Source organism: Pleuronectes platessa, chromosome 15 (genome assembly GCF_947347685.1).
Source record: "Pleuronectes platessa chromosome 15, fPlePla1.1, whole genome shotgun sequence".
NCBI classification, from domain to species: Eukaryota; Metazoa; Chordata; class Actinopteri; order Pleuronectiformes; family Pleuronectidae; genus Pleuronectes; species Pleuronectes platessa.
Genome location: NC_070640.1, coordinates 4297469 through 4357606, shown reverse-complemented (window position 1 = coordinate 4357606; position 60138 = coordinate 4297469). Strand labels below are relative to the sequence as shown.

Below are 60138 nucleotides of genomic sequence, written 5' to 3'. Positions count from 1 at the left end.
AATCTCTAAATAATTGCATCTTTAATCTGCATTTAAACCTGAGTAATTGTAAAAGCTTAATTTCAAAGTGTAATAGTGCATTATTGTTATGCAACATTACACACAGATAAAAAGGGGATTATCTGAATTGGGGGAAGATTATCTATTCTCAGCTAAAGCCATGAAAAGAACACAGAATCCCAGCACTTAAGATAATGCACCGTCTGCAAAACAAACAGTGAGAACAAATGCAAATAAGAACGAATAGCTGTTAGAAGGTGGAGGAGGAAAATGGCAGGAGAAATGGTTGTGAGCTAAAACTTATCATTCTGGATATGAGGGGTCATTAAAGACTCATGTTAGAGGATAAGGCTGGAAGTATTTTTCAAACTACATGTCTCTCAGGCTTCTCTAACCAATTAGGTGTAAATCTTTGAAAATTATTTACAAATATGTATATTCAAGAGAATTTACTTAAAGCTCAAACCTCCGTCAAGGCCTAACAGTCCCCTTATGAAACTAGTTACAATTTTGAGTCGTCCTCAAGTGGCCACTTGGTGAACTGCACTTTCTTGGCACTTCAGCATTGGCTCCATTTCTCATCCCTAGAAGCTGCAGCATAACAAACAACATGGTTCCACTCATAAAACAAGCGAGATGTCGGAATGAATTCTTTTTTGATTTTGGCATTCTCACATAATTGTTTATCGATGAGTAAAGGGTCATAACCAGCCGTATTCTTTAAGATCTACAGAAGAACCAAGACACAGTTCCTCATTGTGGAGTAAATAACAAAAGGAGTAAACGGCGTATTTAAACATTTATTGAGTATCATCACAGACACCAAGTGAAAAGGCAGAGTGGACTCAGCAGCTGTTACAGGAACATCTCAAAGAAGGCACAGTTGTATATGCAAGGTGCTGTCATACAAAGAAGAGCTGCCCCCTAACACTCCAGCTCACAGATGAACTGAGTGTTCTGAGCCAGCTCCCTTTGTTTTTTAAAGTCGTACATTAATATCTTTTATGCATCACTGCATTCTGTGAATACGATTCTGAATTTTCCTTTACGCGTAAAACTTTCTAGAGTCTGTTTTGGAAAAACTACAAAGTAGTAAGTAATATAAAATATATATTTAAAAAAAAAAAAGAGCTAACAAACAGAACTCTGTTACTGTGCAGTACAAATCAAGAGGCTTTGTCGTGCATTCACGCTGATTAACAACACAATGAGCAAATCAACAATCCCAGCAGAGTTGTGTGTCACGGTCTGAAGCTGCTTTCAGACACGCACTGACGTCAGAGCATTTACCTGAAATCCTCTAGAGTAGCTGTACGTGAGAAGGCAAATGTCAAAGTCAGTCCATGTGAGAATACTGCAAGAAAAGTTCCGGAAAGATCCAGAGCGAGCAAGCGAGCGAAGGAGCTGATGTGTTGACGATGCTTCTAACTAGGGCTGTGAAATGATTAAAATTTTTAATCAAATTAATCACAGGTTTCTATGGATTAATCATGATTAATCACATTACCGATTTTCTCGGAATATTTTTGTGAAAACAAGATTTATGACATTTAACTTTTCTTTTGTGCTGCAACTCAGCAGTTCTTCAGCAGTTATCATTGCTTTTCCATATGGAACATTAATATAATCTTCATCCTAAACAGAATTCGGGTTCCTTAGCCATTGTGTGGTTGAATAAAACTTTTTTTTTTTAAATCAAACAGAAATTATTTGAGCTTCTTAGCCATAGGATGGTTGACATTTTTTATATTTTTTGTCACACAACCATTAACCACACCATGATACAATCTAATGCCTCTAAAGGCCCTCTTAGCTACTCGGTCTTTAGCCAGTTGGTGAGGCAAACTAACTTGTTCAAATTCTCTGACAGTAAAGCTGACCGCTTCTTTTGCACAATGTGTCCTGCGAGTGAGTCTGGTTTGGCGCATTCCACTTGAACGCCCCTCGCCGACCAACACATGCTTCGCGTTGCGGTGGTTAGGCGGGTATTGCTACGGGGAAACGATAACGTCTTCTCGCAGAGTGTGCATATCACCTTGGTTTTACTGAATGTTCGATCTTTGTTTTTTTGGAACACGATCTTCCCGTCCAGAAGGTCCTCAGGTTCATCAGAACTATCCATGTTGTTTGTTTGTTTGAATGGCAGCTGCCGTCTGACTGCATTAGAGCGGCGACTAGTGCAGAGGCGGCGGAATTGGAAGGTCCTTCTGCGCATGCGTTAAATGCGTTAAAAAAAAAAACGAATTAATCCTGTAATTTAATCATAACGCGTTAACGCGTTATTTTTCACAGCTCTACTTCTAACACGAGACAGATGCAAAACTGGAGGAATACAAATATCTCAGGATGAAAATGTGGCTTCACACACACAGAAGACGTCAACTTGGAAAGACGAAGAGATTCAAGAGCGTTTGGCAAAAGGGGCTGATGTCGATGTGCAAAAACAAAAACTTAACATTTACGCCATGTCCTGCGTCCGGCTGCGATACACAGATGTTACTCCACCTGAATGTAACAGATGTTTTCCTGTTGTTGTGAACGTATCGGACCCAAACAGTCTCCAGCTAAGTTCTTCATATTAAAAGATAAACTTCAGAAACGATTTTGCGGAGTTAATCCCCGAAAAGCGTCTGAAATGTTGTCACTTTTAAAAATGAACAAATTACGCCAGTGTCAGTACAACATGTCAATTTACAAACTTTTTCCGAGTACTCGCGAGTCAGAGTGGGGATTTGACTTCATGTTGTTTCACGTCAGCAGTTTGGTTTCACGAATAATTGTCTGTGATAGTGACACAGAGTAAATCTTTAGAATCCTCTCTAGAGCTGCAGCACATTTGAACATTGGCCAGAAGAAGGCTGCAGATGCAAATCGATCATTCTCACAGATTTTAAGCTTCACGAGAAATTCTTCAAAGGATTTTGGGGTAGAACAAATTTTCTTTTTAGACGAGTTAATGCTGTTGCAATGAGCGTGTGTTCCCGTATCTACTAATCCCCAATGAGTGCTTGCAGCTTGCACGTGTTAACATATCAAAAACAATATTTGTGTGCGACGCCAAAGCAGCAGATAACGTGGAAAACACAAATGTCTCCACCGATCAGCCGCTCAGCACAGATCAGTCCACTGTCTGTGCTGCTTGCATTGAGGGTGCACGTTTAGAAGGAGGTTGTCGGAGGTTCCACTCGTTTACTTCACGCTGACCACCGTGGTGCTGTGAATGGACTCCATGACGGCGGCCAGGCGGCTGCACAGGTCGTGTGCCTGGTGGACGTGCACTTTGGGGGGGTCCTGGAGCACGACGGCCTCCGCTGCCCCGTCCAGGACCCGGGGAAGCAACTCCCCCAGCTTCACCTGCAGGGAGTCTGCAAACAGAAGAAGAGTAAAGTTAAAATGAGAAGCAGCTAGAGAGTAGTTTACAGGTTTTTGTTTGGAGTTAAGTGTTTAAGTTGTGTTTGTTTAAAACAGCAGTGAGGAATTTCAACATTTCTCAACACAGCAATTTATTGTTTCTGCAATAAAAGAAAACAATAGAAAATAACTAACTAATGCAAACCTGGGAAACTTTGAGGATCATCATCATCATCATCATCACTACCATTTGACTTCAGACCAAAAAGCCGTTCCAGCCATCGCATTAGAGATATGGATGTGATATATGTGTTATATAAGGCAATTGCAGGATGACCACATCCCTACAAATCTACTACTGTATGTTAGGAAACCTAAGACAGTAAATTACACAAACAATCCACCGTAAGGTCATGAGGTGTTTAATTGAAATTCAGTTTTGAGCCTATTTGGTGGAATAACAGACGATTGTCGGTCCATTTCTGAAACCACGTGCTCATGGGTTAAGTCAGCTGGTCTCACCCTCCATGTCCTGGCCCAGGCAGCAGCACCACTGGCTGCGGATGCTCTCCGTGACGTCCCGATCCTCCTGCGATGGAACCAGGTCCCGGCTCATCAGGTGAAGACAGGGGATCACGGCCTCGTCCATGATGGCCACGCCCTCCTCCACCTTGCTCTCCTCGCCGCTGCAGAACAACCGTGAGGCGCTCTCGTTCAGCGCCTGGAGGAGGAGGAGGATGGAGAAGGTGTCTTTATTAATGTTGCAAAGTTTCTCCTGCATGTTCATCATGATACTGATGCTTCACATTGATGAGATGTTGCTCCACACAGCGAACATGAGAGCTGCTTGACTCACAGTGAGACATTTCCTCCTGTAAACCCCAATCAGAGACTTGTCCACGCCTCGTTTCTCTCCGTTCTTCAGGAGAGAGGAGTTGGTCTCGTACGCATGAGCCAGGTAGTTCAGAGCCTCCCGCATCCTGCAACACACACACACACACACACACACACACACACACACGCACAAGCACACACACATTTACGTGAGTCAACACAAGTATCATACAACCAGTCCCAGATTTTTTTTTATACGTGTAAATCATCAACACAGTGTAAATGTACATTTATTCAGTCCTTAATCATATAATTAATATATGTACATCAATATCATTTAAAATTATTGTTGCAACTGAACAGTTTAGTGACCAACTGAAGTTTATAAACCAAGATATGAGGACATTATAAACTTCTTCATAAACAAACCTTTAAATTGTTGTTTTAATCTCTTCATTTTTATACAGAATGAATATTGAATTTGCAGAAGTGATGTGACAGTTACTGGTCGGGTGAATATTTGACACCTACTTCCCGTGCTGGTAGTGCTCCAGGCCGGTCAGCAGGTACACAAACACCGTCCTGAACAGCCTGTAGTCGTCCTGCCACTGCTGCGAGAGAGCAAACACACAACAAGCCACATTTGGGTTTGTTTCCTGTCGTTGCATCACACTGTACACTGTTTGTACAAGAGAACAGGCCAGGCTTTTCCTGCTGCTTGATTCTTCTATTTTTAACCTTAAAGATACCAAAATACATTTTATTCGTTTTACAGGGATGTGGCTGGAAATCATAAATACCATTTACACTTCCTCAACCTGCCTGTACCACTGTGCTTCATAACCATTAGTTCCTAGTAAAGCTTTGGATACTTTCTGAGAAACTACTATGACTTCTATTGGGTTTGAATCCCAGTTTGTCCGGGTTCTCTCTGTCTTTGTGTAGGTCTCTGCCTATACCCTGCCTCTTAGCACCAGCCCCCCCCCCCCCTTCCCACCACGACCATCATTTCAATACCTTCTCCTGAACTTAAAGCAATCAAAGAAAACAAGATGGACAAGTTCATTCCCTGTGTAATTAATGCAAAAGTGTGAGCATTAAACACTTGATTCTTTCAGGTGATAGACGGTACCAAGTATTCATCCATGTCCATGTCGTCTGGCTTGATGAGGCGCAGCTTGGCCCGGGCTTCCCTCATGATGCTGATGGCCCTGCACGTGAAGAACACATGAAGAGATCAGACACTTTCAAACCACAGCTGCACGTCTCTGCTCTGGACACTAGGTGGTGGTATAAGCTTTGTTTTTAGTGAGGAGCTGCTGCTGTGAGTAAAACTATTTTTACTTTAGTCACTAACCTCTGCTACGTGTAGATATTGTACATTGTCAGGGCTATATAAACATTTTTATCTGTACGATACCATGTGCAATTATTTTTTATATTATATATATTTGACAATACAATTTTATATATCCTTATGTCTAAATGGTATGTTTACTTATTTATTACTTTTGCACTGATGCTTCTTATTTGTCTTTTTTTGTCACCGAAACATTTGTGGGACTTTTCTCTTCTTAATATTCTATTTTCTTTTATCTTATCTTCTTATATCTTTTATCTTAATCACCTGATACTGTTAATCTCACAACTTATTTTGATTAAACGTCCAAACAGAGGTTTTTCTCCTTGATTTTAGGATTTGTGATACATTTTCTTTCATGTAGGCAATTCCTTCCGAGATGAAGCCAGTATATTATCTGTCCCTCTTTTATGAATACTTAAAAAACTTATTTTGGTTTTGCTCTCTGTTTGTGTGCACCTCTCGTCAAAGCTCAGGTTCCGGTCGGTGAACTGCTCCAGCAGCGTCCTCTCGATGATGCGTTTGGGCGCGTTGTTCTGGAAGAAGTAGACGAGAGCGTGCTGCAGACGAGGATCCTCCTGGGGCGTGGTCTCCTCCTGGGAGAGCTCAAACAAGCGGCAGTACTCCTCGTGGAAGGCCTGAGGGAACCAGTGGGACATGTTCAATACTTCAATTAGAAAACATGAAACAGAATGAAAACACATCTGATTTGATCCAGTCTCATCGTGACCAATAGACCTCATACTGGGACTGAACACTAGTTTTGTTGATGCAGCGATGCTAACCGAGTGAAGACAGATATTTAATTTTAATCTCATCAAAATACAAACAAACAAGCAAATTGTTCCTTTGGGCTTCAACACGAGTGAAGGGAGCAAATCTATATTTAATAGGTTTAATGTGTTCTTTCTGTGTGGTCTATAAAACGGGAGATTATAATAAGATTATTCAAGCTTATGAGTCAAGAGACGAGGTCAAAAATAATACTGTGGTTTGTAGAAATTCTTGTCTTTATCATTTATTGAAGGAAATCTTTCAGAGGCTACTAATAATGTTGATTACAGTGTTTGCTGAGGATTATTAATGAGGAAATCTGCAGCTGAGAATTCAAGAAAAGGGATCAAATTGTAGCCTTTTGCAATATTAAATATCTAATGAGGATATTTTCGAGGCTCATACATATTTAAAACTGCAGAGTGGTTTACTTCAGAGGTAAATTCAAAGTAAAATCATGGGGTGATTGTGTGAAATCGATCAAACCTTGATGAGGCCGGCCTCGGGGCCTTCCTTGTCGAAAATGTGTCGGGCCTTGGCGATGGCCAGAATGACGCCCTGCATAGCTGGAGTCAGCATCATCTGGGAAAAGAGGAAACAACAGAAGAGGAATGAAATGAAAGAGAAACTGGACGGCAAACTGTTGACTAACTACCTTAAAAAGACAAAACAACTTCCTGTCCTTACCTCTTCATTGTATCCATCAGCATCAGCCCTCACCATGATCCGGCCCACGTTCGGGATCTCCACCTCCGACACCACGTCCTCGGTCTGTCGCTGCCTCGCCGGCGGGACGTCCTCCTGCTGCGTCTCCTCCTTCTGCTCTGCTTCCTGTTCAGGTGCTCCTCCTCCTCCTCCTCCTCCTCCTCCGGAGGCCTCCGTCTCGTCTTCAGCTTTGGAGCCGAGGTCCGTCACCTCTTTGTCGTCCTTCTCCAGATGGAGGTCAGGGGAGGTCGGGTCTCTGAGCTCGGCTTCGGGGTCAGGAGTCTGTCAGAGGAAGATTTAAAAATTCACATTATTATGAGTTCGATTGAATCATGTTGTGTTCGACAAATCAGAATCATAATCAAGTTTTATTGGCCAAGTAAGTTGCACAAACAAGGAATTTGACATGGTGAAGTGGCTCTCAGTGTGCTTACATAGAATACACATCACAACACAAACAACACAAACGATACAAACAGTACAAACAGTGCGATGGTCTAAGAAAAGAAAGAAAAGAAGTGCAGGGGTAAATATTGAACGGTATGAGTAATACAGTTATACGGTGAGGGTGAAATCAATGTGTCAAGTGTCACTACCTTGATTAAATTAGTTTACAGCCATTTGAACTTACAACAAATCCTACATTCAGGAAGATGAGAATCAGTTCTGTTGACAGTTTGTCAGTTTGTCTGTCAGCAGGATCCAGATCAGAATGTGGATCAGGGAATGTTTTTAAGGAAAGTGTCTTGTGACATCTTCAACAATTTCCCGGGATGAGTTTGTTGTTTCTTTTGTCTATTTTTATATATTCAAATGCTATTTACGTATCTGAACAAGTGACTGAGTGTAAAACAACAAATCAGTGGATGTCTGTAATTACTCGTGACCTTTAATCCATCTGGAGGTTGAGCTGCACTCGGGCCTGATATCCAGTTCAGATTACCATCGCTATGCTAAGAGGTGAAACACGACTCCTGACCCAGATATACACAATTATTTTAGTGGCCTAGAATTCCTGACCCACATCCAACAGAGGGGCAAACAGACGGGGGTTGTGGGGGGGGGGGGGGGGGGGGGGGGGACCACCTGACTCTGCGGCTCCTGCTCAGCTGAAGTGGAGCTCGGTCCGGGCTCCGGGGCGTCGGTGTCGGTGACGGCTGCAGTGCTGCTGTCGTTGGGCTGGAGGCCAGGGCTCTGCGCCGGTGGGGGTGGTGGGGGTGGTGGTGGTGATGGTGTTGACTCTGGTTCTTCTGGGGTCAAAGAGAGTGATGAGGCTGTGAATAAACACACATGTTCATACTGGAAAGCTTCCAGGATGTTGAAATGGCTTCCTTATCCTAACAGCTGACCTTCAGGCTTCTCCCCGGGTTCGGCCTCTGGATCCTTCTCTGCTTCCGGCTCCTCCGGCTCCGGCTCCTCAGCGGCTCCCTGGTCCTCCTCCTCCTCCTCCTCCTCCTCCTCCTTCTCCTCCTCCTCCGTGCAGGGTCCTGACTGAGGTGCTGGCTCAACGGCTGCTTGCTGGACGTCAGGATTTGGGATCTCGACCGAAGCGGTGGTCTCTCCCTGCGGCGCGGCCGTCTGGCAGAACTGCTCCTCCCATTCGCTGAGCTCCTGCTGGAACCAGCGGTTGTCTTCGTGGACGTAGCGCCGGAGGACGGGCGGCAGGGAGTCCATGCCGTGCAGCATCTGGCCTGTCTCGTCATCTGTGTCTTCTAGGTAGATGTGAGGAAGGGTTAACTTACTCATAAAACTATATTTGACCTATATTCCGAGTCACACACACCAGCTCCCACCACTGCATATGGTACTGCTGATTGAAAGGCACATGGCGGTGTACCTGTGATAAGGTAGGGCAGCCTGTCGTCGATGTACATCAGGCAGTAGGCGCTGGCGTTGGTCATGCCCCCGAACGAGTCGCGCTCCAGCTCCTCCCACGACGACTCGGTGATGCACACGTCGTTGTACTTCATCCAGCGCTGGTTGGCGTGGTCGTAGATGTAGGCCCAGTAGTGACCGGCCGACGCCTGGCCCTCATGGACGAGCACCGCGTGGAGCCTGTAGGGGGCCTAGACACCAGCACAGACCTGATTCACTGTTTGATTTTTAGTTTCTCCACAGAGATCGAGATAAATTCACGTTGCACATCTTCTCTGTGTGTGTGTGAGAGTGGATTGAAGTGTATAGGTCTCACCTGACAGAGACTGTTGTCTGTGTACATGCCCTCCAGCTTCTGACTGAGCCTGTCAATGCTGGCCTGTAGCTCTGACACACGCACACGCACACCAACACGCACACACAGCAAATAACAACTGAGAATTAGTATAGTACACATACAGCTCAGTGAAAATGTATTTCTTTAGCAGCAGTTCTTATTCCTTTACATGTTCTCGGCCGTATTATGGGAAAGCAAAATGGCAAATTGTCCCAATGTGAGGCTACTTTACCTTATCGTACATTAGTCATATCGTATCATATTGCATCTATTCCTACTTTATCTTATTTTACATTGCTCATCTTATCTTCTCGTATCATATTATCTCTTACATTTCATTACATTACCTTTTCGTACATTACTCATATCGAAAGTGAATTTCTCCAACTGCCTCTCAAGTCACAGGAATACGACTCAACTCGACACGTCACATTTTATCATTGTCTATTGCCTTGGACGGCCGGGAGTCACATGCCGCTGATACACAGCCTGAACCTTTTTATTTATTATTCATACACATCGGGTATTTTTAAACCAGGTATTCTGCCTGAACAAAGCGCAGTGAATGAGGCGCCTTTGGCAAATCTTCAACTCGCTGCTGTTTTATCGGAGACTGATCACATTCTGCTCCATCTGTGGTCGCATGTTAACGTGGTAGAATAAAATATATATTTTTATGAACCATCTGATCGACCCGGGTTCTGTCAATTAAAAGCAAACTCTAAAGTCTATTGTAGAAAAACTCTTCAAGTAGATACAGGTGATGCCTTTGATATCTAGCACAAAGCCCATGATACTGAATCAGAAGTGAATAAGCACCGTGATAATCGTGTTGGTGTGTATTTGCATCAGAATACCATTGATATCATTCTCTACTTCGGTCCTCCAGCGCTGCAGGCAGCTCTTTACAGAGTGCAGCTCCTCGTCGGTGATGCTGTGTGGGGCAGGGTGCGGGGGGCAGTCCAGGGGGGGTCTGCACTGGGTGAAGGGCTTGTATATGGGGGTCCGCTGGCAACTGGACACGCTGGACACCGGGCCCTCGGAAGAATCTGTGTCTTCTGGTTCACTGAGGGCAACAGAAACATGGGTGTGTAATTATTAAGTTTTATATAGAAGCAACTATGTACAATACAAGTACTTGTTGTTCTGTTTTAACCACTTTTCTTTCTATAAAACTCCTCGAGCTGCTTTTATGCTTTGATATTTATATAAATGAAGTGTATATTAGAATAAAATAATAATAATAATAGTACTGTAGATTTACACATTCTCTCTAAGATCTGACTTCTCTAGATTCCAGGGAACAAATAAAAAACAAAGTATCATTTTTGCTATTACTGTAAATATTTCAACTTGTAAATACTCTAAGTCCTATCAAATACTTGTGTGTTCAGTGCCTTGTACAGTTTTCTGGTTCCCACCCGTTCTCTCTGGATGTGGGTTCACCGAGCGGGGGACTCGACTGAGTCGGTGAAGACGCAGCGAGTCTCAGGTCCTCGGCCGGGGACACACTTGTCGGCTTTGTCGTCGCAAACTCCAACACAAACTGCAGCATGTCAGCTAGAGGATACTTGGTCGGTCCGGAGCCGTAGTTTTTGTAGCTGTGAATGAAGACGATTAGAGACGATTCAAAATAATTAGATAAACCAACGTCTAAAGATCTGGGCTCTAACGATGAACGTACCACTCAAGCTTCTGTTGAAGGACGGCAAGATGCTCCTTGAGTTTCTTCACTTCCCCTCTCCTCTCATGGGCCTGGTCTATGTTTCTGTGCAGATATCTGGAAACCAATAATGGATCAGTATGTAATATTTGTTAAAGGATTCATACAAATATATTTTTATCCTCCATTCTACATTGATAATACACTGAGCATTTGAAAAAACAGGACTTACTCTCCTACTGTGGTAATTTGACCCTTTGCTAATGAAATAATATTTTAATCGGCGTTGTTGAGCAGGATTAATCAAAAACTACAGGACCGAATTTTCATGAAATGTAATGGCGTTGTGGGGCATGAACCTGCAAATAACCCAGAACATTTTGGAATTGCTTTGCACTTTCTAAAGCTGTTTACAGAAACACATTTACTCTCTATGTAATAATATCTGCACAAAGCTCACCTGTCCATGTAAATGATTTGTGGGAACTCCAGCTTCTTGTGTATCTTTTCAGGACGACCGAGCTGAGTGTTGAACTCAAATCTGGACAATTCAAACGTCAGGACCGGCGGTAACTTGTTGAACCATCTCTGCAACCGAGAGAGAAAATACACAAAATCATCTGAGCACAGAATCAGATTTTCACGAACACTGGATAAAAAAGTCAAAGTTTCACCTCGCGACCGGGTGTAACGCTGTGTTCTGAGTGCAGTGACTCAATCTCCCTCTCGACCATGGCTCCTTCCAGACATTCATCCAGGTTGTTGAAGCCGTTGACTTGAAGCGGATACTGACCAAACTGCTCGGTGTTGCACAGCGTTTTACCTGAAAACAGAATCACATCAACCCTGAGTGGCTGAGAAGGAAACTCACATCGACTTACGACAAAAACTATAAAAACCACACCTTCATGTTTTCTTTCAGTTACGAAGGTGCCGTAGAAAAGCTGGACCATGGGGTTTTTCTGTTTGTCCTCTGCGTTGCTAAAAAGAAAAACATGACATTATGTTCATGCATCCAATGAAGAAGAGTCATGAAACATGCATGAGGGTGTCATCAGCAGAGAACTTACTTTCCACTGGCAGCCAGTTGAAATGCGTCCTCCAGCCATTCAAGCAGCTTGTGAGAAAACTCGCTTACATCCTGGAATAAAGAATTAGAAAGGAAAGATTATCTTTATACTCCACGTCTTGATTAGATTATTGCTTAGTCTGAGTAAGACCTTATTCAGATTTAGGTGAAAATGATCTGTTGAAAGATATTTATATAAAATAATCCTTGTGATGTTTTCACTATTGTGTTTTCTTTACCCTAACATGGAGCTTTTATATTTAAATACTTATTTATTTATCGGGAGTTGGTGCTCTATACAGAGGCCACCATGCTTTTTACAGTAGCCCAGACTGGACAAACTAAACCTTTTGAGTTTTTATGACAACTGAAGCTACTACAGGTTCTCTCCCATGTTTGGAAGGGGAGGGTGAGGTGAGGGCTATTCAGCTGCCACATGCAGCTTCACCACTAGATGTCACTAAAACTCTACACACTGAACCTTTAAGAAAATGCTGTTTACATGACAGAGCCTTAATCAGACTATTATGTCAGAATATTGGTGTCCACGTATACCTCGTCACTGTCTTTAACCCTAAATCTCAGTGGTAGCTCAACAGAGGAAGTTAAGACTGTGCAAATCTTTCCAATCTATCCGAAACAAAAATATGTGAGGGAAGCGTTTTTTTAAATTATATTGTGATTAAATATCCCGATGATCCAACACTCAGGTGCTGACATGTCCGAGAGGTGATAACAAGGAGCTGCCAGACACGCACCCTGCCTCCTGCCTCTGAGAAACAAGCCACCTCTTGGGAGGTTTCGAAGAGATGTTTTGGTAAATGACAAACACAGCACGTGTGTGATGTACCTGTTGGGCCTCACTGCTCCTGAAGGCATCGCGCAGTAACTCCACGGCAGCAGAGGGATCCACGAACCGGCGGGTGGAGCCGAGCATGAGGGCGAACAGGCAACGCAGCTCCTGCATGAACGCGATGTTCCTCTTGTCCTAGAAACACAGAGTCGGAGATTCAAGCTTCAACCCTGTGTTGGCTGAGGTCGTGTGAAGAAGTTCTGATCTACTCACTGAGTGGCTCTTGCACTTCTCCAGGAGACGCTCAGACGGATGGTAGTTGAGAACCAGCCTCCGGAACACAGGCAGGTGGAACAGGGACTAGAACAAAAAGGAAATGAAGGAGCATTAGTCCTTATTAATCAAGTCTTATAGTCAAACCACGGATTTTAGTCTAATTTTTTTTGTCATAGATAGAGCAGATGTGTATTGCACATTAAAGACTGTGCAGCTTCACTTCTGACTTCAGCACTCAGCAGTGCAGCTCATTACTTTATCAAAGTCACGGCAGTAAATTATCTGAATGAGATATTCAAAATTGACCCCAATTGCTATTAAAATCCCATTAAAAGTTTCCTTCGACCTCTTGAATGAAAGTTTGAGAGACTTGTGTCACTGGAACTTCTGGAAAAACTCCTTTCTGAATTTCCAAGCTTCAAAATCAGGCGTCTCCTGCTCCTAATCTTTTCAGAAACAGGTTAATTCTTCCAGTTTCCAGATTTAAAACTAAACTAAATGATTTAGTTTTAAGGATATTAGCTCTGCACACATGCCCTGCCACTAAACACACGATAAGCTAAACACATTAATACCTGTCAGCTCGTCTTATTTGTCATGATGGTCGGTGAGTGGAGCCTCTGAGCACTTATGATATATTTTTCCGTTTGCGTGGGAAATTCAATTACTGCTTATCTCAGTTTTACTGTAATTTATACCACAAAGGATAAAAGAGGGATAATGAACTGACAATTGAATCATGCGGTCACTCAGTCTAAATCTGATAGTATAATTACTTTGTTGAGGGAGACGGCTTTATCGAGAGCTGGGCTCCGTTTGACCTCGTAAACAAAGATGTCAGTTAAATTTGCATTCAAACTACAACGACTCATCTTCTCATTTCCAGACAGTAACCTCTGTCCTCAGAAGGGTTTTGACGTCTCAATCGAAGAAGAAGCACGTTTGAGTTCAACAGAGACAAATAGCCGCCGTCTTCTCGTCGTCCATTTCAGGCTCTGACTCAGAAGTCCTCCGCCCGCTTCCATCCTCGTGTCCCTCGCTCTTTAATCATCCACACGACCTGAGCCGCTCGATGAGGCTCCGGTTTCTCCCGAGCCACCTGATAGGTCTGACTAACTTCAGTCGGGAATGGACTTTTAATAGAGTTAGCAGCTCAGGAAAAATACTGTAGATGTGAAGATTTCCACACGCTCATTTTCCTTCTGACGTTTAATTTTATTATCAAGTTATGAGTTGAGGATTTTAGGATTCAGTGCTGTCACTTTAAAAGCATGAGGACATCAGTCAATATGAGCCCTCACACATATATATCAGTATCAGCGTTCATGTTTATGCACTGATGTGAAATTGATATGTGTATTCATGTTTACATTTTATTCTTAAAATTGTGTTTACTTTCTCAATGGAAGCTCTACATATTTGGTTGTATTTGTATTTTCTTTTTATGTTTAGTTATTTATAATTTATACTAGTATAATAATCTTTGTCATGAGGGTTTGATAATGAAATCTTGGGAATCCCTGCAAATGTTTTATTTATATTTTATATATCGTCTAATAAATCGGTTTCTGAAATATTTTATCCCAGAATATCTGTAGCAGCATTGGTTGAGCTCTAGAAGGTTGTAAGAGACCAAAAGTCTGTTGCTACCTGAACACAAGGTTTAACACCTCTGACAGAACTAAAGTTAGAAAACTTGGAAGGCCAACAAGTCTATAAATGTTCATAGAGCAGAATGAGGGATCTATTTATCTCTGTTGGAGCAGGTGGACCCTCAGAAGGAGCTCGGTGCACCTCACAGAACATTTCCTCTGTGTGCATTGTGCAGCTGTATTATGAGCTTTATTATAATCCTTGTATTACCTGTATGACGGCACTGAACCAGCAGGTGTTTCCCACGTTGCGAATGCCCACGGGCCAGTCGTCCTGACGCATCCAGTCTGCGGGGTTGCTCATGTCGCCCTGGGCCTCACATCGTTTCCTCTTCATTCTCGCTGCGTTCTCCTCTGCACTGGCCTCCAGAGCCCTTACAGAACATCAGACCCGACAACTCTGTTAGACACAGGCTGACGTATTCTCATTGTCTGTCCTGTGCACAGGTTGTATAATTAAGTCTCAATCAATTAGATGTTGATCCACTGTCTCCTGCATTTACTTGTTTGAATTTCTAACTTAAATCAAACCAGAGGCAAAAGGTGAAAAAGCACCTGTGAAATTCCCTCTCCTCCTCCTGGGCATTGCGGGACTCCTGCAGGCTGAGCTCTATGGCCGCCTGCAGCTCATCTTTACGAATTCCTGAAGAAAAATACACAACAACGTGCAACAATCTAGTGTTGGACAATTCTTTTCAACTTTTACGAAACAGAGAATTGAACAATAATGTATAATAACTGTTTAGCATTTGAAACCATGTGAAACAAGCATTGACTAATCCTAAAGGGGGTATTTGTATATTAATTGAATATAAATCAGTCAGAATGATGTGCCAGTGTATTTTGGCCCTTGCTGTACCTTTTGGGCCCTCCCAGGCCTCTTCAGGGGCCCCTGACTCCTCTGGATCCCCAGGATCCTGAACCTCTGGAGGTTGTGTTGTTAACATTCCAACAGCATGTCCAACGTCCCCCTGACTGGCCTTTAAGAGATGAGACAAGGACATGATGAAGGAGATATAGTGTCTGCAGAGGAATTAGCAATAAAATACTAATGAAGTATTGCATTACTACATACGTTCGACACAGTGGACCTGCTTGAATACAACAACAGAGAGCTCTTATAACATTAATCATTTAGTTTTTGATTAATTACAGAGCAGCTTCCCGTGTGGCTCTAGCGATGGATTGTCACGACAGTTTGTTCAGACGTTCCTTTTTCTCCGCAGCGTGAGTTGTCGTAAAACATCTATTGACACTTGATCATCTTACCTTCAAGGCTCTGTAGAGAATCTGTGGGTCCCTGATGCCAGTGATCTCCTTCAGCTGGTTGATCAGCATCTCGCTCTGCTGAGGAAATCAGACAGAAGGCAACAACAAGCATGAGATCAGCCACGCGTCTCTAAAACTGACAGTTGTTTAATGACACTCGCAGAGTTTGGGCTATTGACGGACTGGCTTTGGAAATGCATGACACGTCTCCACTACCTCCCACTAAGAGACAGAATATCCATATGTCCATGCATCAGCGTGATGATGGAAGGAACCATGTTTGAGAGAAACTTATTTAACATGGTCTTTGGCTTTTTAGTCTGGTCCATCAGCAAATCTAACATCTGTCATTTCAAATGTTTGAATCAAACACATATAAAACAGGTTTCTTGCAAATAGCAATAGGTTTCCTTTATAATATTTAATAACGATACGACCCTGTATGCAAACCCAGGTTTAACCCTTTGGGTAACAGGTAGATATTCCCACATCTTGTCCATAACTCCCCGGCTCACAGTCCACCGTGACTCATGTGAACACAATGTGACTCATGTGAGAGCTGAAGATAAAAGTAGGCCTCAGTCGTGGCTTCTGACGCACAAACATGTCGACACATCATGGTGTGTGTGTGGATGTGCAGCTGAAGGACAAACACGTGTCAGGACGATGCAGCTCGACAAAATAACCGTGGGAAATTTACAGCATTAAAAGTAATAGTTTGGGCATTTTAGGAGATTTATTCTCTTTTCACTGGGACCAGTCTCATTCCTGTACACAAGCACATAATGAGGATGGATTTCACTTCCTGGTTCACGTGACTGATCCCTGAAGAAACTGAATCTGAAGGAAATCTGTTTTTTTGGATCTGTGCCGTCTCATTTCCAAACTTTGTGCCAACTTGTTGCTTAACAAATATACAAATACTTCCCTATTCCTTTGAAGCAGTTTTATGAAGATTTGAACAATCAACTGCCCCCCCCCCTCCCACTGATTTGACAAGTGCATCCTTGACCAAACTGTATTATTACTTTCCAATTAGTCGTCATCAAATACAAACTCTCACAGGCCGTCATATGTTTTGACTTATCAGACACAAGAAAGAAATAACAGGAGTCTGCTGAGCGAGAGGTGCTATATAAAGCCCCCCACCCCCCACCCCCCCCCGACAGCAGGTGGACATGTCAGAGTCTCTTTCTGAAACACACACAAAGACACACACACACACACACACACACACACACACACACACACACACACACACACACACACACACACACACACACACACACACACACACACACACACACACACACACAGAGAGAGACAGGCAAAACCAAGCCGACCAGACTTATATGGAGTCCGGGGGCTATCTGAGACCCTCTTGCTTAGCCTCTATTTAAAGCGTCTGACATGGATAGCACAGACTTCTGTTTATCATTCCACTCAGCATGCCACCACAGCTGAGTGACAAAGGCAGTGGGTGTCTCTAACTCTCTCTCTATGACACACACACACACAGAGACAGACACACACACACTTCCTGTGTCAATACCAAACAGAAAACACATGCAAACACATGATTTTCTTTTGACACCTCATAATTTCCACAGGGCAAGTGAGCATTCGAACCCCTGAACCCTTTAACACCAGAAGAGACTTGGCTTAATGTGTTGTATGGGGGGGGTGGGGGGGGGGCTGGAATTAGAAAGGCCCTATTGATGAAGTCTGGTCGGATGGAGACAGAGACCAACACTGATTTATCTGAAAGTTACAGCCTCGAATAACACAGAGACAGACACATGGGATATTTTACAGCTTTTAGAATTTGTTTTGAAGTATCACAGCCATATTTCATTATATATTATATAGTTATATATAATGGAATGGGGTAGTTATAAGCTTTAGCCTTATGTGACTATATCTGAAAACATCATGTATACGCTATGGTCCCATATGATTAAAACGTATTAGGACCATATTCAACTATATATACATCTGTAGAATATATAATGTAATATGACTCTGGTTAGTTTTGGTCATATACCTGAAACATATTTTGATTCTAAAGCTTTCTGCTAATTTATGTGTTTGTGATTTAGAGAATAAATGTGTGTTAAGAGAAGTTAAACATTTTTAGACAGAAATCACTGTTTGCTCATCAAACACGTTGGGAACATATATGTGGATTTTATGAAAATAAAAGCACTTTGGTGAATTTTATGTGAGCCGAATTTTAAAGTGTTACCTAAGTAAACAACCCAATAACTTTTCATGTGTTTTTAACCTGTGTAAATCCAGTTAAATTAAAGTCAACCTGTAAATGCGGTGTTTTCTAAGGCAGGTCAGGATTCTGTCGGGTGGTTAGTGCTGGAGTTCACGTTAGTTCCTCACGCAAACACTCATGGTTACTTGTTACGTTCCCGTCATGCTCTGCGCTCACCGAGTTGGTCGAGTTCTCTCCCTGTTCAATCTGTTCGGTTCTCATCGCGGATAAAAAACCCGGTTTTCCTCCGGTTTCGTCCCAAAGGGTCGGAAGAGATCCGGAGTCACACCAGGTCCATCAGTCAGCGGCGCGAGCGAGCCACCAGCTGCGCGCGCCCACCTGTCAAGGGAAAAACGCGCGTGCACCGGGACCATCGCGAGGCTGACATCAAAGCGTGCGCGCTCTCGCGACCGGAAAGGCAGAACATTTTATTACATTGTAAGAAGTAAACTTTACAGTAAAGTGACGTCAAGTTGACACTTTCTCATCATTCAATACTCTAAATAGATACAACACAAATATTTAATACAAACAAACTGTAAAAAAGGATGACATTATCTTTGGATGATAATCATAATATATGTATATGTAATAATAATAATGTAATGCTTATATATTTATAATTTATCGGATAAAACTCTTTCTGTATGTTTTTCATTTTTCAAATTACTTTAACTTGTTTTTTTTTTGTTATAACTCCTGTTTTTAAGTCTTTAAGAGGCTAAAGGATGTCTGTTGATAATATATTATATTTTCTGCGATCGATGTTTTGTATTTTAAAGAAATTTGTCCCCCTTATGAATAAAGAGACGATATACATTTAAATGTAAACTTTAAATGTTGAATTCCTGAAATGAATTAATGTGTTTCAAAGTGTAAATCAGCTTTGTCCATGTCTCTCACTCTGCTGATATTTAGCCCTATTTTTAAATGACTTTGAAAAGTAACGTTCTTCCAGTATAGCTCCGGTTTCTAAGTCTACGAAAAGCTATAGCATGTTATTATGATCAATGATGATATTGATAATATGTGGTATTTTTGGTTTCTCAAAAATGTTGTAATGTTTCAAGTGTTGTTTTCTCTATGACAACAAATGTAAACTTAGAATGTCTTAAATTTAAATGTTGAATTCCTTACATGAATTGATGCAAACATTATTTACCAGGTTTAACTGTTATCGCTTATTTGCATCAATTCACTTAAGGAACTCTACATTCAACATCTTGTGGAACATAACGCCCCCCCCCCTCTACCATTCGTCCTCTCGTGAGGCCACACTTTACAACACTAGATTATCCTCTGCAATGAAGCAATAAACAGGCACTAAACAAACCTTTAGGGAGTTTCCTTTCCAGCGAGTTTCATTAATTTACGTATCACATTACTCGGGAGAAGTGGGAAATCAATATCAGTGCAACCAAAGTCTCTGTGCTGCTCCGGCCATTGTAATATCCCCCCCGCTCGCTGCTGCTTCTGCTGAACCTGTTCGATGAAACTGTGGATTTTCTTTGTGTAAACATATCAGACTTCTGCATGTGGCTCCTGGAAAACACCTGGAATCTGGAAGGTTCTAGATTTCTTTTCAAAGCCTCATGTCTCTGGTTTGGCTCATGCTGCTGTTCTCAGGTAAGATGTTTCCTCATTGGTATATTTCCTTCATGGTCTGAAATATGTATCACCCTGCAGGGTTTCTGTTTTGTGAAATGTATCTCAAATTATTGTTATTGTGGTGCATGACTTAAATAGGTCAGTTAGCCGTCACTGATCCAGTTTTTGTAATGTGAAGGTCTATTTTATTTAATATTTTAACCATTATAAACATAACCATTTGCATGTACATATAGTAATTAATGCATTCAAAAAATGTATTCATAGATTCAATTTATTGCATAGAAAGTTGTGGAATGATAAAACTATAAAATGTTTATTTTACTTTACACAGTCTTCATAGTCTCATCAAAATACAACTTTATTGAGATCTTGCATCCCAGAAATATGACACATGAATCCATACATCCACCATTTTATTGAAGTTTGTTTACCATCTTTATTGATTGTATTGCATTGAGAAACTTCCTACATCTGTGCCTTGTCGGTAATTCCACTTTGTCCTGCAGCTCATCTGTGTGAATGTGTGCCAGAGAAGCCGAAGCGCTCGGCTCTGAACCAGCTCACCAGGACCCTCCTGAAGAAATACGACTGCGGAGTTCGGCCGGTCCACAACTGGACCAGTACCACCACTGTGTCCATAGACCTCATACTGCAGTCTGTCCTCGATGTGGTACTGCAGGCCATCAGTACTCTAAGAACTTTCGATTTCTCATCCACTTGTCCGGAAAAACCAAATATCTTTGAATTTAACACAAGGAGTAAAACAAATGTTTGTGTTGTATTGAAAGTTGTACAGTCTGTCTTGTTGCACCACACAACTTTGACTGTAAGAGGAATTAGATTGAATCAATTCAAGTCAAACTGCTTCATTTCGGGGCCTTGATGTATTACAAGTTGAATTTTTCTCTTTTTACCCAGGATGGAAAGACACAGAGCATCACTATTAGTATTTGGTACAGACAGGTATGTGTCCCCTCATATCTCATTTCATTCTATAAAAGCCGAGGCTTACAATACATATTTTTATAATTATAATGAAAAACAGCTAGTTGAATTATGATGTACATTTACCTCATAGAATTTACACTATAAAAGTATAATATCGTCTGTGAATTGGTTACTATTATTGCTTATTAACAAGTTTTGTGATTGTGACTTTTTGTCAATCATGCAATATTGACATTGTTATTTTGTTCTATTTAAATATACTATATATTAATATTTGACTGCACACATGTCTTGTGTTGTTTGCAGACCTGGACTGATGAGTTCCTGGTCTGGGATCCAGAAGAGTTCGATGGCATCAACGAGATCTCTCTGTCGTCTGATGCGATCTGGATACCTGACGTGATCGTTAGTGAATTGTGAGAACGGAAACCTTTCACTTTCTGCACTCATCTGTTTTACCGAGTCCTAATGGACAAAGCACTAAACCCTGAATTCTAAGCATTATTTAAAGTTAGAAACAAGTTTTCCTGGGTGTACAAATTTGTCTCGACATCAGGATTCAGGCCACTAAATTACAACACTTTTAACAATACGGGCCTAAACAAAATGTGTTTAGAATATTAGCAACAAGTAAACAAAGACAGCTCTGCTATGAGCCTTGACTTCACAATACAAAACATCCTTAACTTTAGTGTCAGACACTTTCAAGTGTTCAGCATCAAAATAGTTTGTGCGAAACTAAAGTTTATATGTCAAAATTTGTTATATTATGTTTAAACATAAAATAAATGAGAATCAGCAGATCCCCCATACTTTAAAATATTATTCGCTTTGATTTAAGTCTTTACAAGTTGATAAATTACTAAATAAATCACTATGACACTGTTAAGTCGACTGAAAGACTAAAAGTCTTTTCCTTTATATGAATTTATCAATTAAATTAAGCTGTCATTTGTAATTGTAATAAAAGAAATGGCCTCATTTTCCGAGGTAAATATATTTTCTGTTAATTAAAATCTTACTTAAAAAATATCCAGAAATCAGTTAACTGTGAACTGTCCTAAAGTCGCCTGTAATAAACACAAAGTCATGATTCCAAAATGGCTGTTTCAGTTAGGAGATCAACTTGACATCAAGAAGGTGATTCTGACGTGTCTCATATTCCAGCTTGTTTTCTGAGTCTCATCTTACCTCAACCCCCCCCCCCCCTCCTCCTCGTGTGTCCTCAGTTTGAACGCTGGGAAGTCCCCACCAATCCCCTACGTCTACGTCAACTCCTCTGGCTCGGTGAAGAACTACCGACCCATGCAGGTGGTGCTGGCCTGCAGCCTGGAGATGTACGCCTTTCCCTTCGACAAGCAGAACTGCAGCCTCACCTTCCGCAGCTGGCTTCACTCAGGTCTGTGTGCCCGCCTGGGAACCGGGGCTGGAAAACACAGTGAATTCCGGTTACATGTCTTTCATAATAATAAAATATCACACCTGCAATGGTTAAACTAGGATGCCATTTTTATTCATTTGTTGGATTAAAGTATTTGATTTGTTCTGGTTCTCATTTTGAGAGCTCCCCTCTGCCAAGGCCCCCGGGAAACCTCAATTAAATTGACTAGACCCCGATTTCTATCTGGATCCTCACCAAATTGCACACTCATAGATATCATTTCCCCAATTATTGCTAATTTGTTGGTCAAGATCCATGAATTATTCCCTGGGATCTTGAAAATGTCAGAAGGGCCCAATCACGCAATGTAACACAAATTCCTGGATCTGCTCTTTTGTTCAAATCCATCCCTAAAATCGAATTGGTTCTTTTCTTACCCTGTCTCTCATCCTCTCACCACGTTAAATACAAATCTGTGACAATTATTTTCACAATTCAACAAACCGACCAATCAACCAACAAATACATGTGCAGGGCGGAAAATGAGAAAGAAACATCCCGAATCTTACAGGAGCTTTGTTTTGTCAATAGTTTTCTTCTTTCATTAGAGTTTAGTCAGTTGTCATGAATTTGGTTAAAGATGGAGATGTAAATGAGACTGATAAATCAACAGGAATCATCTCGGAGCTACAGCAAAGTAACAACCTAACCCTAACCCTGACCAGTATGAGGAACACTTCAGTAACTGGCAGGAAACCAGACACACAAATCCTGCCTGGCAACAAAAGTGATCCACGTAGTTCACCCTCCATCTTTTTTGTTTTTAACCCTTCGACCTCTCTCCCCCTGCAGTGAAGGAGATCGACCTGACTCTGTGGAGGAGTGCAGAGACCATCGCTCACGATCAGGGACAGTTCATGAATGACGGAGAGTGGGAGCTGCTGTCCATCCCATCACGCTACTGGCAAATCCACCAGGACCAGACCGACTACGCACACATCCAGTTCAATGTATGTTCTCAGTTATGCAGGTCTGATGGATAAACGTTACTTTAATCAAATCCTAATGTGTGTAATTGTGATGCTCTCCAACAAGCCACTCCTAGTGAGCGAGTAACTGTGATTGTTCATCGGTGGGTGAGCCCTCTGTGGGTTCCACCCCCTCAACCCCTCGAATTGCTAGAGCACAGAGCAACTGGCTGTGACCTCTATGGATCGGACTAGTGGACTAATGCCAAATGATGAGGCGGAGGCTGTTTCTGGCAGGAAAAGAAACAGAGAGAGAGAGAGAGAGAGAGGGGCTGATATACAGGGGGAAGGGTGAGCCTCCATAATGAGACTGTCTCAGCGGCTGCCTGATCAATGGACTTCTTGTACGTGGTGCGGGGGGGGGGGGGGGGGGGGGGGGGGGGGGGGCGAGGAGAACGGCCTCGCAGCCCAGTGCAGGTGGAGCTCAGGGAGGTTTATTTATTCAGCTCCAGGAGCCGAGGAGGCTTCTCGGTAACGGTGCACGAGTGAAATGGCTCATTGGGATTTTGTTAGTGGTAGTTGAGTAAGAGTACATCACATGCATATATTTATATATAACATCTACATAATGCAATTAACACCCTGCACATGCTGTTCCTTAGTATTGACTTTATATTTATTGAGCTGTTAATGAAGTTCAATAAAGCAAACGAATTAGAAAATTATTTAAAAAGTGAAAGAATATAAAAAACAATAACATATATAGAACTGAAATATTATATAAATAATAATTAAAATAATACAATAGAATAATAATATATTATTATATATAAATATGTATGTATACATGACATACAAATTGGATAATCATAAAAATTCAATAAAAAAGGTTAATGGTAAAACAAAATATTTGAAGTTTGTTTGTGGTAATGGTGGATAGAATTAGATTCAGTACTAGAGGTAAGAGACCTTATTTAAAATCACACTGACATTTGCAATATTGCGAATACACGCCTGAGAATATACACATAATCATTTATATGATTATATAATTTCTTTGATCCTTTTATATGTATTTTTTCTCATGATGCATTGTATTTATATCTGTGTCTGAATATTAAATGTCATCACAAATAGACAAAATAGTTTAGAAGCTGGAAATGACATCAGAGTTGACTTTAGATGGATTAAATAAGAAACAGATGCACGATGACAGACTGAACAGTTTTTCAGAAACTACTGAATCAGTGGTTAAATAAAAACATGGCCTCACACCTTCTGCCATCAGTCTCTCAAAGTGTCTCTGACCTTGTCTCTCCCTCAGGTTCTGATCCGCCGGCGCCCCCTGCTGTATGTGGTGGGTCTCCTCATCCCCAGCATCTTCCTCATGTTGGTGGATGTGATGAGCTTCTATCTTCCTCTGGACAGTGGCGTACGCATCGCCTTTAAGATCAGCATTCTGCTGGGATACACCGTGTTCAGAGTCAACCTGGCGGGCGACCTGCCCTCGTCTGCCCTCTCCACTCCTCTCATAGGTGGGCTTTAAGTATGGTTCTATCAGCAAAACATCTTATCAATAACACTTTACTGGGTTTATTGGCCTTTATCAGGTTGTTCCCCCCTCCCCTCTCTACTCAGGTGTGTACTTCGTGGTGTGCATGGCCATGCTGATGCTCAGCCTCATCAAATCCATACTGGTGGTGAAGCTGTTCCACCACAGCGAGAAGGAGGTCAGACAGATGTCGGTGTCCGCCTGCCTGCTGGACAAGTACGGCTCAGGTGGTCCCAGGTTCACTGAGAGCACCTTCACCTCCATCAAAACCCTCGACCACATCAACACGTCTGCAGGTGAACCAGCTCAGACTGGGATTTGATTAACGTCCTGCTGACAGGGGGTTTAAAAGTATGTTCTTACTTTAGGCTTCATCAACTCAAAGGTGCTCAGTGGAGTCAAGGGTGAAAGAAGTTACAGGCTACAGATGATAGATACTCAGCCTCTGTGATGGAGATGACAGGGACATGGATACCGAAATCAGAGTTCGGTTGTGCTTTTAGAAAATCTACTTAATGACATCATAATAAATATTGATCATAAATTTCTTAAAGATTAAACAAACAAACAAGCCAGAAAACCATCAAACTATGTGTTCGTATTGTTGAGTACTTTTCTCGTTGTGCCTCATTACCAGGCTCCAATTCTTAACTCACAACTTTCATCAACTCACCCAATTTCTGATATATAATGTGCAATAAACTAAAAATGTCTCTAACACTGTCCTATGGTCCTTAGGAAAGTAATCAGATATAGATAAGTAACTAAAAAAGTAGTTTATTCTTTATCAGAAATCTTCTCAAACTTAAACTGTATTCTAGATTTGTGCATCAGATGAACAGACAAACCCACACTGTTATGAAATTAAATGAAATTAGATTAAAAACTAAGCCCTCTCACTGCCTCTATCCTTCCAACCTCCTTGATTCCCTAATTTTCCTCCTGATGGGTTTTGATTGTTCACATTTTTCTAGAAACATCTGTCCACATATATTGTTTATGTCTGAAATCCGATTTGTTGATCTTCTATAGATTACGAGCTGGATACCTCGCTGGACGGGGATTTGTTGTCTCTGACTGAAATCCACGATGCTCCCTCTGGGCCGGAGTGGCTCCTGCAGGAACTGGTGTCCCTCCACCTGGCGTTGTCTCAGGAGGACATCGAGTCCTCGGCCCAGGCTGATTGGCTGGCCCTCTGCTCTAAGCTCGACCGCCTGCTGTTCCGTCTCTACCTGGTGGTGCTGACCGTGTACTCTGCCACGCTGCTGCTGCTCTGGGCCACCTGGAGCTTTGCCTGAACCAACACACGCTCAGAGACTTATTGATTCTTTAAATACTGGACAGGACGTCTGGATTTGTGGTGTTTGGCACATTTACAGAGATTCCAGATGCAGAGCTTTAGAAGGAGAACAAGTGGATTATTGTGTGTGTATTAAAAACGCAATGAAACTAAACTGCACTGTATTTTAAATACACGTCAAGAAGTGGTCATATTGGATTTCTGTTGCACAAACAATTGTCTGATTTGAAATATATACAGTATGTTGTATGTTGTGAATTGTATAAATAAATAATAAATATTTCCCAGATCTAAAGCTTTTAAGTTGTTGAATCTATTTAAATGTTTGCTACAAGTTCAAAAATAAACTTCAATCTGTCTAAAACTACAACTATCGTTAAATATTCTGTTTGCATATTCTCCGCAGATATTCCACTACACAGCCTCCTCGTAGTTTCACAGAGACATTATTACACAGGGTGTGTTATCATGTTTTCCTGACAGTGGAGATGTGAGTGACGATACTATGATAATAAAGCAGCTCCCTGGAGAAAAGCCTCAGTGCCGGTGTGATGTTATAATATTGTATTCATACTTTAATCTCCATCCTGCTGCCACATAATAGATCAATACAGCCCATTCAGAGCTCGGCTGCTGTGGCTCTGCTCCCTGTGGGTTTTCCTAATACTCGTGATAAGAATATCAAAAGTGCGTCGCACAAAAACTTACCGGCGGAAAGATCCATGTTAATGTGATTTTCACAGTAATTGCGAGTCTCTTCTGCGCGTGGATCTGGTTACATGATGTTATGCAACAGCGCTGAGGATTAAAGTTTAGTCAGTGTCTTGTTTCTGTCTCTGTTACATCTTCTCCACCAAGACGTTGGGAAAATGTGCCAACTCAGAGCTGGTTATGTTGTGTTCTCCACAATCCAATATAATGCTTGAATTTAGAAATGATGAATTAAAGAAATAAAGAGTTTTCAATTGGAAATAAACAGAATGCAGCTTCTCTGCTTGATTGTTTTGGATAAATTTATCATTGGACATTACATCTTACATTTTAAAGTTTTTTTTTCTCTCAACCAGTTACCACATAGCAATGGTGGCCTGAATTTGTTTTGTGATATTTGGGCTAAATTCACAATTTACCACATGAGCCACTTCCAGATTACACGTTGACTACAGCACCGTATGTTTGCTAATAAAGGCTCACATTTGTTTTGGCATAGACAGAAGTGCTGCATCATTGCCTGAAGTGAGGCTAGTCCTGTCTGATTGGTGCATATCCTGCTTTCGTATTTTGATGGAAGATGTAGACATATATAACGAGAGTGGAAACTATACAGATATGTAAAAGTACAAACTTTAGTTTCTATTTCATCCTCATTTCATATGAACTTTGAAAGACAGAACTTTCTCAGCCCACAAGGAAAATCTTATTTTATTTAGGTTTATCTGAAAAACTGAAAAGCAGCAGTTTTAGAGATGCTGGTATTGTGCTGGATTGGGAGGAGATACCAGAACATAACTCTGACCTCAATCTCACCCACCACCACCACCATCAAGTTACACAACTGCAGTGGAGAAATCATCCAACAACATCAATTTGGAACCCGTGTGCGAGCAATTACCTGTAGCCAGGTTCCATTATCCAGAATCTAAGCATTGTCATTCTTACGTTTATTGTGTCAACATACTTTTGGCCATCTTGTGTATTTGTCAACAGAGGTAACATTTTAATTTTGGACACATTTATTTGGCATAATGATTTATTTACACACATTTAAAAGTGGTTCAATCCATCATACACAACCAACTGGCAAATTTAAATTTAAATAAGGTATTTCATTGTTAATATTGGCAGATTGAACTTCCACATGTTGGATCTCAGTGTGAAGGCGAGTGAAGAAGACCACAGACACTGTGGAGTTTATGTGAGGAAGGATATTTAATGCAGAGACTCTGTTCTCTGTAAGTGAGTTGACACTCTGACTGATAACTGATAATCATCACATCATACCGTCCTGATGTCCGCGTATGACTTCATCAATAGAATTACTCCGACATGATCCACGAAAGAGTCCCACTGGCTTTTCTTCCTCCAGTCTATCAGCTCCACTTATCTGGCAGCTGTGTCTGTATTGAACTGGGAGGAGTGGCGTCAGAGCTCATGCAAAAACCCCTCTAATGGGCTGAGTGACACTAACTAGGTTTTGCTGCTGGCTGTGGCTGAACTGATGGATATAGTGGACGGAGATGGAGCCCGGTGGTGTCAGGCGTCCCGAGGCCTTCCATCAGAGCAGCAGGCAGATTCCCACAGCGGGAGGAGAAAAGCACTGGTGAACTGGCAGCATGAGGCTCTCACCAGCCTGGACCACGCTGGTTTTCCTCCTGATTCAAGGAGCAGCTCGAGCCTGCACAGGTACAGCTGCTTCTGTTTTACATGTGTGCTTTCAGATATGTGTCTGTCAACAAGAGCCGGCAGCCGGACGAGGGGCTTCCAACTCTATTTGTCAGAGAGTCATAGAGATTATTATTTTGTGTGACACAGTTTTATTTTAAATGGAATTTATTAATATACAATATAATTTCAGCCATTTAGAACAAATCTTATAGGTATCACAGTTAAAAAAAAAGATTGGATGTTGGACCAACTTCAGAAAAATACCTCATTGATAACACACATTTATTAAGTTTGTTCAAGTTAAAGTGAACAAGATACATTGACATAGATCATAAATTCAACTTAAGTTATTTGTGTGTTACCAACTAAAGGGATTTTGGTTAAGTTGGTCAAACTACTTTCTTTTTCCAGTAATAAGACATAATATAAAATCTAAGATGTTCTGAAAGTGATGTTTTTTAATATGACTTACTTTACATTGATTTAGATTAATGTAAAGTACGTTTGGAGGTTATGTATGTTTGTGACAATGTAGCTTATAAGTAATTAAATGATTTTTATTGGGAGATTCTTTTTATAATTTTGAGATCATATGGATACAACCTCAAAATATAGATTTATCTGTATTGATTACAGTATCGAAAAACATACACACAGACACTTGCAATCTTTAAAGCTATTGAAAGTTTAATAAAATAGATATAAACTTGCTTGAACGAACGACAAACAATAGAAATAACTTTTTTTTTATATATTTCTTCTCAGTTCTTTTATATGACCAGTCGGTTCATATTTGGGAGACAATTTGAAAGAAAACGTTCTTGCAAATACCAATAAGCAAAATATTATTAAATCAGTGAAGAGTATTTCTTACAAATGATGTGTACTATGGAGCTTTTTTCTACATAATCATAAATAAATGCATTTAAATGTGTTTATTGGCTTCATTTCTCCCGATGAGACAAACATTGAATATTGGACTTATTTCATACTATTGAAACTATGAATGTTTTGTTACTTCTCAGTTAAGAGACAGGGCGGCAGCACCGGACGATTTGCCAACGCCACCCTGGTGCGGCTCTCCGAGTTTCTGAGTGGGGGCTACAAGAAAGGAGTGAGACCAGTGAAAGACTGGAGGACGTCCACCATCGTCGCCATAGACCTGATGGTTTACTCTATTCTGAACGTGGTGAGTCCAATGCTCCACTAACCTGCTCCTTAAATGACCAATAAATACAATATGGCATCTACAGTATATAACTGACGACCTCGAAAACTATCCATCGTTTGTTTCCCTCAGGATGAGAAGAACCAGGTTCTGACGACGTACGTGTGGTACAGACAAGTAAGAGAAAAATATCTATAACGTCCATTTAGTTTTCTCCACAAACACTCAAACAGAACCACTTTGATTTAAGGAATTAAAACTCATTCATGTTCTAAGATTCTGCAGCGTTATTGACCTTCAAGATTTGTGTTTATTTGACAAGATAACACAAACCCTAAAGTCGAGATAAACATCTCTTCACATTCTTAAATGTTGTATTTTTCAAGGAGGTGCTTTGCAGATAAAACCCTCTAATTCCTAGAAGTAGTTTTTTACATTCCGCCATCAGGCAGGATGAAAACCAAGGTCCATTAATTAATTACTGCATAAAGTTATGATGAGCACACAACAAATCAGTTTCTGCTTTGTTTGGCACAAAAGCCTTTCACGCAAATCTGTTCTCAATACTTTTCACAGGTAGATTTAAAGTGACAATATAAACACAATTCAAAGCAATTCAAGTGAAATAAAAAAAATATGGTGATGGAACACAATTCTTCTCTTGGGAACATTTCAGATACTTTGAAAAGTGACAATTAGAGAAAAATTAGATCGGCTAGCAAACATTTTCTTTTTCACATTTAAAGACCAAACTCGGATTACAAATAAAATAAAAACAACAAATTTGTCAAATCAGTTTGAAAAATAATGTGGTATAATATATTTCTAAGGTAATGAGCAATCAAATATTTCCCTAATTCATAATGACAGACTTCAGGTCACTAATTCATTAGGTTTAGTAGATGAGTGATTTGTTTTTGTCATTTTTCCTTCATATTTTATTTATCTTTAAAGCTTATTTTAAATAAATCACATTGTCTGACAACTAGCAATTAATAAATGTCTCTTTCCAAATTTTTATCTTAGAATTTGACTGACTAATTTCCTCTCTTGAATATTGTAGTCATGGACAGATGAATTCCTGGTCTGGGACCCAGAAGATTTTGATGAAGTCAAACAAGTGTCTCTACCCACTGCTAACGTGTGGGTTCCTGACATCCTCATCAATGAGTTGTAAGAGCTGCTTCTGGGTTTTCTACCTTCACTTGTCCTCATGTCTTCCTCTGGTCCCTCACACACCTTGCTGTCCTCTCTGTCCCTGACCTGCAGCGTGGACGTGGGGAAGTCTCCGGACATTCCTTATGTCTACGTGACTCACGATGGACTGGTGCGCAACTACAAACCCATCCAGGTGGTCACAGCCTGCACGCTCAACATCTACAACTTCCCCTTCGACGTGCAGAAGTGCAGCCTCACCTTCCAGAGCTGGCTGCACACCAGTAAGACACTCTCATATTATAACACGTGCAGGATGTCATAAAGGGCATATTCTATTATTCTTATTAATCTGTTTTAAAATCCTTCCAAAGTAAAATAAAAATAATCCCATTAGACATTACTGGAATGCAGTAGAAATCATTTTGACTTCTTAAACTGTAGATTTTCAATCTCTCAAGCTTCAAACTCTAATATCTTCATAATCAGCAATGATCTATAAACAGATTTTGGTTTAAATTATGGTATAATTCATTTATCTTTTGTGACCTAATTGCCTAATGAAATTAATTTAGAATTATATTTCATGTTTTGTGTATTTATATTTAATTTAAAATATATCCCACAGATCAAATTATGTGTTATTTTGGTCATTGATTTTAATTGTGGCCACTTGACTAATAAGAATAAATCTGATAGGAGAGGAGACAGGATATTGTTGAACAGTTGAAGTTTATTATTTACATATATGTTTTTTTTTATCTACACAATTCTAGTATAATTGATAAAAATGGACAAACCTACAAAACAAGGCCGACACAAATCTATGCAGGTAAACCTCCAGAGTCAGACCTTCAGGATCTTTAGTCATTATGTGACTATTTGATGTAATTTAGTTTAAAAAATAAATCTCCCCTCGTTGGAAAACTCTCTCCTGAGCTCCTCTCGTCGAGACTTGAGTAGAACAACCGTTGTGTTCTGTTCAGCCGTCCCTCTCCCGTTGAGATGAGCAAGGCGCCGGTCAGAGGGTAACTCCGTCTCACGCTGCTCCCGACATTGTGTTCGATCCCTAGTTGACGACATCAACATCACCCTGATGCGAAGCCCCGAGGAGCTCAGGGAGGACAAGAGCGTCTTCATGAACCAGGGCGAGTGGGAGCTGCTCCACATTCTGTCCAACTACAAGATCTTCAGTGTGGACAATGACGACTACTACGCCGAGATGAAGTTCCACGTGAGTACATGGAGTCATTAGCAGCTTTTATTGACAACAACAAAGACTGTTCGGGAAGATGGAGGAAATGTCAGCTTCCCAAAAAGTGAAGCCAAATGATCTTGATCACCCCTGGTGGCTGGATGCAGTACAGGTCAGAAACCCGTCCTCCTCCATGTTAGTGGATAGGACACAGTCATGAAAAAACAATATTCAGAGCTGACAATGAATCATAATTGCGTATGGTAGCTCCCGTTATACACAACTGGAGGAAGTGGAAGTGTGTCGTTCATCTTTATTTACACTATATGGTATAATTTTAACAAAACAAATACAAATATATATTATTGTTCTTTACTGTCTTTTTTTAATCAATATATATAGGTGCTCCACTGCTTTTTAATTGTCTTGAAGTAGATGTATTGCAATTTTTTCACCCGACAATAAAAAAACTAAAAATTGCTTATTTTCTTACTTTGTATACAATATGTTAAGATTGATATCAGTCTCATATTTGTATGTTAATAGCCGGAGTTATCAAATTATTTCTAGAGAACTCTGGTATCTCCAGAAATCCTCAGAACTATGAGGCTGATGGATGATTTGTTGTTTTCTGGCTGAATCCATTGATAGATTGTGTTGAATAGTGTCGGACTCACCTCACTAACTGTGTCCTGACTTCTGACTTGACTCCAAACTACATTTCCCAGGTGGTGATCCGGAGGCGGCCGCTCTTCTACACCGTGAACCTGCTGCTGCCCAGTATCTTCTTGATGGTGATGGACATCGTTGGTTTCTATCTGCCACCAGACAGCGGAGAGCGGGTCTCCTTCAAGATCACTCTGCTGCTGGGCTACTCCGTCTTCCTCATCATCGTATCAGACACTCTGCCTGCCACCGCCATTGGAACCCCGCTGATAGGTGACTGGGACCTGCTGGTGTTCATCAGCAGTTTGAATTAGGAACAGGATTTCTGCAAATAGGGCCTACTTTCGTGTCAAAGTTTATTTAAACATAAAAGCAGCAATTACTCTACGGGTAGTTTTTGTGTAGCCTTCCCGGGTGAAGGAACAATGTAACCTCCAAAAAGAATCTGGACTGGGACCCAGTGCAAGCCATCGAGGCGATAACATCCAGCCCCATTAAGTTGTTTAGAAGTGAAAATGATGTTGTTCACGCCAATTTCAATTTTCCTATAATTAATTTCCTGACATGGATCCTCATTTAACACCTTCTCTCCCCTCCCCTGCCACATAGGTGTGTACTTCGTGGTGTGCATGGCCCTCCTGGTCATCAGCCTGACTGAAACCGTGCTGATCGTGCGTCTGGTGCACAAGCAGGACCTGCAGCCCCCAGTGCCGCACTGGGTGAAGTACCTGGTGCTGGAAAGAGCCCCGGTGCTGTTTTGCATCCACAAGAAGCACCGCCTCTGCTCCAGGCTGTCCTCCCAGGCCTCCGACCTGGAGCACTACAAGGACAACAGCTATGGGACGGGTAAGGTCCCAGTCCCAGTTGGGGGGTGATATCTTGTGCTATGAAAGAAGAGATGTTGTTTAGAACTAGATGCACTACAAACCTCATGGAGGAGGTGGCCCATGTGTGAGGTAGATCTCAGTGTTCAGATAGTTCAGCAGTGGACAGGCTGGTTCAAGTCCCCATTTCTCACACCACGGCTTATCTCTACAGGTAGTCCGAGGAAAACTCTCCCTCAAATTGAATTAGTTCCTTTTTATTTAGCGAGTTTCTGTGCACCGGCTTACTGCCCCGGACAGCCCCTCTGGTGATCTGATTGGGTTTATGTGTGGGGTAGATGTAATTGGTTAGATAGCTCAGCGGGGGAGCTGCCCTCTCTACCGCAGGGAAACTTGTTTCTATTCCCTGTCCTCCCACCACTGATTGGTGGAGACATCCCTGTCTAATGAGTTTGTTATGGGGTTGGATTAGGGGTTTGGGTTAGGGGTCAGGTTTGAGTTAAGGCATAGCACCTTAAATGAGGGCTACTGGGGGCACTGGGGGACTAAATGGGTTAGAAACACTTAAAATGTTCCTTATTCAGAACATAGTAAGTTAATTAAAGGGGGTGGAGTTGGTTAAAAGGACCACCAGTACCAGGGAGGGGAGCAGCAGGACTTAGGGTTAGGCCTTCTGGTTTACTGGTCTTTAATTATTCAAATTAAATAAAAATGATAAGGGATCTACAGAATTTATCTATAAGAATTCGCTGGTATAATTAACTCAGGTGGTTTGTCAAAAATCGAATATAAATAATACATGAATACATCTTTAAGTTTAGTGTCTAGGATTATAGAAAACAAGAGCTAAAATAGGAAAAATAATGATGTGCTTAAATCTTTAATCAACAACCACAACACAAAGACACTGGTTTAGGGTTGTCGATGGTTTTCATCCTGATATTTTCTCTTCATGGTTGGAAATGATGACATTGGCTTTTAGGGTTAGGTAGTTAGATTTCTCTTGCTACAATAATATAAGTATAATTTCTTCATGGGAAGTCAGTAATCTAAAAGAACACTTAACCTTTGCTTTAACCTCTGAAGGAACCCTTTCTACACAAATGAAAAACTGGAAACTTTCACTAATTAAATGATTCCCTGTTCCTTCCTGCAGCCCGGTGCCCCCACCACCACCACCACACCTGTGAGATCGGCCAGAGGCTCAGCCAGCACGACAGGGAGGGCGCCCTGCTGGGACTCGGCCTTCCTCCCTCCCGGGACCCCACACCCCCCGTCATGGACAACATCCTGCACGAGGTGACCGCCATACGCCACTTCCTGGAGAAGAGGGACAGGTGCCGGGAGGTGGCCAAGGAGTGGCTGCAGGTGGGCTACGTGCTGGACGTGCTGCTCTTCAGGGTCTACCTGGTGGCCGTGGTGGCGTACAGCATCACACTGGGCACACTGTGGTCGGTGTGGCAGGTGGCCTGAGGCTCACGGTGACGCTCAGTAAGTGAGAGCGTGGAATTCAAACAGGGGAGTGCTGGAGGCTCCGGGGCCTGCGTGTGTCGCTCAGTGGATTCAGAGAGCAACTCGTACAGTGATGGAGCAGCGACATGGTTCCTGTATTTGTGGCACTATATGCTCCACGTGTTATTAGACATAGAGCCCCGTAGATTTGTTAATGTCATGTTGATGATATTGTTCATGTTTCCATCAACTGGATCTGTTTTATACAGTTTCCTTTTCATGCAGAGAACAAATAAGAATTGTGGAAAAGAAAGATTCAAATCTGTATCATAGATATACAAGGTATTTTACGTGTATAATTTACTTGTATATTATTCCCCAGAAATGTAAACAGACAGTTACAATGATTTGTTTATTAAAACTTCCATGTAACTAATGATATAATATTTGTCTGTAAAAAACAACATTGTTCAAATTTTTACAAACGTGTGTTAAGGACAATATGGACACATTCAGCTCTGAAGCTTCAGTAGACAGTAAAACTTGGTTGGTTGGTGTCAACTTCTGAATTATGACAACACTGTTAGTGCAATATAAATAATTTAAATATGCATTTACTATACATGGATTCATATGTAGAGAAGTTATATCGTAAATGCAACTACATGTTTATTAATGGAAACATTGAATTGTGTGTATTTTTGTGTTTAAAGTGGAATTTATACAGTCACAAAGATTGTTAATGTAATTTAATTTTAATTCAAGCCATGGTAAAGTGATATTCTGTAAATAAAAATACATCTAATCATCTGAAATCTGACTTTTTTTTAAAACTGTTGTTTGTCAAACAGACTTCAAGTACAGCGTCGTATTTGTGTTTTAAAATTAGTGTTACATGTTATTATAAATGTATATAATATATATAATATATGTATAATGAATTATTGTTTGTTTCATGTTGACTGCATCACATTTCTGTCAGTTGCACAATGAAGCTTCCAGTCTCATGTGCAACAGAGCAAAGAGTCTGAAGACGATATTTCATTAACTTTTCAGCCTTTACTCTGTGTTTATATTTAGTTTCATGCTTGTACTTCTTGTCAATGTTTATTTTACATCGCTTTGTTCAACTCTGGTTGTTTTAATGAGTTTTCTGAATAAACTGGACTTCATTTAAGGAGTTGTCTGCTTCACTGTTTTACAAGAATCCAAGAACAACAAGATCTAATGTTTGATGTGAACATAAACTAAACCTCATGTTGCTTTATTTCATTCATTCCACTGCTGATACTCGTTTCTCTGACTGGATAACACCATGAACAAGGAGGTGTTCCTAATAAACTGCTCGGACAGTGCACTGTAAACGCCACACACCTCGAATAACGCAGTTCACCAGAGCAGCCAGAGGAGGGCACCATGCACTACATGATCAAATTTACTTCATCTACTGTGGGGAAGGATTTTTAAACATCAACTTTCAGAGATGCTGCCGATTTGGTTTTCTCATTGAAATCCTGTCGAATCATTTTAACAGCAAAAGAACAGGTGGAATATGTCTGTGATATTTGGTGGAATTCACTTATATTCTTATTCACATTGTGCGATAAAAGCAGAATGTGAAAAACATACATGTAATCATAAGAACAGCTAAAATTCGGTATAATCAAAGATCTCATGTAAAATTCCAGACCCTCGTTTTTCACATCGTCCCATTAACCTTTGCTGTGAATGAATCTCGCTGCTGAAAACCTCCATCAGGCGACATATGGTGAAGCTGCTGTGACCTACACTAAGTGTCATTATGACTTTGTGCTGCGGTGACATTCTGTCTAAATGAACCAGGAACTGTCCTGTCAGGAGACTCATGTCTATCTGTGTGAGTGAGAGAGTGGGACGTCGTCTTCTTCCTCCTGACTCAGACCTCCTCAACATCTGCTGCTCACCAGAACATTCGCTCCAATGCACCGAGAGGGAATCAAGAAACCACACAGATCAGAACGTCCTGTTGACTGATGTTGGGTCTGAAGATTAATGTTGGAGAGAGGAAATCTGTGGATTCGACTAGATTCTCTCAGAAAATGTCCTTGAGGATTATTGATCAGGTGGAAAGATACAGTTTAAAATGACTCAAGTAGACGAGTCACACATCAGACATCTAGTCGGTGGGGGAAATCTAGGGTTTAGCATTGTATAGATGGGGGAGACAGGGATTGAACCTGCGATCGTCTGGTCAGTGGACAACCCGCTCTACCTGCTCTACCTCCTAAGACACAGACAACACCCCTTAAAATATATATAATAGGGTATCAGCCCTTTATAGACATTCACATTCCATCAAATATGTCATATATCAATCATGTGTTTAATGGGTTTCTACAGTTGTGTTTCTGTTATTGTTAATAAATCCAATTGATGTTGGAGGGAACAGATTGGTGTGCTGTAGATCAGGTTTAGAAAACAGTCTAGTTACATAAAGAATCAATAGAACTTCCTTTAAACCTTCCAAAATAATACAGATGAGGATTATCACTTTCAACGCAAAGGTTGAAATTCAAATCTCGAGAATCCAGACTTCTCGAGATGTGGGTCAAAGATCAGCCCTGAAACCTCATGTGGCAACACAAAGGCCCCCTCACTGTTAACATTACCATCCCGACAAACCATTCACCAACCGCTGCCCCTTCCTTCCTGAAGACCCCCAAATTAGATCAAAGTCCCATCGAGTCCAACAAACCCACTCGCAGTCGGCCAGTCTCATTTCCTGTTTTCTGTTTTCTGCCAAAATCAAAAAAAAAACTCAGGAAAATAAATAAAATGAGAATAACCACGAAGCTGGTTATGGGGTTTAATACTCGGGAGTGGCTGGAGAAGTGAGCGGGGGGGGGAGTGGAGAGCCGCCTCATTAGTTTCCAATACGCTGGAGTCGAGATCTGATCCCTGCGAGCCAGAGGGAGGAAATGAGCAGATCTAGTGGTGTTGGATGAGACACTTGTGTTTGCTGGACGCTCAGACAGACGAGCTTCGTTCAGGGTGAAATTACTGCGGAGACTCTGAACTGTGGAGAGTTATTATCTGGTGTGATGGATTTTTAGACTTCGACACATAAAACAGCAACGTCAGGGCTTATTAGCAAATAAAAAATAAAATAAAAAACTGGTTATTGTTATCCTCTTATCGTGACTTCCTCTGGAGATGGTGAATTGTCTCAGAAAAACTCGTGAAACCAGCAGATTAATGTTTGTAGAGGAAAGGTTACGTCACATTTTTTAAAACATAGATCTGTATTTACGGATGGACGGCGAATCTTCATTTCTTCTCAAAATTTAAGCCAAAATATCCCGATGACAGGGTACGCCATCTTGGAATTGTGACGTAATTTTGAGCCAGAGTCTGTGAAGCAGTCTCTGTATCTCAGGGAAATTGATTTGCAGCCAGGATACAACATACACAACACAATCTGTACAAACACACACACAATCAAATCACCTACACGCTGGAGGACAACCAACAAAAACATCAGGACTGAGTGGTTCAGAGGCTCTGTAACAAACAGTCAAAGCAACGATGACATGAATATCTGAATATATGAATATAACTCTTGGTTCCTGAAACTGAGGTATATCACATTTCACCATGTGTTTATATCATTAAATAACTAATTCAAACCAAATCTATTAGAAAAATAAACAATCATGTATTAAGAACCACCTTAAACAACAGAAACCATTTGACTAAATGTGTTTGACGTATATTTTGAGATTTTAGTTTTGCCCGTTCATCCACTGACATGGAGGGATTATGACCTATACTGCAGCCAGCCACCAGGGGGCAATCCAGACGATTTGGCTTCACATTTGAGGAGCTGTCATGTCGTCCATCTTTATATTCAATCCATACTCTCGAACCTATGTAAACAAACAACAAGCTAATCGTGTGATAGCTGTAATTCCAACACCCTCAAACACCTGCGTCTCTCTCAGTTTCTTTTTCGAGTAGCAGATGTTAAAACGTTTACTGGTTTGATGTGAGACTGAATAAAATCACAAAAAGATGTTTAATCAACTGGTAAAGCAACAAAAGACCCAGAGAGGGAGTCAAACACAAACGACAACCTGCCACATCCAAATCATCCAAACCTTGTTCGGCCTCATCTGTCTCTGAACATTTGGTGTCTCGGCTCGCTTGCGCTCTAATGACAGTCATACGTGTGTGACAACAGAGCTGCAGTGGAACACACGCCCTGCATATCTAATGACAGCAGTTATGACCTCTATGGCACAAGAGGCAGCGCAGACAAGAGGCAGTCGGGCTTGAAGTGCTGCAGTCGCTGTCATTAGGAAGCTACCAGTATGAGAAGTGAGGAGCCAGACTCTGCACCTCAGCTGGGATCACTGGTGGAAACACACCTCAGGCTGTGAGCGCTGGAATTCAGCTGGATGATGTAAAACAGTTTTAAAAAGGAGAATTCAAATGTGTTTATGTGGGGAAATTATTATGGTTGTGCATCCGTTTAGGTTTTAGGGATGTTTTCGTCCTTGAAGTGATGAAGCCACAAAAATTACATTCATCAGAAGTACATTATAATTAAATAATACACATAGTTCACATAGTGCATATGTCTTAACAATAGTATCAACAATTATTTGTGGAGTAAAATATATTATTATTATTATTATTGTTATTATTGTAACGGTAGAATTAACTCGAAAAAAGTTAGTGTCTTTAATTTTTCTGGGTTGAATTTGCAGAAAATACAAGGCAATGTTGAAAAGTTTTAAAACCAATAAACTATTTGTATTAAGTCAAAAAAAAGTTTGTGTCTAGTTGATTTTCTGGGGGTAGATTTTGAGAAAAAAAATAGAAGGTAATTATATTAAAATTCAAGACTTCTAAGTTGTATATATGATAAACTTAAATTAGTTCATAAATAATTAAATCTGCTGAACAAAGGGTTTTAGTTTATCCAATTAATTAATACATTTCATGAAATATTGTCTAGATTAATTATAAGAATCATTAAGTTCGTTCAACATCTTTTTTGTGAGATGGATTTTAAGACTGAGTTTAGTAAAATAATTTCTAGAAAAGTTGAATGTTTTAGACATTATATTAAACTTTGAAAAAGTCATTGAAACTTTCTCTTAAGTCTTAATTATTTATTTAAATGAAATTTATTTATTATTTATTTTGCAGACTTTGTATAGTTGGACGGATGAATATTACTGTCATATAAAATATATTATTTATTTATACTATTACAATATAATATCATTATTGTTATTATAATATATGCAGTGACTTTTTTGGGTCAAAAGTCATTAATCTTAAAAAGCCAAAATCAAACAAGAAGAAAAAGACGATGGTACCACAGAGGTGTTGGATATTTTTGGGTTTATTCATCCTGGTATCGTTCAGATTCCATATTAGAATCTAAAGTTATTCACACTTTGTCCTCCAAACTCTGATAGGTATCTTATATGTACAAGTATTATTACTTTGTTAGCTGAATCCATAAGGTTTTGGCACAAGTGCAGATTTATGAGTCAATCCAGGACTTTTTTATACATTTTTAAACTAATTTATGACAAATAAATGATTTTATTTCTCTGATAATATAAATTTTTTCCTTTTACATTTCTACTATAAGAACTGAACAATCCGGTCTCATCGAACTGAAATTTTATGGGTGTTAATAATCAATAATTTTGTAAATAATCTCACAATTATACAGTGTAGTTTGTTATTAAACTAGTAAAATGAAAAGTATTGTGTAATATTAGGAAGCAGATCACGAACATGCACAGCGACAAAATAAATATGTTTTTAACCTCCTATATTTGTTTAGAACGAATCCGGAGATGGAAAGATGGCTACGACAAACAACATGAAGTCAACTTTTTATTTTTTTTCTAACTGCAGATTGAAAGTATACAACTGAACATCGTGATTAGATTTTTATTATGAGACTCATAAATAAAAATACAAAAAAAATGTCACTACAAAAAACAATCTACCGTTAGTAGGATGTAAAAAAAAAAAAAACTCGAAATATTCTTTATATTTTTCACTATCAAAGGCACAACATTGACTTTAGTGACAACATGGAGAAGAGAACCTGCAGCATTCAATCTTTTATTTATCCTTTTTATTTTTTTTCACACTCCATCAGAGAACACTGAAATGTTACAAAGAGATGTGTCCGATTCTACATGGAAAGAAAACAAAAAAGAACAACCTCTATATCAACAGACGGTGGCTATAGATTGGTGGCACAGCTCAACAGGAAACGCACGGCCACGAAAAACAAAAAACAAAAAATAGCACATTGTCGCTGGAAAAGACAAAGGACCTTTGCAAAGCTCTAATGCAAATTTTTCAAAAAACAAAAAAAAGAATGATCATACAACCGACAACAATAGAGAGAACAAAATAAAGAAAATAAAAAATAATAATTGGGCACCTTCTAAGATTAGGCTAAGATTAGGTGCTGAGGTAGACAAAAACTATAACAATTCAAATCATAATAAAAACACTATTTTTCTTAATACAGAGCAACTCGACTGGCACTTGTGCTGTCACAACAATGGAGGAGAGAAGTAGCACAGACAAGCCAGGGAAAGACAACGAGAGAAAAAAGCTTCGTTACACAAAAAGCTTAGTTATGCTTGGTCCGACAGGGCGATTGGTCCTCAGTGCTAATATAAAAAAATACAATGTCTTGGTGCTTTGTTACTCAAACAGTTTTTAGTCTAGACCTTGATGGCACATGCATCGCAACACTGCATGAAATGGCTACTTTGTTCTAGAAACACCACACCAAAACACAGAGGGCCAGCTCCAGGGATGCCATGATTCCTCTCTGACGAAATTTCACATCCCCTTCTAAAATGCATTTTGTAGAAAAAGAAAAAGTACTTTCAAAAAGGCGAAAAAACTGAAGTAGCGCAGAAGGGGGAGAAGGGGGGGGGGGGGATACCCCAGTGCCAACCTACCCAAATGGAGGCCTCCGCAATTTTTTTCTTCCAAGAGCGATATATAAAGTTCTCGTTAGCAAACCTGTTGCTGTAAAATAAAAATAAAAAGAAACAGACGATGTGCGTGGAGCAGATTTGCACGACTGCGTTCCAGCACATTTTGTCTTTGCATGCTTTTTGCTTTGTGTTCACTAAACAAATGCTTTTTGTGTGCGCCAATCACAGACCCGGACGAGGACGAAGAAGAAGTGAATGCAAAAATTCCAGTTGCTATTTCAGTAGCATTCAGGGGTTTATTGCAGTCCTTGAAAAAGAAGCCCTGCTCTATTCAGGATCTTAAAAAACAAAAAGAGAAAAACCCCAAATCGGGTCATTTACGAGCGTCATGACATCCCTAGGGTGCTGGAGACACCATTTTTATTTTCTTCTGAAAATACAGAAAACTAAGCAGATATAGATGGATATTTTTGTTGAACAATTTCCATTTTTAGGCACAAAGATAGTACAGAAACATCGGAGGAACACTGAGGGAAGAACTATATCGATGCCAATGTATATATATATTTTTTTCCAACATAGAGAAAAAAGTGGCATAGAATATCCTCTTATTTTGTATCTGATCTGATTAGTGCATTTTTCCACTAATACACACACACACACATACATACACACAGACGCACAATCAGGCACGCACGCACATAGTAACACAGTCGTTTACGCACTCGTTCACCCGCACGAGAGAAAAGTAGAAAACATTCAGAGGACGATGATGGGAACAACGTGACTGCACAGGTTTTGCATTGTGGTGGTTTCAGACTGAGCCGTGACTGGGTTATATTATAGTGGGTGGATATTTTTAAGGAGGGTGAAAAAAGCCCCCTCTGCTCACAGTGTTTGAGAATAAAATGGCAAGACACCAAACGGGACGTGCCATCCCTTCTTCTTTTTTCATTTTTTTTTTCAAGTACAAAAACAAAAATATGTCGACAGTCAAGTTTGATTGAAAAATTGTGAATGACAAGTACTAATTGGTCGGTTTTGACAGCGCCCCCCCACCCCTCCTCGCTGTATTTTATCATCTTTTTTTGTTGTTGTTTTTTTGTTTTTTCAAACTCACATACACACACACACACTCGTAAAAGTTGTGGCAGATAGATTTGAGTCCTTCACCTACAATGCAATTGACATCCAGAAAGCAACACTTATTATTACAATATGTTTCACACACACAGTTTTTTTGTCCAACAATATCAAAGAGGAGCAAGGCAAAAATGATTCACACCCAGAGAGAAGAGAAAAAATAAAACAGGTAAAAAGAAGGAAATACAAATATTTGTGCCCTGCTGTGACCCTCCACAAATGGAAAAAGGACTGACGATACAAAAATATCACAATTTTTATATATCAAATTGCCTCTGGTGGCTCTTGTTCAGGAATACACTCGAGAGAATTACTCTATTTTTAACCCTCAGGGTATTTTTTTCATTTCTTTTGTTATTTTTTTTTGTTTTGATTACCGCTTGCAGTTCCAATTGTCCAACGCACGCTGCATCGCTGCAAATTTCACCCGTCCCGGGAGGTTCCGCCGTATTTTTCCATGAACCCTCTTTTCTCTTTTTTTTTGTTCTTCTTCACATTACAAAACTACAATTCTATTAACATATTTTCAAGTTTAAATTCTCCACTTTAAACCCTCTTGAAAAGAAAATTCCTCTCGTCTGCCGAGTCCCTCCGACTCATCACTTAAGGCTTCACAATTGCTTTTGTTTTGTTTTTTTCTCTGCGCTTCTCTGGTTGGAGTTGGGGGAGGGGGGGGGGAAGGGGACTATAAGAGAAGAATAAACATCCGTTTGAATGATTTTCACATCCTATCAATCTCTACTTTTGTTATTTCTTACCCTTTTATGTACATTTTGCTCAAAAACACAATCATAAATCAAAAAAAATAAAAAAGCATGAGATGAAGTAGCAATGATGAAATAACGCAAAACACACAAACACACAAATATGTGCTTTTGCCAAAAAAATAAAAGGAAAATAAAACAACTTAGAGGTAGCTTTTATAACAAATGACCAAACCTTCCGGCTCTTTAACAAGCAGGGTTAATAATAATACCAAGTTTGGTAACAACTAATGCACAAAGAAATACACAACATTAGAAAAACAAATCTCTTCACCGTGGCACTTAATATTTTTTTCATCGCCTCCATTGCTTCATCACGTTGTGCAATGCATCTTTCCGACGTACGCTCATGAACGAGAACAAAACAAAAGTACAGAAGAAACCAAAAACAAAAAGGGAAAAAAAAATACACAAGCAACATGAGGTCACAAAAATTCAAGTACGATGTGTTGAGATAAAACTCAAGGTCAACAATAACGATAACAAACGACAGGAGACGAGAGACAAAGCGCAGGGATGAAAAAAAACCAAACCACAGAAAGAGAGAGAGAGCAGATTTGTTCTGTCATCTTACTGGTCGCCCACTAAGCTGCTGGGCCGTATCTCGTCCAATCAGTGACGCTCATCAAAGACTTTCTGTTCGACCTTAATACCTGTGGCTGTGTTCACCATGAGAGGACTAATGCTGCTTTCAGGGACGTCAGAAAGTCTGAAATTCAAACGTCAAGTGTGAAAAGATTTGAATTTGGGTTTGAGACTTTAAAGGTTATTGTAACAATATAGTTTTTTTGATATTATCCTGAGGGTTTTGACTAACCCTCCAATCTTTCATGCTTTCGATTTGCTTAAAGCCCTGATGGTGATTTCTTCAGTGCAAACATATCTGAGATTATGAACTATTTAAACATTATATCTGTTTTATAACTACAAAATAAAGCGCAGCCTTTTCTGAGGCCGGATCAGCTAGTTTGAAAAAAAAATCCTTGTCTCATTGTAGAGCTAAGTTTGAATTGAATGATCTTAAGGTGAGATGGTTCGAATCCCTGGTTGGCCGGGGTTCTGTTATATGACTGCTTGGAATTAAAGATGTCCGACATTGACCTGTAATGCAGCATTAACCTGCGACGGTAACATTTCGACGCAGCCTTTGTCCGAACCGGGCTCACAGTCTTTTCACATTCATGTTTTTTTTTTTTTGCAGCCATATAACAGTCTTCATCCTGCAGCACCGCCTTCCACCGAGCTGCTCGGGGGTGCAGCTAAGGCATCCCAGCAACTCTTCAACATTCACCACGAGCAGTCAAAGTCACAGGACTCCCACCAACAAAAAAAATAAGAAGAGAAATAAGCAGCTGTATCCCAAAAATGTTGTTTTCCATCACAGTGGTGGTGAATGGACCGATCCGCTGTGTTATAGAGTGTTGTTGTGTAGTGTGAGATTATGATAGTGGTGTGGTTACAATGCACATGGGTACACGCAGTCCAGTCATGTATTGCTGAGTAGTTGAGTATTGTTGGGTGTATTGTGGCGTGCTGCCGTAGCTGGTTATGGTTTTAATGGGAGGATTATACGACCTCGCAGACATCGAACAGAGACTGTTGTCGTCATTTGTTTTATCTGTGCATTCAAGCTTTGATAAACTATGACGCGGAGCTAGAACGAAAAAAAAAATATATGTGATAGAAACAAAAGTGACGCAAGTTAGCCTTCGGCTCGGAGTGGGGGGGTGGTGGGTGGGTGGGGGCGCCAGTGATGACTCCTCCTCCTCCAGCCCTCGTCTGATGCACAACCAGGAAGACTTGTGAGAAAAAACCAGGGAGGCATCCGACCATAGGCAGCACCAGCTTCCCCCCCGTCACCACCACCACAACAACCAAATGGCTGCTTGGTTTGCAGTATTTTAATGCTCCCACCTGTCCAGTTCAGCTGTCTCGTCTGCTGAAGAAGCCGAGCGGCTCCTCTTGCCGATTCTCAAGGGCTGACTCGCTGCCACCGCTGCCGGGAACTCAAGGATTTAACGTGCAGGCCGGGGAGAGATAGATTTTTGGGATTAAAACCTGTGTCCCGCTGCCTAAACAAAAGTGATCTGATTCCCATTTGGGAAAGATTCGGGGGCGTGTTCACCCAAAAGCAGGAAAAACTCCCACCGGAGTGTACGGCTGTTTTAAAACTCAAATGAAAATTGAAAATATGTTTCGGTTTAGAAATCAGAATAAATTTGGCGTTTGATTTTAGAAATGTAGGTTTGTGGAAACGGCGATGATGAAGAGGAGGCCTAATCTGATGCTTTACATATTCTTTGATGTGCAGTGTGATGGTAAACACAACAAAAATCCTTTCATCTGTTTTGGACTAAAGAAACGGAGTTAGAGATTCAGTTCCCGGTGGTTCAGGTAGCCCTTGAGAATCGGCTTCCTCGCCCCCTGGTGGCTGCAGCAGCGTCACTTCCTCGCCGCTCGCTCGCTTTCCGGTGCCGTGTGAAATTACCCGAAACAATACCAAAGTTGCAGATGTAGTGAATGACCCGGTGAATCCGAACAATGGTGGAGAATCTCTCTCCGTGTCCAAGTCTTCCTCTTCTCAGCACCTGTGTCCCCCCCCCCCCCCACCGGCCGGTCGCTGCCGCCGCCCTTTTGCATGAAAAGAAAAAAAGAGAAATCTAACCCTCTTGCTTTCGAGTCTCTCGCCGCTGACGTTCCTCAGCTGTCAACACTCCAAATGCCTCCTCTCCGCTCAATTACATTCCCCTCTCCTCCTCCTCTCCTCCTCCTCCTCCTCCTCTCCTCCCCACCCGCTCACGTACCCTTCCCCTCTTCACTCTCCCGGACTCAGACATAGCAGAGGTAAAGGTAGGTCTTCTCTATGCGCCAGTCTGGGGGGACGTCTTCGGGCTTGTGGCCTTTCATGTGCTTCTGCATGGATGACAGGCTGGGGCAGTACTCCAGGCAGATGGTGCATTGGTAGGGCGAGGCGCCATTGTGGGTGCGCAGGTGCTTGATCATGGCCGAGTAGTCCCTGGATCGCTGGTGGCACAGCTTGCACTCAAATGGCTTCTCACCTGAGGACGGAGACAACACAGCGTCGGTCAACAACAGTGTTACGACCTAATAAATGCATTAAATCAAACACAATTTTAACACAACATGACAATATACGTATCTCAAGCACTCAATAAAATCCTCGGTGTTAAATTGGCAAAGAGAAACTTCAAATAAAATCGACATGACAAGAATAAAAGCCGTTTAATTGAAAGAAAAGATCCCTTATTGGCAAAATATTGTTTCTTGGCAGTTTGCAGCGAGTGAAACCCGCTGTGAGAGAAAGAGCGTCTCTGTCTCCGGGCTTCAGGACAGACGAATGTGCCGTCACTGCTAATTTAACCAGGCGCAGATTTCACCCTGTTGGCTCACAAGGAATGCTGGTGTTGTTATGATAATTGGGCCGCGCACGCATTAAAGCAAGGAGTCAAAAAACGCGGGAGCGAAATCCCCAGCAGTCTGATGAGCAGCGGCGTGCGGCTGGAAGAGACCACGCTCAACTCTTTAAAGTTGTTCACACGGCCGCCGATAATTGGTACAACTCCACGAGAAAAAGAACAAAAGGGCGTAAATTGTACAGCGGTGAAGTTGGTTCACCTCTGACAGACGATGTTAACACAGAGCCAGGCGGGTCGGTCCCAATATCCCTCCAGAAGATAACAAAATGAGCTTCTAATTATTCCTGCCGTTGAGGGGAAATAAGTCCTTTGTGTTCAGTTGTTATCAATTCTCATTAGTGGTCTTATTAAAAAGACTCCACTGTATTAGGATGTCGGAAAACGTGCAACGCTTTTTTCCCTTCACATCACGCTGCGCAGCGGAAGAGAGATGTCATGCTACTTAATCAGACGCCTGCAGAGACAGTGCAGAAGAATGAGGATTTATTTACTGTCCTTATGAAAAATACAAACATCTGAATCCAAGATTTGATAATTAACCTAATGTTCCACTGAGGAGGACAGAAAAATTGGACTCAAACCACCAAAAAGAGCAGTTTCTTAAGTGCTTGTGTTTCTTGCCCTGTTAGACTTAACACAATGTCCCCGTGTTCCCAGATCTCTCTGATTACTGCCCTGATTATAATGGTATTACAATGATCACACAAGCAGACAATTGTGTGGGTCCCCGAGAACGAGTGATCACGTTAATCCACAAAGACAATTTAGTGGGAACTTCCTTATATCCAACAGCCATGGAGCCTCCAACCCGAGAGCCAGTCTAGTTGTGTGCATGCATGGTCTATATTCTTGATAAATAAAGAATTGTGTTAATTTTTTTAATGATGTGTTTTGGTTGTATGTGTTTAGTTTGATTAGCTGTAGCCCCCCCCCAGGGCCATTTTGCCTGTGGTCCCTCAAAGTCCCTTGAAACGCTCCTGAACAGCATTGATGCTAAAACTGTGACAACAAATACAGAAACTAGATCCCATCAACTGTAAAAATACAATTTCCAGGTAGAAATTATTAATGGAAAGTGTGATATTTAAACATCTGGTATTTCTGTGCTAAACCCCATCTAATCATCTAATCTTTACACATAATACAGCTCCTGCCACACAAAGAGCTCCTGGAGGTGTCATAAATCAGAGCACAACTCTGCTTTCTTGCTGTGAGGGGGGGGGGGGGGGGGGGGGCTGCTACAGTCGAGAGGCACATTTCAATTCGGCAGCAGCGGCCGACCTAAATGTGCTAATGATTTGAGTGATGGGGGGGGAATAATCCGCCAGCGCCCGAGCCGGCAGACGCAAATTAGACATGTAAATGCCGACCTTTTCCAGTGGCATTTGAAATGAGCTGTCGGAAGTGATCTGGCCCGGCTCTCGCTGTCACCTTTCAGCTGGAGCGTGGCACGTGAGCGCCGGCAGGAAAACAACGAGCCGCTCGGCCCCGCCCCCCCCTCGTTCTCTCAGCCCCTTGGTTAACCTTGACCTCCGCGGGAAGCCGGGGTCACGGCACCATTTAGCCAATAAGCATAAATACACTGTCGCAGGTGGTTGTGGGCGGGTGCTGCTCCAGGAGCGTGTGGATACCGGTGTGATCTCGGTGATATTGATAAGCAAACTGTAAACAGGCTCGCCCTCGAATAACCAGCTCATAATGAATTGCAAATGGGGCCCGGGGTATTGATCCGCCATTGGCATTTAGGATGTGTGAGGAGAAGGGGGGGGGCGGGGAGGTTAGGTTGCCAATGTCGATGATTCATCAAGCAGCTGCCTTTTGTGTGAGGTGGCCTTTGACTGTGAGCTTGTCACTTGCTCTTGTTATCTGCTGTTGCTCTGCGGCTTAACGCAAAGCCCCTCTCCCCCACATAAAAGGTGAAAGGCTGGACAGGAGGGGGGGAGCCAATTATTGGACAGCCTGCCTTGATAGTGTGGCTTAACAGCTGGCTTACTGAATGGGGAGAAGGTGTTTGAGTGTGTGTTAGAGAATAAGGAGAAATGGCGAGGAGGCATAAAGCCTTGGCCGTGTGCCATCCTGGTGAGCACTCGCGGCGTCCTCGCGGTGCACTCGTTCTCCGGGGCACCCAGCTTATCACCGTGTCAACATCTTTATGGGGCTCTAAATATACCGGGATCAATACAAAGTCTTCTGAGACATTCGTCTACTGTATCGCAGCAACGGAGATATCCATCTGCTCCGGCCGCTGCCGCGCGAATCGGATTCCCTCAAACAGAGTCGGTTAACGGCCTCCATATGTCACATCAATATGTTTAAACACTGCGTTGTTATGAAGTGGCAACGTGATATAGTGTTGCACTCATCAAGTCGAGGGATGGGTGCGAAGGATGCAACGACTGTGCTGCTGTTGCTCTAGAATATAGAGCCATACCGATACTTGGTTTAGGCTTTTGGTGGCACGGTGGTGCATGTGGTCAGCTCTGTTGCCTGTGTGGGTGTTGTCTGGTTAGACTGGCTTCCCTGTGCAGGTTGGGTTGACTGGGGACTCGATTATCTGTAGGTGTGAATGGTTGCTTGTGTCTTTATCTTGGCTCATTGACACGTTGGTGACAGGGTGCAACTCCGCCTCTCGGCCTAGGTCCTCCTCCTTGACCCTCAAGGGATAACGCTTCATTCTCATTTTAGCTTGATTTCAACTCGCCGATACATTTCGGAAGTCATTAACTAAAGCCCCAGATCCGAGTCAAAATGGTATTCAATCAGAAGTCGCCAATCTCTACGAGCTAAGTCTTCAAAGATGTGATTTAAGTGGCTTCCTCCCAATAGATTCCTAAAGGGCTACATGTGTGAACGACTCTGTGACAACTACAGCCAATCAGAGTTTGAAGACCAAGTTTGAACTTGGCATAAAGATGGATACATTCAGGACTAATACCAATTGTAATGTTTAAGAGTTTAAAAAACATAATGTGTAAGAAGAAATAATATCTTTTGAAAACCACAGTACCTGTGTGCACGCGGTAGTGGGTTTCCAGCTGGTGCTTGAGGCTGAACTTCTTGCCGCAGCCGTTACATTCATAGGGCTTCTCCCCGGTGTGGATGCGCTTGTGACCCTTCAGCGTGCTCTCGTCTCGGAAGCAGCTCCCGCAGAACTCGCACTCGTATGGGTGGTCCCCCGCTGACATGTGGGAAGAGGAGAAGACAGGGTTTATATGGAGGAAATGGCAAAAAGGTTAGGAACAGCACGAAGGTCAGAAACATGGAGATTTGCTTAATGAACATCAACCAGACATATTCATTGTTTACAGTTGGTTGGCCCTCAACCGTTGAGTTGGGTCGGTTCATTCAAAACACAAGAACAACAGTAGCTATGCCTCAGTGAACCTGTTTAAAGGCTTTAACACAACCAGACGAATGCAAACCTCTTTCTCCACAAATCACCTGCACTGTTTGGTTTTGTGTGAAGTCTTAAATAATCGTCGCCTGTCCAGAGGCCACGAGATGTATTATTGACTGAGCAGCCCCAGTCCCACGGAGCGCTAATGGAGAACCTGGCGGATGTGGCGACGCTGCGATAACCAACTGAGTTTGTCATCACAGGATGTATTACACTTTGATGTACAGTAAATATATATGTAGTTTCAATCTGACGAGTAACAAACATGCACATCTCCCCGTGGACGAGATGTTGAACAAGATGGCTGCTCCACTAAGCCGCTCACTGGATCAAGTTGGGGGAATTCACAAGGGCATTGTGGGTAAAGCGACTGTGGTCGATGAATAAACGTGATGGAAATAGGATCAATAACTCAAAGTTGTATTCTGTGGCTTTTATTAATACTTATATTTCAATTACTGCTGCCTTACTCCTTGTTTGTCTCTAACCTGCCAAGAGAGACCACCCCCCCTTCCCCTTGTTTACTGGAAGTTATAATAACACAAATATCTGCAGCCTGAATAAACAACAACAAACATGGGCTCAATATTTACTTTGTTTCCTTCAGTGAACCAGTAGATACTTCAGCGTTAAGGCAGGTAAACACATTCAAGGTTTAACTGGGATCTGAAGCCTGTACGTGAACCGCAGATTGAGCTGAACTATAGTTATTTTTACTAAGTTTAACTGTAAAATATTAAATCTCAAATACATTTCATTGTCATAAGGGTTTAATATTGATATTTAAGAAATCACTGATATACAAAAAGCAACAGACAGACAGATAAATAGACTTATTAGAAGAATGAATGACAATAATTACATCCTCAGTATTGAAATATGGTTAATGTCAAAACCGAAGAAGATGTTACATGCAAATGATGATTAAATGAGAATAACTGAGATTAATCTTTTGAAGCCTTTACTGTTACTATATTTATTTACTGCGTACGTATTAATATCTCCTCTCTACTAATCCTCCCACACCAGGTAAACGTATTCACACTCTTAATTCACACGGCGCCGTATTTACATTCTGAGACGTTCCACTTATTCCCGGCTGGCGGATGTACAGTGCGTGTGCTCGGGGCAAAAAAATGAAAATGACAAGGGGGGGGGGGGGGGGGGCTAATGGATATTCAGATGTCAATGATCAGGGATATTATGATTTGCAGGAGGCTCTCACCAGCCGTCCGCCAGACTAATTGTGTCCCCGACGTTTGACGAGGGGCTCGTCCTCGCATCATTTGCCCCCCCGTTACACCCTCCATCCAACTAATGTTGTGGATATTTATTAATATATTTCCCTCCATTGCTGCGGGTTTAAGTCGCCACCAATGACCTATGCCTTTCATTATCTGGCTGTCCAAGCAGCAGCGTGCCGGCGAATAAATTGCATTTCTCGTTATGTGCTGCTGCCACTGCCCCGCTGTTAGGGGACAATCTCACTTCCATTCCTGCATATTGTATTTAATATATATTTCTCTCTTTTTTTAACAGTACGTACGCATGCATTTGCTTTTCTTAGCACGACAGGAACAAGAGATGGCCCTCTCCTTAAAGGCTGATCACATTGCGGGTGTCGTGGAGGGAAACTCGACGTCTGGAGATATTGCAACGCCTGGCCATTAAAGAGAAGCTGTGATGGGGACGGAGGGGGGGGGTGGAGGGTGGTGTTGGTGGAGGCACGGTGGAGGGAGGAAAAAAAAAAAAATCAATAAAAGTGACAGTCTTTATTTGTCTGCATGAAGTTATCAGTGGCTCCCGCTGTAAGACATTGTGCTCTTTCCAGCGTTTCATCCACAGCAGAGATCACAATCCATCACGGAGCTCGGTGGGCTCGCACGACGCCGCAGGAATAATAATTGAGCTCCGATTCACCTGTCTTTAATTAGGGCCTCCGATCAGCCGGGCCGAGTGGGATGCTAATACACGGAGGAGGCTGTGAGCGGGGGTCTAAATCTAGACTTTAGAGCTCACTGTCTTTGTGCACAAAGCAACACAAAGGATTATAACAGGGGGGGGGGGGGGTTCTGCACTGCATCGGATTCACTACAAAACACGCTTTACAGTTGTGGTGCTCATAGGAAATAAAGAAAATACATAATGTGGATATCACAGATTGATTTGGCTTTTACCTTATTTAATTCTGACTTTACCATTATATCATATAGACTGTGTATCTATCCATCCATCCCTCGTATCCTATTTTATAGTATCTATCTTATAGTACTCTATATTGTGGTATCTATTGTATAGTATCGTATCCATCAGCGTATCCATAATATCTACAGTATCTTTCAATTGTATCCTCCCATTATATTTATCCATCCATCCCTCTATTGATCCATCCATCCTTCCCATCCGTCTATCTCTCCATCTTTATAACAACAAACCAACCAAACAAAATTGTAAAACCAATAAAAACGAGAAGCCACAGTGGCTTCAGGTTCGAGCTCCGACTGATGATGTGCAGTAAAGAGAGATAACAGTAAATTTCTTTTTTTCCGTTCTGTATAATTCACCCAGTTGAACAGAGCAGATAGCATCTGATGTTCAGTGTGAGTGAAGCCAGACAAAGAGCAGACTGGTCTGAAATGCCAAGTGGCTGCAGCCCAGCTCCAGCAGCCTCCTCCTGTTACAGTGTGTGCCTGGGATGCACATCACGCCTGATACCCGCGGCGGCCACCTGGGGCCGCCAGAGTGCAGAGGAGCTGCAGAGCTTTAAATAAATCAGACACAATTCTATAATAATCACAGCGTGTGGACGTAAGAAAAAAAAAAAGAAGGACCAGACAGGATTTCATTCTGTCAGGATATTCTCACGGGGGGGAGCTGGAGAATAATAGTGTCATGGTGTCCATCCCAAATCTGCCACTATTGCTTCCTCTCCTCCCCTCCTTCCTTCCTCTCCTCCTCTACCCTCCTTCCTTCCTCCCTTTCTTTCTTTCCTCTCCTCCTTTCTCTGGTGTGACCACATGGCAGCGGGGCCACAGAGGAGGACCCGGCACAGTGAGGTGGAACCGCAGAATGTGTGGTGAGAGGACCCATGGGTGCCCCCAAGCATCACCACCTGCGTCTCCTCCTGACCCCCACCACACCCACACCCCACCCCCCTCAAAACCATCTCTAAATTTACATATCCACTCCCCCCCTCCCTCCATCACCTCCTTAGACACCCCCATCGGCCTAGTGAGGGTGCCCATGGGCACCTGGGGCGTGTTCATTATATACGGTAAGAGGCTGTAAATCACTGATCTCCATCACTGACACGACCGGAGCTGGCTCGTTCTCTCTCTCTCCCTCTCCTCTCCCCCTCTCAATTCATTCTCTCCCTCTCTCTTCCCCTCTCTCTCTCTCTCTCTCTGGCTGTAGCACTATCAAATACAGCTGCGAACACAAAACACCGCGCCACAGCAGACAGCAAATTGGCTCGGAGTAAAAAAAAAAAAAATCACACACGTACACACACACACTCTCACAGACACTTACACACAGACAGTGCACAACAACAGAATATTAATGAAGGCCTGGTCTGTAAAGACACTGTGTGTGTGTGTATGTGTGTGTGTATGTGTGTGTGTGTGTTGTTAGGGGAAGGGGAATAGCACAGCTGCCATGACTGCCACTGTTACCAGCCCCACATTGTGTGTGTGTGTGTGTCTCGACTGCCCTACTGTACCCTGCACACATGCAATTTAGACATACAAGCACAACAAAGAGGACAACATGGACGCAAGTGTGCGTAACATCCACGAGGTGATGGAACCGCAGGTGGATGAGGGGAAACGAGAGAGAGAGAGAGAGAGAGAGAGAGAGAGAGAGAGAGAGAGAGAGAGAGAGAGAGAGAGAGAGAGAGTGAGAGAGAGAGAGAGAGACAGACAGCCCGGGCGAGATGAGGACGAGATTAACACGCCGAAATAAACACCATTAAATCTGCTTCTCCCCCCCCCCCCCCTCGTCCTAAATGGTGATCCAGTGTCGAGGCTGCTTTCAGAAGATAAGGCGGCCGACAGGTAAAATGAAGCACACGTAATGAACGCCCATAAAAGTGCTTTTTGCCGCTCCGTGCTGTCAGTTGACACAACAGAATAGTGATTCAACCAATAAGGGGGCGGCGGGTTGAGAGCTTCTCCGAGGCGGACGAGACGTTGCGTCCATTAAGATTAGGGTCGAACACTCGGAGTTGAGATCTCGGTATTTACAAGGAAATCTGGCTGATTTATCTACTCTGGAAAAAACACCTGAGGGAACCAGTGGTTTTATTTCTGTGTGCGAGCTGAAGACGACTGAAAGCACTCAAACAAAGACTATTCATTAAACCTCCACAACAATAACACACAACACAACTTGTGTGCCGACGGTTCAACAGGTGAGTGGATCAGACATCTATCAGCAAATAGGAAGGATATGATGGATGTAGAATTAATGTTACGACTAAACATCAACAGCATGAATAAAACAAAATAACCACAGAAGCAAGACAGCAAAATGGCTGCATGAAGGATTTACCTTCTGTCTCTGCTCACTGTGAAAACCTCAGATTCCTCTTATAGAGATAAAATGACTCCGAGAGACTCTATTAAAGATATTATACCTTGATGTAAAATAGTTTTTCTACTAAAATGCATGTAATTATATGCTACATACTAAACTGTATTTAATGTTTTAGAATACATTTTCAAGAGTTCTGCGTTATATCTTTTATATTATTATTTTTCTAGGATTAGACTTTAAACGTTAAATTCATGGTGAAATATATGAGCTGCTCTTGCTTTATATGCCTCAAAAATCTAATGGAAAACCAACAGAGCCAGCAACAATATATTGTTTTGCATGATAAGATGAATTATGTGGAATAGGATGATAAGATGACGGAAGAAGGGTTGTTTGTTCTTTATTAATTACAGTTTTATTTTGTACTGTGTCTTAAAATAATCAGGGAATTTATGACTTATAGGCTTTAACTTTACCTTAAGAAACCTTTATTATGGTGTTTGTCAATACTGATATAAATATATATCATACATATCATTAAAGGTATCACAAGGTGTATAAGTCAATAATTCCTTGATAGAAAGTGAAATTTCAACTATTTAGATCTTTGTTTTGAGTTCTTCATTAACAGATAACACACACGACTAAATAGAGGTCCCTGAAGAGATAATTCAGTTTTCAGTCTATATTGTGCATAGTTCTCTTTTGAGTTTTTAATTTATCATTTAACTCACGACAATGAGCCTAATGAACAGATGATAGATTGAACTTCTGGTGTCTCACATTCAAAACAGCTCTAAAAAGGATAAAAGGGGGAAAAGGTTGCTCTTTATTTATAATTGATTTAGAGTTAAAATACATATTAAAATACAACTGAAGATAATTTAATGGCAAGACTGGCTAGGACAATGTTGATGACAATATCATTGTTTCTTTAGTGGAGATGCATGTTGTGTCCTACTCTTTTCATCAAGTCCTACATTTGCATTTTCTTATTGCATTTTTAAAAACAACTTAACTCAAACCCCCCCAAAACCACACAGGGCCTATGAGTCTCTGTCTGAACAAACACGGCAGCAGGAAGCTGAACTTCCCACCACTGCTCCTCTGAGGTGGATCCACCGTGCAGCTCGGCTTTCACACGCTATTTTTGCCAAGCAAAGTGTGAATGAGATTATTAACATCAAAGTGCAAAATGTAGAGGAACGCCACTTCGTTTTTTTGGAGGGTAAATTAGGACCTATTTCTGGCTGTGTGAGTCGCTACGACTTTATAATCCCCCCCCCCTCTCCCTCCCCTGACAAAAGGCTGCACATCATATTTAAACGATTGCTTTCATGGCTGCCTCATTGTGATTTAACGCACGCCCACAGCGGGATGAGGTTCAGAGTGGCACCGGGCTGCAGAGTCTCATCTGCGGCAGCCACCGGGAGACGGGGGCCGGGGGTTGACATTTGCGTTTGCTCGGGTGGGCAGGTGGATCAGAGGCGCCGCTCGCGTCCTCTCCAATGTCTGGCACACGGAGCAGATGTGTGCAACGCTACTGTACCCCCCCCACCCCCCAACCCCTCCCCATCCCCGACATCAACCCTCAGCCCGTACCGCCACCATCACACACTAATGGTGTATTCGCCTGACTTGTAAATAGGGACGACTGCTCTCATCTCGCCGCCTTTTCGTTTCAAATATTTATCCGGGAGCCGGTGAGCTAAATCGTCTCTGACAGAGAGACAGTTATTTAAGGTCGCAGACGAGAGAGAGAGAGAGAGAGAGAGAAGAAAAAAAAAGCCTCCATCCCTCCGCCGGTGAAATGGGATTCATTTCCATGTTTTCATATTCTGTCATGGCAGTGTACCCCCCCCCCCCTCCCCCTCGCTCTGAATAGCCACATCTATCAGGGCTACCTCTGCTCCCCTCGCACAGTGTATTAGTATCCAGGCCCTCGCCTCGGCAGAGAGCGAGCGCTGAGAGAATTACTGGTGGACGCAAGGAAAAAAAACAACAACAAAGAAAAAGAGAACAGGCTGTAAATAAGCTGCGTCTGACTGAAGCAGAATTCACTCAGTCTGTTGACCTGGATTGATGCTGCTCAGCCAGATCTGCTCGAGTACGTGAAGGGACAGAGATAAATCCTTTCTAAAAGAAAACGCACTTGATTTTACATTTGTGTTGTAATGTATAAGTCATGTTTGAACAGGATCATACTTGTTATGGTACAAGGTTTTAATATTTCAGGTTTTTGAAGACCTTTTTTGTTATGGTCAGCTGTTACCCTGATACACCACGGTGATATCACACTGTTTAGTAATCTGAGAGAAACAAACTGAAAGTAATTTACAAGAAAAAACTAACTTCCTCTGTTTCAAATGGATATTTGTGAAAATACATTCAAATGAAATTCAAATTTGAGCTAAACTTTTGTTAAAATATCCACAATTTAGGCCAAAAGATAATACATGAATGGGAATAGGATAAAAAATTACACTAATAGATTAAAATAAAATGTTTCAAGTCGATTACTAAAAATATAATTTTTATATTTCACGTTTTTATATTTAAATATTTACTTGAGACTTTATCTAAGCAAATCTGGACTCGTTGGCACAGCATTGTCCATTTTATAATTTCTATATGCTAACATTAGAAAGGAAATGATAATGGTTGCCTTTGAGAACATTAAGTACATTGAGATAAACACATAAATATGTATTTTTCCACATATTTACACTATTCTGAAAGAAGCCAAGGCCCAAATTCTCCAAATTGTCAAGGTTTGTCTCCCTATAAATAAAACAGGTTTTTAATTAATTGTCTTTGTGACTAGTTAGATATACACATCAGTTGGAGGTGTGATATTCCTGTGGAGGTCATGTAATGTTAAATATTATATGAAAATCAGCTAAAGCTGTATCTGTGATTAACAGGTAAGATACTTCATAGTTGATTTTTTATTCCCCTTCAGTTTAACAAATACTAAAAGAAAAGAAAAACATATTTTTGAATAAAGCATCTTGCACCAAGGTCCCGTGTCCTTGCTCTCTGAAGCCGGTGATACTGAATATTAACAACCATCCATAACCACATGTTGATTCTGTGGAGGAATTTCAAAAACACACAAAAACTGTTTTCACTGTTAATTCTGAGCTTCAATTTAACCAGAAAGCAGCTGAGAGCCTCTGAAATGAAACCCAATCAGTCCTTGATGCTCGTCCTTCAGCTCGGCTCCACTTCTCTAACAAACATCTCACATTCAGCTCAGAATAAAGTGGCAGACACACAAATGGAGAAAGCACATTCACTGCAACTGCTTATTTAAGCAGGACCGGCGGAGTTGAGTAATTTCCTGAGCAGAAACGCTGCGGCAGCAACATCGCACTGGTTCACCTGAGACACTGATGTAAAACCGGTTGGAGCGCGGGTGGTGGTGGTGGTGGTGGTGGTGGGGGGGGGGGGGGGGATTAATCATTAGCTGGCAAGTACGGTAACTGGTAGTTTTTTTTATCAGCCGGGTTTAGATGTAATTGTGGTGGTCGATATCCGTTCCTGCATTTCTCCACTTATATTTGTATATAATGAAGTATAATATAAAAATTTTCTAGTTCTAACGTGTAAAACACAAGTTGCCAGATTGACTCTCAGTTACTGGGTGTCTGGACAAGGGGGTGAATGTCCGTCAGTTGCTTTATCCTCGTCCAGATTGGACTTCTTACCCCTTATGTCAAAGAGACAAATGGTGTGTTGAGTCACCTATGAGGACATGAATTGTTCATGCAGATGCATTGTGGGTAAAAATCATCGCTGACCATCGGGCAAATCCAGAAAACATAAGAGGGATGGATCAGATCTGTCCTGGGGAGGTGAGAGGATCCCCCACAACAGGTTTTGAGAGGAACATCTAAACTACTTTGCTCTACTTAGTTTGCTCCAACCACAATCCAGCCCAGGAGGAAGAGGCTGAGAAGGAAAAGACGGACATTACACACACAACAACAATCCACTCCCACTGACCTGTGTGTGAGCGGAGGTGACGTTTGAGTGCAGTGTGGCTCGGGAAGGTCCGGTTGCATTCGCTGCAGATGTAGCTGCGGACGCCGGCGTGGACTTCCATGTGCTGCTGCAGCATCGGCTGGGTCTGGAAGCGCTTCCCACACAGCAGGCAGAAGATGGCCATGTCCGAGCCTGCGTGGGAGAAGACACATCAGCTGAGTTAGTGGTGGAGACTTTATACCAAACACTTTATTTACGTAGTTTCACGGTTTTGTCTGGGGCCTGTCTCTCACTCTTCTTTGACACTTAATAGTTTACTAACCCGGCCTTCATAGACTTAGGTAGTAAAATACTGTATTTATTGGATTACAGTTACACACAATACTTGTGTTTTAGGGCGGGGGGGAGTGGAAAGATAAAGATCTCCTATGCAATACGTCAATCGAATCCTGGCTCTCTGGCAGGCAGTGCACATTTTCCTCCAGCAGAGATAAAGAGCACACAGTTGCAAGCAGAAAAACACATAGAATCACAAACACAGCAACACACACACACACACACACTCACTCTCTGACACAGCTGCACGCTCCCTTGAACACACTCCCTTCACACTTTTTCAATTACCCGGCTGGGGAAAACTCTGGGGAAGGACTGAGTGTTCGGAGCTCAGTTTCTATTTCATCAGTCAATAACACATCTTTGGGGCAAAGCTGACACTAATTCAAAAATCTATGAAGAGCAGCCCGCCTCATGTTCATAACCAGTGGAGGAGGCGGAGGGCCCACGACAGCCTCCACGCCAGATCAATCACCGCCTCGGCCGCACTACGCCTTTTACAGAGCGGGGGGGGGGGTGAAGGGAGGAAGCGCCGCTGAAGGATGATGATGATGGGAGGGATGGAGGGAGAGTTTCTGGAGAGCAGGTGAAGACGGGAGATTCTGAATGTTGCAGACGAAGAGGATGCAGCAAAAACTAAAATCGAATTTCGTTAAATAATTATTGACATATCGTCCCTTTTGGATTTTTAACTCTGCTTGTTTTATTTTGACAAGTGTGTCTGGGATCTTCATTACTTTA

At 41.7% G+C, this 60138-nt stretch overlaps 4 protein-coding genes across 4 annotated transcripts; 2 read left to right on the top strand and 2 right to left on the bottom strand.

Annotated features, from left to right (window-relative positions):
* Positions 1-786: 786 nt before the first annotated feature.
* usp28 (ubiquitin specific peptidase 28) lies at positions 787-18537 on the bottom strand. Its single transcript, XM_053442370.1, has 26 exons — positions 18399-18537; positions 15959-16036; positions 15549-15669; positions 15245-15332; positions 14901-15063; positions 13035-13121; positions 12819-12956; positions 11970-12040; positions 11804-11880; positions 11574-11722; positions 11360-11487; positions 10921-11016; positions 10658-10837; positions 10094-10302; positions 9216-9286; positions 8862-9090; positions 8374-8736; positions 8111-8274; positions 7007-7306; positions 6806-6901; positions 6005-6183; positions 5318-5396; positions 4717-4796; positions 4208-4331; positions 3874-4072; positions 787-3365 (listed from the first exon to the last, which is right to left on the bottom strand). The coding sequence occupies exons 1-26, from the start codon at positions 18441-18443 to the stop codon at positions 3190-3192; spliced, it is 3690 nt and encodes a 1229-aa protein (XP_053298345.1). The 5' UTR covers positions 18444-18537; the 3' UTR covers positions 787-3189.
* A 1276-nt stretch (positions 18538-19813) lies between these two features.
* Positions 19814-25979, top strand: htr3b (5-hydroxytryptamine (serotonin) receptor 3B). The gene is given in 9 exon segments (XM_053442000.1): positions 19814-19847; positions 20339-20502; positions 20751-20795; positions 21087-21196; positions 22010-22179; positions 23014-23171; positions 24454-24675; positions 24740-24977; positions 25714-25979. Coding segments are annotated over 9 exon segments (1407 nt in total).
* A 2335-nt stretch (positions 25980-28314) lies between these two features.
* htr3a (5-hydroxytryptamine (serotonin) receptor 3A) lies at positions 28315-34847 on the top strand. The gene is made up of 9 exons (XM_053442371.1): positions 28315-28384; positions 29392-29555; positions 29667-29711; positions 30598-30707; positions 30804-30973; positions 31763-31923; positions 32613-32823; positions 33160-33396; positions 34531-34847. Exons 1-9 carry the CDS (start codon positions 28315-28317, stop codon positions 34845-34847), a joined length of 1485 nt encoding a protein of 494 aa, XP_053298346.1.
* A 5864-nt stretch (positions 34848-40711) lies between these two features.
* Positions 40712-59253, bottom strand: zbtb16a (zinc finger and BTB domain containing 16a; the record flags this gene model as incomplete). Its single annotated transcript, XM_053441630.1, is given in 3 exon segments — positions 40712-46763; positions 50149-50319; positions 59083-59253. Coding segments are annotated over 3 exon segments (572 nt in total), but the record flags the coding sequence as incomplete, so codon positions are not given.
* Positions 59254-60138: the final 885 nt, after the last annotated feature.

Excerpts from the sequence above, each read along its gene's own strand:
- usp28 (XM_053442370.1), bottom strand. The coding sequence starts at position 18,443 with ATGAGAACCGAACAGATTGAACAGGGAGAGAACTCGACCAACTCG. Across the intron at positions 8,275-8,373 it reads ACCCGGGGAGAAGCCTGAAG|AAGAACCAGAGTCAACACCA; the intron begins GTCAGCTGTTAG and ends CTTTGACCCCAG. Across the intron at positions 4,073-4,207 it reads ACAGGAGGAAATGTCTCACT|GCGCTGAACGAGAGCGCCTC; the intron begins GTGAGTCAAGCA and ends CTCCTCCTCCAG.
- htr3a (XM_053442371.1), top strand. The coding sequence starts at position 28,315 with ATGAGGCTCTCACCAGCCTGGACCACGCTGGTTTTCCTCCTGATTCAA. Across the intron at positions 28,385-29,391 it reads AGCAGCTCGAGCCTGCACAG|TTAAGAGACAGGGCGGCAGC; the intron begins GTACAGCTGCTT and ends GTTACTTCTCAG. Across the intron at positions 31,924-32,612 it reads ACGCCGAGATGAAGTTCCAC|GTGGTGATCCGGAGGCGGCC; the intron begins GTGAGTACATGG and ends TACATTTCCCAG.